Below are 72,089 nucleotides of genomic sequence, written 5' to 3'. Positions count from 1 at the left end.
GCAATTCTGTCATCATTTGCTCTCCCTCATGACAATCCAAACTCGTTTGAAAATAAAAACAAATAACATTTAAAAAACATTTTTCTTTCTTTTCTACCGTTTGGTGTACTTGGTACATGTACTTGGATCTTAACCCTATAAAACATACTGTGTCATGTTTTTTTTAAAGCAAATTGATATGGCCTTTAAAGGAGAACTCCGGTGTGATTTTGACCTAAAGTGTATTGAATCATGATACCGAGTGTAAACGTACCTTGCATATCTCATCTCGTCTTGTCCACTGCTGTCCGAAATCTGGGGTCAGTTATCCGATGCTCACAACAGGTTGTCAATGAAAGTCAATCGGGCATCGAAGGAGCCATGTAAATAAATCACTGTTTTACGCCATTTACGAGGCACAAAGTAGCTCCAGACTTCATTGGTAGACTTCCAAGGGCCCTGACATTTAAAACGAGACATTGAGAACTCAGAAAAAGCACCGGTAGTTTATTTACAAGTAGATTTATACAGACAGTAACTGCAAGAAGTTTAGCGGCCGCCGCCATCTTAAATGTAGTCACGATAAATCGAGTGTCGAGCACCATGGAATTCATCAGGTTATCAACGTATCAGGTTGTAGTTTCCTTCGTGCTCGACACTCGACTTATCGTGACTACATTTAAGATGGCGGCGTTTTAAAATGTCAGGGCCCTTGGAAGTCTACCAATGAAGTCTGGAGCTACTTTGTGCCTCGTAAATGGCGTAAAACAGTGATTTATTTACATGGCTCCTTCGATGCCCGATTGACTTTCATTGACAACCTGTTGTGAGCATCGGATAACTGACCCCAGATTTCGGACAGCAGTGGACAAGACGAGATGAGATATGCAAGGTACGTTTACACTCGGTATCATGATTCAATACACTTTAGGTCAAAATCACACCGGAGTTCTCCTTTAAATGATCAGCCTGATCAAAATTTTGCAGAAAAACACAATCTACTAAATGCTTTTTGTCATTAGATTGATAGTTTCAATATTTTATTTTTTTAGCAAGTAAAAAAATCAGGTTGGGGTTTATTTGTTTAATTAATCAATTATTTAATTGAATTATTTTTGGCAGTGAAATTTTAGCTTATTTGTCATAAAGTTTTTATATTTTTAGTAATACCATACTACATTTGAAACTAGTTTAGATTTTTTTTTTTTTTTTAGCAAATAAAAGACCTTTTAGTAAAATTGTAAAAACATCCACTGTCAGGTCAGAGTTCATGTTTTTTTTTTTTTTTTTTTTTTTTAATTTAATTTTAAAAAAAAATTTGTATTTATTTATTTATTTTTTTTTTTGGCTGTGAAATCTTTGCTTATTTTTATAAAGTAAACAATTTTTATATTGTTAGTAATATTTCAAGATGAACACTGACAAGACTGAATTTATGATTATTTCTTTTTAATCCATACATAATTTTGTTTTAGAAAATCGTGAATTTCTAAAAATAAATTGTGAACATTTATGAAAACCATACTACATGTGAAACTAGTTTAGATTTTTTTTTTATTAAACTTTTAGTAAATTATCAGATTATCATCATTATTTTTTAAATATTTATTTTATTTTATAATTTATTTATTTTTTGGCTGTGAAATCTTTGCTTATTTTCATAAAGTAAACAATTTTTATATTATTAGTAATATTTAAAGATAAACACTGACAGGACTAAAAATCATGAATTTTAGAAAATCGTAAATTCCTAAATGATTTTGACATTTTTTGAAAACCATACTACATGTCAAACTATAGAGTTTTTATCATAAAACTAAGCATTTAAATATTGTAACAGTGAGACATTTAAAAAACTGATTTTCTGTCATTTTTTTGTAAATTGTCTGCTATTCTATTATAAAGATCATTGATTATAGATTATAAATTATGATTTAATCTTAATCAGCAAAAAAAAAAATGTACAATCAATACTCAATCAGAAATTGCTAGTAAATTTCACAAACAGAAACAGCAAGAATTAAACATGAAATTTTAATTTCAAACTTCTTTCATATTCCTTAAAAAAAAGTAAGTGTAACGGGTTTATACTGACAAATTTCAAACATTTTTTAATGAAAAAAAAATCTAATTTTGCACTTATGCAAATAAGTACCCTAGTAAAAAAGTAAAGTTTTTAAAATAAATACATTTATTTCATTCCAAGTATCGTTAAAATCTATTAACATATTTACTGACATATCACTTGAGACTGACTAATATAAAAATTATAATTAAATTTTATTTGGAGTGCTACTTTTGAACAAAGCACATTTCTTAATACTAAGCCTAAAATGTATTTTAATGTCACTATTGATGAGGTTTGTATGAACTTTGAATAATATCTCTTTAAATGCAAGATCTTTAGCACATCAAATATACGTCAGTATATAAAGAATTTATTTGCAAAAACGGATAACTCAGTTTTTTTTACATTTTGAAAAATCATGTTTTTATGTTATCGTGTTTTTATTGTGTTTTATTGTTAGTTAGCTGTATTATATATTATACTGTATATATACTGTATATACCAGTTTAGTATACAAAAAGTACAATTGCAAGGTTTTTTTTAATAAGTACATAAATATGCAAAAGTATTTGTAGTGTACTTTACATGAAATAAATGTATTTCAAATACAGTTTAGTATATTTATTTTTCTCTAGGGTAATGGCTGATATTTGTGATATAAAGCATAATAGTCACACATCTCTGTTTTTTCAGAGCCTCATAGGAAATATGAGGACAACTGTGACTCTTTGCACGAGGGGTCGATATCAGAGACGGCAGACAACTCCGGAGAGGAAGGAGGAGAAGGACAGCTGGACGCGGAGGCGGGAGAAATGACGGATGGTGGCGAGGATGACTACGATGAGGAAGGCAGCACTGATCTGGTACGCTGGCCCCCCGTGGGCCTTTACTGCCAGCAATGGCTCTGAAAAGCCCTGTTGAAGCTAATTCTGCAGATTTATTCATGGTTGTGAACACGAGAGACGCAGGGCTGGTAGAGCAGAAGCTGACAGGGTTCCGCTGGGCTGCTTCCTGCTCTCTTAACCCTCACCTGTCACGCTCTGTAATTAAAACCGAGTCAGAACCTCTGGAGACACCGGGGTCCGGCAGCACCGCGACCAACAGCAAAGTCAAATTAAGATTTAGGATGTGCTTCCCCACTGAGGAGACAGGCTGACTGTATTTTAATGAGCTCCTGCGTTTGTTGAACTGGAGGGAAATGTTGAGGCGAAATCCCGCTGGAAAGATTCCCAACAGTGTTACAGACATTTCAGGTCAGAGCGTGACCTCCAACACAGCTGGGTTTAGTAGATACCCAAACAAAACTGATAAAAATTGGCTAGACTTTTTAAAAGAATCTTTGAGAGGACTGATTTTGGACTCTACAAAAGGGAACTTGAGGTCACAGGATTGATTATGTATTATGACGAATGTGAGTATTGAGCAAGTAAATCTCAAGGTCTTTTGAGATCCTGAGCTGCTCTTTTTTTAGTAGATGAATGGCTGGGCTATTAGAACACATCTGCTTTTCTGATACTATGCAGCTTTTGTTAATGTTCATCTGCCCGTCTGAGAAAGTATGGGCTTTTAGATGTGATGTGAATGAGTCAGATATAGTTTTCATGGACCACCTGAGGCACTATGCGCACAAAACGCTTAGATTAAATAGACACCTTATTTCTTTTTGATCCAATACCAAGCAAAGTACTGTGCCTCTATTAGATGGGGATTTTTTGTAATAAAATTATAAAATGATCATTCTCTACACTGAAAAGCCATAATTAAATAGGTCTTAAATAGGTCTAAAAATGAGTCTTTTTACAGAGATATCACTTGTGGAGGAATAGTTAGTGCTAACAGTTTATTTAATATATTTTTACACATTCACCTTCATGCTAAATTTATTTAAAAGTTTTTAAAGATACATCAATAACAATTACATTTTTAACTATTTCAAGTGATTTATGAAATTTCTTGTAATTTGAATCAAATTTTTCTTAGTAAAAGTTGATCGTACTGATTTCAAATTTAGGGATTTATTAGTTTGAATATGCATTAAACCGGTTGTAACTGTTTTAGTAGTGACAGTTTTATGGGATAACAGCTAAAAAACAAATATGTCACTACCGAAACTTCACCAAATGTTTCAGTCTTGACTGTTTTAGTAGTGAGCACTTTTTTTTTTTTTTTTAGCACTTTTTATGGAATAACACCCAAAAAAACTCACTACTGAAACTTCACCAAAGATGTTCGGTAGTGACAATTTTATGGAATAACACCAAAAAAAAAAAGAACAAAAAAAAAAAAAAAAAGAATTGTCACTATTAAAACTTCACTTAATGTTTCATGTTCGGTAGTGACCATTTTTTATGGAAAAACACCCCCCCCCCCCCCAAAAAAAAAGATGTCACTACGAAACTTCACCAAATGTTTTGGTCGTGACCGTTTCGGTAGTGACAATTTAACAGAATAACACCCAAAAACCACTGATGTCACTATCATAAACTTCACCAAAGATGTCACTACCGAAACTTCACCAAATGTTTCAGTCTTGACTGTTTTAGTAGTGACAATTTTATGGAATAACACCCAAAAAACTAAGATGTCACTTCCAAAACTTCACCAAATGTTTCAGTCTTGACTGTTTTCGTAGTGACAATTTTATGGAATAACACCCAAAAAACTAAGATGTCACTTCCAAAACTTCACCAAATGTTTCGGTCACAACTGTTTCAGTAGTGACCATTTTTTATGGAATAACACCCAAAAAACTCACTACTGAAACTTCACAAAATTTTTCAGTCGTAACTGTTTCGGTAGTGACGATTTTATGGAATAACACCACAAAAAAAAAAACAATGTCATCACTATTAAAACTTCACCAAATGTTTCGGTCACAACTGTTTCAGTAGTGACCATTTTTTTATGGAATAACACCCCAAAAAAAGATGTCACTACCGAAACTTCACCAAATGTTTCGGTCTTGACTGTTTTCGTAGTGACAATTTTATGGAATAACACCCAAAAAACTAAGATGTCACTTCCAAAACTTCACCAAATGTTTCTGTCGCAACTGTTTCAGTAGTGACCATTTATTATGGAATAACATCCAAAAAACTCACTACTGAAACTTCACCAAGGACGTCATTACCGAAACTTCACCAAATGTTTCAGTCGTAACTGTTTCAGTAGTGACCATTTTTTTTATGGAATAACACCCCAAAAAAAGATGTCACTAGCGAAACTTCACCAAATGTTCCGGTCGTGACTGTTTCGGTAGTGACAATTTAACAGAATAACACCCAAAAACCACTGATGTCACTATCAAAACTTCACCAAAGATGTCACTACCGAAACTTCACCAAATGTTTCAGTCTTGACTGTTTTCGTAGTGACAATTTTATGCAATACCACCCAAAAAACTAAGATGTCACTACCAAAACTTCACCAAAAGTTTCGGCCCCAACTGTTTCAGTAGTGACAATTTTATGGAATAACACCACAAAAAAAAAAAAAAAACAATGTCGTCACTATTAAAACTTCACCAAATGTTTCAGTCGCAACTGCTTCAGTAGTGACCTTTTTTTATGGAATAACACCCCCCCCCCAAAAAAAAAGATGTCACTACCGAAACTTCACCAAATGTTTCAGTCGCCACTCTTTCAATAGGGACCATTTTTTTACCAAAACTGAACCAAATGTTTCGATCATGACAATTTATTTGAATAACACATTTGGTAGATGTCACTACCAAAACTTCACAAAATGTTTTGGTCGCGACTGGGTGTTATTCCATTGAATTTTCACTACCTAAACAAAAACTAAAGATGCCACTACCAAAACTTCACCAAATGTTTCGGTGGATATTGTTTCGGTAGTGCCAATTTTATGGAATAACACCAAAAAAACCCCAAAGATGTCACTATTAAAACTTCACCAAATGTTACATCATGATTGTTTTTTGGGTGTTATTCCATAAAATTGTCACTACCGAAACAAAGATGTGACTACCGAAACGCCACCAGATGTTTTAGTCGCGACTGTTTCAGTAGTGACAATTTTAGATGCTAAAACTGGATGTCATATTATGTTATGGAATAACATCCAAAAAAGTGTTTAATTAAGAAAAAAGGTGTTCGGTAGTGGCGATCCTTAAAGTTACACAGATTTTTAGACTTTTGAACACACTTACCTTAAAATGATGGGGCATATATACTTGCGTCTATAAAAGTGCATTTCTGATTTGAGAAATCAGGTTTTGCTGAGCTCTTCTGTATTCCTAAACTAATTTTCTTTTATATTTGTATTTCAGATGGAGAATCACGTGTCTGATATTGACAACTGAAGGTAAGTTGTTTTGTCCTCTGTACGACTGAATGAATTATATTGATCACAAAATGCAATAAGTACAATAAAGTCCTGTTTTTAACAGTTCTACATCCAGAGAAGAAATCAACTCTGCATTGAACAGAAGACATGAAACTCTGTGAAGACGGACATCTCTCCTCAAAGAGGCCTTGAAGGCTGTCGATTGGCTGATTAGACGCAGAGCCAATATTTTGACAAGTTTCGCATCTGCTAGTCACTACTGCTGTTTTTCATTAATAGCGTCTGGCATATTCAATCATATATGATTTGCGTATCTCCTGTAAAAGGCAAATACGTTCACATTTAATTTTGTTCAAATAAGTTCACATCATGCAAACACTAAAGTTAGCTTTTTCCCTCAAAGATCATTTTCCTTGAGCAAAGATGAAAGGTTTTTACAGTCTGTGTTTGGATGAGCCTTAAATGTCAGAAAATGTAACATGGCATTTTTGAAAGCTTCAGTATTAATAGAGAATTTATTTAAAGAATTAAAGAATTTTAAAGATTTTAAAATATAAGGTCTGACAATGCATTTCATTAGAAGCTAAAACTTTATTCGTGCATGCTTGTTTTTGATTTCTTGCATCTACATCCCTGTTTTTCTGAAAGTTTGTGTATGCCATGGATTAATTTGAGATTTTTTGATTACCAGACCAAGTAAAATAACTAGTCAAGCATTTTAGCTCCGTACTGCCACATCAGTTTCATCAGACCCCTTATAGACACTTCAGGATGACTGGAATATTGTCAGACCACTGTAACTCTAAAAAATGAATTGTCTTAATGTGTCATAATTTGTAACGATACTGTAAAGATGATATTGTACGTACATTGTCACTGTATTTAGTTTTTCTCATGCATAGCTGTGTGTATTTCAGAGCCACATGTAGTAGCCACTGTTTCTGTTCTCTATGATGTCATTCAGTATGGAGTGTGTCATAATGAACTCTATTTTTGTATGGCAGATTTACAGAAAAAGCTTCAGAATATTCATACAGTATTTGTTCTGCTGACACTTTCATTCTGCTACTGTACATGATTTGTTTAAATGAGAATGTGGAAATGAGAATGTGGAAGATGTGTATAGCTTTAAAAAAAAGAGAAAAAGATTGATGGGAAATGGCTCCATTTGAAAAATTTGATCATTCTTTTCTATATTTTGAAATCACCATGTCATGTTTGAGAGGAAAACTATTCTATACGGTTTAGGTCTCTGGTCTCATAACAGCTCAGCTCAGAGACCTAGTAATATAACTGAATTACTTCATATTGTATAGAAATGTAACTATTTGTAAAGATATTTTTATGATTGGCATGTTGATTATTTTAATGTTTTTTCAGTTGTTTCATTTGTTGTCTGGCTATAGGCTTTGTGGTTTAGGAAAAGACTGCCATTACAATCACTATATAAAAATTGCAAAAAATAAAAATGTTTTTTTTCTATATTTATTGTGGAGCAGAACCAAATGCGATATTTCAATTTCAGCCTAAAATGCATTGGCTTTAAAGGAATAGTTGAACTAAAAATTTTAATTGACATCCAAGATGTAGAAAAGTTTATTTCTTGATCAGAAATGATCTGAAGAAATTCAGCATTACATCACTTGCTCATCCAAAAGTTCCTCTACAGTGAATAGGTGCCATCAGAATGAAAGTCTGTTTTACTCCTGATTCAGAAAAGAAAGAAAAGCAATATTATGGCTGGAGGACTAGATATTTTAGCTGGAAGCCATGGTTAAAAATGCAGATGAATTTGTTACAAATATGTTTTTCACTTTACAAGACATTAACTGATGGACTGTAGTGGTGAGCCCTCTTCGAAGTCCCAATCTAAATGAAATGATTTGTGAACCCGCTCCAAATTTCCGATCTAAGTCAAATGATTCACGAACCTGCTTCAAAGTCCCAACCTAAATCAAATGATCTGCGAACCGGCTTCAAATTCCCGATCTAATTAAATGACTTATGAATCAGCTCCGAATTCCAGATGTAGATCAAATGATTTGCGAACCCGCTTTGATGTTCCGATCTAATCAAATGATTTGTGCTATGCAAAGTTCCGCATCAAATGATAAATCAAATGATTTGTGATATGCGCTCTGAAGTCCCGATCTAAATCAAAGGATTTGCAAACCCTCTCCGAAGTTTTTATCTAAATCAAATGATTTGCAATCCACACTCCAAAGTTCCGATATGAATCAAAGGATTTGCAAACCTGCTTCGAAGTCCCGATCTAATCAAATGATTTGTGATCCCGCTCCGAATTCCCGATCTAAAACAAATTATTCACGATATGTGAAGTTCAGATCTAAGTCAAAAGATTCACAAACCTGCTTCAAAATCCCAATTTGAATCAGATGATTTGCGCTATGCAAAATTCCAATGTAAATCAAATGATTCGTGATCTGTGCTCCAAAGTTCCGATATGAATTAAAAGATTTGCAAACCTGCTCCGAAGTCCCGATCTAAATAAATGATTCGCAATACACAAAGTTCAGATCGAAGTCAAAATGATTCACAAACCTGCTTCGAAATCCCGATCTAAATCAAATGATTTGCGCTACGCAAAACTCCAATCTAAATCAAATGATTTGTGATCCGTGCTCCAAAGTTCCGATATGAATCAAAAGATTTGCAAACCCGCTCCGAAGTCCCGATCTAAATCAAATGATTCGCAATACACAAAGTTCAGATCTAAGTCAAAAGATTCACAAACCTGCTTCGAAATCCCGATTTGAATCAGATGATTTGAGCTACGCAAATTTCCAATCTAAATCAAATGATTCATGATCCGTGCTCCAAATTTCCGATATGAATCAAAAGATTTGCAACCCCGCTCCGAAGTTCCGATCTAAATCAAATGATTCGCAATACACAAAGTTCAGATCGAAGTCAAAATGATTCACAAACCTGCTTCGAAATCCCGATCTAAATCAAATGATTTGCGCTACGCAAAACTCCAATCTAAATCAAATGATTTGTGATCCGTGCTCCAAAGTTCCGATATGAATCAAAAGATTTGCAAACCCGCTCCGAAGTCCCGATCTAAATCAAATGATTCGCAATACACAAAGTTCAGATCGAAGTCAAAATGATTCACAAACCTGCTTCGAAATCCCGATTTGAATCAGATGATTTGAGCTACGCAAAATTCCAATCTAAATCAAATGATTCATGATCCGTGCTCCGAATTTCCGATATGGATCAAAAGATTTGCAAACCCGCTCCGAAGTTCCGATCTAAATCAAATTGTTCACGAACCACACTCCGAAGTTCAGATCTAAGTCAAAAGATTCACAAACCCGCTTCAAAGTCCCGATCTAAATCAAATGATTTGCGATACGCAATTTAAATTTCCCGATCTAAATCAGATGATTTGCGCTACGCAAAACTCCAATCTAAATCAAATGATTTGTGATCCGTGCTCCAAAGTTCCGATATGAATCAAAAGATTTGCAAACCTGCTCCGAAGTCCCGATCTAAATCAAATGATTCACGATACGCAAAGTTCAGATCTAAGTCAAAAGATTTACAAACCTGCTTCAAAGTCCCGATCTAAATCAAATGATTTGCAATACGCAAAATTCCAGTCTAAATCAAATGATTTGCGATACGCAATTTGAATTCCCGATCTAAATCAGATGATTTGCGCTACGCAAAACTCCAATCTAAATCAAATGATTTGTGATCCGTGCTCCAAAGTTCCGAAATTAATCAAAAGATTTGCAAACCCGCTCCGAAGTCCCGATCTAAATCAAAAGATCCGTGAACCTGCTTTGAAGTCCCGATCTAATCAAATGATTCACGATACGCAAAGTTCAGATCTAAGTCAAAAGATTTACAAACCTGCTTCAAAGTCCCGATCTAAATCAAATGATTTGCAATACGCAAAATTCCAATCTAAATCAAATGATTTGCGATACGCAAAATTCCAGTCTAAATCAAATGATTTGTGATCCGTGCTCCAAAGTTCCGATATGAATCAAAAGATTTGCAAACCCGCTCCGAAGTCTCGATCTAAATCAAAAGATCCGTGAACCTGCTTTGAAGTCCCGATCTAATCAAATGACTCGTAAACCCGCTCCAAATTCACAATCTAAATCAAATGATTCATGATACGCAAAGTTCAGATCTAAGTCAAAAGATTCACCAACCTGCTTCGAAGTCCCGATCTAAATCAAATGTTCCGCAAACCTGCTTCGCCGTCCCTATACCTAAATGAAATGATTTGCATCATTTCAGATCAGCACTGATTCAATTCACGAAATGATTCACAAACCCGCTTTGAAGTTCAGATTTAAGTCAAATGATTTGCAATACACGATTTGAATTTCTGATCTAAATTATTTGAAATACATGAAGTTCCAATCTAAGTCAAATTATTCACGAACCCAGACTGAAGTACCATTCTAATTCAAATGATTCGCAATCTGCCATTTCAGATTCACAAACTTGCTCTAATCAAATGATTCATGAACCCACTCTAAATGATTCGCAATACTTATTTTGCAATACACAATGTCCCGATCTAAAATCAAATGATTTGCAATGCGTGATTTAAATTCCCAATCTAAATCAAATGTGTTACTTCAGTGGATCCATTAGTGAGCAAGTCATATAATGCTACATTTCTCCAAATCTGTGTTGATGAAGAAACAAACACATCTACATATTGGAAGGCCTAAGGGTGAGTACATTTTCAGCAAATTTTCTTTTTTGTGTGAACAATTCCTGTAAGAACAAATTAATAATACTTATTGGTGGTAATAAGGCTATTCATGTGGTTGTGAGTCATTCCTACCAGAATTTTTATTAAAATATCATTTATCAGCCTTAAAATGCCACTTTTGACTAACATTAAGCCTATAGAATATTCTTAACAGCAGACAGAAAGCTGGCGCATGGTATTGTGTGTATGTGAGGTTGGCGGGGGGAGGAATCGCAGCACCTGTCATGGTTTTGGACGCACCTGAGTGCAGCTGTAGCAGATGGCGAATCAAACACACTCAATTTATCAACATCAAAACCAAATGTCTGGGTTAATTAGGGCCACTGGCCACTTCACATGGAATCAGTTCATTGTATTAACTTCTTCCCGATCTCATTTCAGCAATATTCATGAGACAATTACCACTAAAATGAAAGAAGCTGTTTAGAAAGAGCTAATTTGATTGATTAATTATATTAATATAAATGGAGAAAATGACCAAATAACCATTATGTCGTCATACTGACTTGTGCATATTTCAAATCTCAAATTTAAAAAACATTTTTATATGCAACGACTCCATCTCTCATATCACAAACAAAATCAAAACAACATCGCATGACATTTGTTGTTTACAAAATGCTTTTCAGAATCCAATTATCATGATTTTATACATGGATGCATTATGAATGAGGGAAAGCATTTGCATTTGGATGGATTCCAGTCGCATTACCATTCCCAAATAAGACTGAAAACAATTATACAGGTTTCAAATTTCATATCGGCTTAAACTGATATGGAATTCGCCAAATAGTCACATTTTTTCGTTACTCAGTCTTGGCCTAATTTATTTTACAGTCAGCTGTGTTACTATATCCTCCTGTAAAAAAAAAAAAAGGAAAGGGAAGAAGGAATCCAATATCCAATTTCATATCCAAAAGTTAAAGTGGTTTTGCAGCATTATAAATACTCATCTCCCAGCTCACTGCACAAATCTTCATTAACATTTATATTATATTAGCTCAGGGCTGGATATGCACTTTCTTCCACAGGCCTTATTTGAAAAATATTCAAATGAAGTTTGTTGTTATGACAATAATCTGTGCAGAGTTTTCTAATGACTCGCACTGCCGTAAAAAATAAATAAATAATGGAAAGAGTTTTGATAGGTCATCTAGAGTTGACTATGAAATAATACTATTGCAGTTTATCTTAGTTATGAGAAATTAATTTTGCACACTTAATAGCAGGTGAGGCATGACCAATGGGACAGATAAATAAATCAAGGTTGTAGGAGCTAAATCTAATATTTTAAGCTACTGAGTTGTTTGATCCCGGACCAGTAGGTTGACGCGCATTCTTACTTGATTGATGTTACGTTGTTACTTCCTCTTTGAATCTCTCCGACCGTCAATGAACGAGAAGACTATTCCGTTGTATCATCATCATTAATAGTTTATTGGCTCCACAAAGCACCTTAGTGCACAATATCCAATTCCATTTCCAAAGCTTACATTTAGGAAGTTTCACCATTACATCAGCTTCGCGCTATAGCGGTCAAAAACCTTTTTGCCCTTCCGGGTCAAACACCTACCTAACGCAGTAGGAAGACTACCTATATACTCTATTCACAATTAAATTAACAGCGCCACTTTGTGGCCATGATCAAAACAACATGTCATTATAGGTACACATATTTGGCTCCTACACACCGACCCCTAATTGTTAATGATGGACAAACATAACAATTCAAACACAATGAAAACAGAGGAGCCAAACAATATCATAAACCCAATTGTGTTTTTTACACTTCATGTAATAGACAAAGTTTTGTTATCGGTCTTTCAATGATACTAGTTTTGGTCTGCAACCTCACAGAACGCACTAGACCATGCTTATCTGGAAAAACCTCTAAGACCTTGCCCAGAGCCCAGGAGCCACGAGGAGCTGAAGAGTCCATAATTACTACAATGTCTCCAGCAATCAAACTCCTTTTCTTCTGATTCCACTTTTGCCTCTCTTGAAGTAAAGGCAGATATTCCCGTAGCCACCTCTTCCAGAAAAGATCTGACAGATACTGCGCCTGTCTCCATCGTTTTCTCACATACTGGTCATGAGGCTCAAACACTCCAGGTGGTATGGCTGGTTTTCCTTTCAAAAGAAGAAGATGATTTGGTGTGAGGGGCTCCAGATCATTAGGATCATCCGACAGCTTAGTAATTGGTCGATCATTCAAAATGGATTCCACTTCACAGAAGACTGTGTGAAGGCCATCATCATCCAACCTTTGTTGACGTAAAACAGAACTGAGAACTCTTTTCACAGAGCGTATCATTCTCTCCCAAACACCACCATGATGTGAACCTGCTGGAGGATTAAAACTCCAACGAATTCCAACCTGTGACAACACTCCTTGAATCTTTTCATGATTCAGTGAATCCAGAGCCTCCTTTAATTCTCTTTGTGCTCCAATAAAGTTAGTACCATTATCGGATCTTAGATGTTTCACTTGTCCTCTCCTGCTAATGAAGCGACGTAATGCATTGATACATGCATCCGTTTCTAGTGAACTTGCTACCTCAAGATGGATTGCCCTGCTTGCCATACAGGTGAATACTACTCCATATCTTTTACAGGTTACCCTTCTATTCTTTACTTCCACTGGCCCAAAGTAGTCTACTCCAGTGTTGGTAAATGGTGGTAGATCAGGAAGGATCCTCTCTGTTGGAAGATCTGCCATCTTTTGTTCAGCTGCTCTTCTATTATGGCGTCTACAAAAGCCACATCTAGAAATGATCTTCCTAACAGCAGAGTGAGAGCTAGTAATCCAAAATTTCCTTCTAACAGTGGATAACGTATGGCTTCGTCCACCATGACCCAGACTTTCATGTACATGCTTCAGAATAAGCATGGAAATATGCTGATCTTTGCCGAGTATGAGTGGATGCTTTACCTCTTCAGGCATGGCTGCTTTACTCAATCTTCCTCCAACTCGTAAGAGTCCATCATCCAAAAATGGATCCAACCGATAAATAGGACTTTGCCGATTTACCGTCACTTTCCCCGATGTTAAAGCAGAAATTTCTTCACTGAATTTTCTTTGCTGTGAATAACGAACGATGGCTTCTTCTGCTCCTAAAAGATCATCCAATGTCAAAGCAAAACTCTTAGGCATCACTGTGAATCTTGATCCCTCAGGCTGTACACCGCTGTCTTGATTGCTAGTAGCTTTCTGCATCTTTCCCAAGCGAATTCTTTTCAACAAAATCATCTTCAACTTGAGAAACCAGGCCACTGCTATTTTGAGCCTCTTCCATTCAGAAAAGTAAGCAATTAGTTGGTCAACAGGGCTGGACACTTCATTCACACTAATGACATTTACCGTGGTTTTTTGCTTGATCTCTGCATCATCAGAGTCTATTGAGAGATATGGTGTGTCTATAGGCCAACACTCCTCACGCAACTTCAAGAAGGCTGGACCTTCAAGCCACCTGCTGTTCTTCAGAAAGTCTCCAACCTTCATTCCTCTTGAAGCGAAATCAGCTGGATTATCCTTAGAACTGACATATCTCCATTGCGAGGGTTCAACTGTTTCTCTAATGGTTGCAATTCTGTTAGCTACGAACGTGTGGAAACGCTTGTCTTCGTTGTTAATGTACTTCAGTACAGCAGTACTGTCAGTCCAGAAGACAGAATCTTCTAACTGAATGGCCAACTCTTCCTTTAGCATTGTGTCCACCTTAGTAGCAAGCACAGCTGCTGTCAACTCCAAACGGGGAATGGTTACAGCCTTCAATGATGTTACTCTGGCTTTACCAAGTAGAAAGGCAATGTGAATGCGATTCTTGTGACTTAACATTCTGATGTAAGTTACTGTGCCGTACCCATTGTTACTGGCATCAGCAAAATGATGTAGTTGAGCATGCCTAAAATCTCCAAAATCCCCTGACTTTATGCACCTGTCCACAGTAAATGCAGTTAGTGACCTCAGATCCTCCAACCATCTTTTCCACTTACTTAAAAGGTCCTGTGGTATGGCATCGTCCCATCCACAACCTCTCCTGCACAATTCTTGCTGCAACATCTTGGCAGACAACATGACTGGAGCCAGGAACCCTAGAGGATCGTACACGGAGCTGATGACCGAAAGCATGCCACGTCTTGTAAGAGACTGCTGTTTTACCTCCAATTTAAATTTAAAAGAGTCCGTTTCCACACACCATTGTAGACCCAGTGCTCTTTCAAGTGGAAGTTTATCTCGGTCCAAATCCAACTGCTTCAGGTCTTTGGCTCTTTGTTCCACTGACATAGATTGCAACAGTGTACGACTATTACTGACCCATTTTTCCAAAATGAATCCTCCTTTCTGACACAGAGCAATGAGATCCTTCATCGTCTTTATAGCTTTTCTTTCAGTAGCCGAGCTCTTTAAACAATCATCCACATAGAAATTCTGCTTGACAGATTGAATCACATGAGGTGGAAACTGAAACTGATTGTCATCTGCAGTTTTCCTCAGGGCATAACTTGCACAGCTCGGAGAGGAAACTGCACCAAACAAATGTACAGTCATTCTATATTCCACAAGTCTCTCAGAGATGTTTCCATCAGGCCACCAAAGAAAGCGAAGAAAATTTCTATCTTCTTCAGCCACCTTCACTTGATGGAACATAGCCTGAATGTCACCCATAAAAGCTACAGGTTCCTGTCTGAAGCGAGTGAGAACTCCAAGCAAAGAGCTGGTAAGGTTAGGTCCCTGCAGAAGTTTATTATTCAACGATGTTCCTTGAAATGTGGCTCCACAATCGAACACTACACGAATGGATCTTTTTCTTGGATGATGTACACCATGATGAGGAATATACCATACCTTCCCAATTTCACAGAGTAGCTGTTCTTGAGGTACTTGTTCTGCATAGCCCTTACTGATGACATCATTCATGTATCCTGCATATTCCTTGTGAAAATCATGGTTGTTCAAAAACCTTTTCTTCAAACCAAGGACCCGTTGCTTTGCTACAGCAAAGTTGTTAGGCAGGTAGACTTCTTTGGTCTTAAAGGGTAACTTCAAACAATATTTCCCATCTTGAAGTACCGCTGACTGATCCATGATTTCCATGAACCTGATGTCCTCCCTTGACATTTCCTTCTTCACAGTGCTTTCATTGAAGTCATGATTGTACTGCTTGATTAACATTTCCTCCAATCTGCACACAGCAATCTGGTTCACTGTAACCGTAGGAAGCTCCATTCTTAATACACCACTGTTTCCATTCAGTGGACCATTAACAACCCAGCCCAATACTGTTCTAACAGCATATGGGCCAGTCCCACAGCTGTTGATAATCTCCCAAGGTTCCAATATCTTGGGAGCATTAGTACCAATCAGCAAGTCAACATTTGCCTTTATGCTTGGGATTTGCACCTTTGATAGGTATGGAAACTTAACCAACTCTTCAGACGTTATCACATTGTCAGTACTTACTGGCATTTTCTGCTGCGTGAGCACCTCAGGAAGCTGATAAAAGTTACTGCCATCCAGACTGGACACCTCCAAACCAGTCAAGGAATAAGCTGGAACAATGGCTTGTTGCCCCATTGTACTGAGAAGAAATGTGACCGGTTTACCTGAGATATTCAGCTTCTGCATAAGCTGTTCTGAGCAGAATGTAGCTGAACTACCTGGATCCAAGAATGCATATGTTTTTATGACCTTGTTTCCCTTGATGGATTTAACTTGCACTGGGAGAATGGACAATGCACATCGGTCCTTACCGACCCCTGTATGCCCACATGTTTTGGAAGAAACTAACCTATGATCCGATGTCGCATGTTTCACAACTGCTGATTGTCTTTTGATGTGAAGCACAGTAGGGTGAGATTGATGACAAACTTTGCAATTCAAACGCCTTTTGCAATCCTTGCTCATGTGCCCAATACACAAGCATGCAAAGCAAACTCCCTTTTCTCTAAGAAAGTAGATCTTTTCCTTATGCTTCTTTGAATTGAACTGATCACACTCCTCCAATGAGTGAGTATTAGAACAACATATACAATCAACCTTGTCAGCCTTTCCTGAATCCGATGTTGAACTCATGGCTCCTGAAAGTGAGTCAATGTTTGCCACTGTAGTAGCGAAAGAGTTTCCATTCATTCTTTCCTTGGGCTGTGACTTGAATCTGGTCAATGTCTTGGTTCCAGTGACACCAAGCGATGACTCCTGAATATCACCAAACAAGGGGTCTGAAAGAATTCTGACATAACGTTCTATGAATTTAACCAAGTCCATAAAACAAGCTCGGCGGTTGCATGTTTCCATTATGTCATAAGCTGTTATTCTCCACTGATCCCTTAACTTGAATGGCAATTTAGAAATAACACTTCGTATGTTTGCAGGCATATCCATTTCTTGCATGTACTGGAGCTCCTCCATTACATTGCAACAGCCACGCAAGAACAAAGCATAAGCTTGCAGTGATTTTACATCCTCAGACTTCACGGGTTTCCAAGCAAGAGCCTTTTCAATATAAGCAGTAGCAATTTTATACTCATTGCCAAAGTGTTCCTGTAAAAGATTCTTTGCTACAGTGTAACCACGCTCAGGAGCCATATGTTGACAACTACGCACCAGGTCTCGTGGCTGTCCACGAGTAAATTGCTCCAAATAGTACAAACAATCCACCTTACTGGCCTTTCCTTCCACACCTTGTTCAAAAGCTTTTATAAAGGCTCTGAATTGAAGTGAGTCTCCATCAAATATGGGAATATCTCTTGGTGGCAATGACATTGAACGTTGCTGTTGAAGCAATGCAGTTGTGATCTCATTTTGCCTCTGCATAATGGTAAGTATCCCATCAGGTGGATTTTGACCAGTTGAATAACACATAGATTGCTTGTCCTTAAATTGAGAAGTTGTATGCTGTGATATTACCTGTAGATCTGTTGCTGGCGGTTGTTTATCAAACACATACTGTTGACTGGTGGCAATGTTAATCTGACTCTCACTTGTTTTAGGCCGCACATCAACTGTTTGATCAGGTGGTAATGAACAGACACTTTGTCGAACCGTTGTTTCTACTCCAGGTTTAAAGTCCTTTGCCATAGGGTTTAACACATTTCCAGAATTCCTCTTTTCCTCCTTTTCAAAGTGGGAATTCATGACACTCACAGATCCATGAGAAGAACCTTTTCTTTCAAAAGCCTCCAACACTGCCAACTTAGCAGTATATGCAGCCAATTCAGCCTCCAAATCAAGCTGCTCCCTTTTCCTCCTTAACTGCTGCTCCTGCTCCTCAAGAGCATGCCTATCTTTTAAAGCTGCAACACGAGCAGCAAGTGCAGCTCTATCTGCCTCTGCTTTTACCCTTGCAGAGGATGTAGTGCTGATTCTGCTACTGCTCATGCTACCCTTATTTGAACGTTTACTTTCAACATTAGACACGCTGTCATTTGGATTAATACCATCATCAATAACATCACATTGGCTTACAAGCGCACTACCTTCATTACACCTAACCCATTGGTTTGCATCAGCAATGCACTCATCATTAAACATCATTTTTGCCTTAAACCAAGTTTCATGTTCTTCCTTTTCATCAGGTGGCAATAAACCCAATAAAGACTCATGCATGCATTTTGCATTATCACATACTTCAATGAGCTCGTCAAGTGCACTTTGTACCTGTGATTTGTCACCCTTTTGAATAAAACCTTGCAAGGATTTTCTTATATTGTTTGCCTTATTCAGTTTGGCTTTTCTGCCAGCTTGCAACTTATCCAATTTATCAGCTAATGCTTTAAATGAAAGTTTAACCACACGTTTTTCAGTTTGTACTTCCACATTGCTAACCACACTCTTTGATTTACTAATAGCTGACACAACAGACCCCGCAGTTTTATCAGATGTTATGTCGCGAGTCTCCATGAGGGCTTAGTCTTTTTTTTTTTTTTTTTTTTTTAATAATTCGTTGCAACAGTCAATACCAAAGGTCAATACCGAAAGTCAATACCAAAGTCTATTATCCGTCCGCGTCGGCGATCAGACCATTAAATTCCTTTTAGTAATGTGTGCACACAATGAAATGGCCATTAAACAGTGTAGCGCTACACATACCTCAGTGCGTTGGGCGCCATATGATGATCCGATGTTACGTTGTTCTTCAGCCGGCTTTAGAAGTTATGGATCCAACATCGCAACGTCCTATACACCGATGGCAAACCGTAGAAGCACTCCTTGACACAGACGAAATCCAGCGACTTCCGTTAACACAGCGTCCTCCGTCAACTTTGATGTATCCAAAAGTGCCGAAGTTCCAAAACAAAGTTCCAGATGAAGGTTTTTGACTTGAATTGTAGGAGCTAAATCTAATATTTTAAGCTACTGAGTTGTTTGATCCCGGACCAGTAGGTTGACGCGCATTCTTACTTGATTGATGTTACGTTGTTACTTCCTCTTTGAATCTCTCCGACCGTCAATGAACGAGAAGACTATTCCGTTGTATCATCATCATTAATAGTTTATTGGCTCCACAAAGCACCTTAGTGCACAATATCCAATTCCATTTCCAAAGCTTACATTTAGGAAGTTTCACCATTACATCAGCTTCGCGCTATAGCGGTCAAAAACCTTTTTGCCCTTCCGGGTCAAACACCTACCTAACGCAGTAGGAAGACTACCTATATACTCTATTCACAATTAAATTAACAGCGCCACTTTGTGGCCATGATCAAAACAACATGTCATTATAGGTACACATATTTGGCTCCTACAAAGGTCATCTCCTGATCGAACCGGATTTCGTTGTGAAAACTAAAATACGTAAATAAATCAGTAAACACACACAGACACTAGAAGTCAAAAGATTTTGAACAGTAAGATTTTTCATGTTTTTTAAAGAAGTCTCTTCTGTTCACCAAGCCTGCATTTATTTGATCCAAAGTACAGTTATTTATTTAGAAATATTTTTACTATTTAAAATAACTCTTTTCTATTTGAATATATTTTAAAATGTAATTTATTCCTGTGATCAAAGCTACATTTTCAGCATCATTACTCCAGTCTTCAGTGTCCCACGATCCTTAAGAAATCATTCTAATATGCTGATTTGCTGTTTAAGAAATATTTATTATTATTATTATTATTGTCAATATTTAAAACAGTACACAATTCATTCAAAAGCTTGGAGGTAATAGAAATTAATACTTTTATTTAGCAAGGATGCTTTAAATTGATCAAAAGTGATGATAAAGGCATATTCATATTCATAATGCTAAAAATAATTTCTATTTCAGATTAATGCTGTTCTTCTGAACTTTCTATTCATCAAAGAAACCTGGAAAAATTCTACTCAGCTGTTTTTAACATAATAATAATAAATGTTTTGTTTGAGCAGCAAATCAGAATATTAGAACGATTTCTGAAGGATCATCTCACTAGAGTAATGATGCTAAAAATTCAGATTTGAAATCAGAGGAATAAATTAGATTTTAAAATATATTCAAATAGAAAACAGTTATTTTAAATAGTAAAAATATAACTTTGGATCAAATAAATGCAGGCTTGGTGAGCAAATACTGTTTAAATACTTTTGACTGGTATTATATTTTAATAAAATAAATTGTAGAAATCACTCAGAAATTGCTAGTAAAATGTACATAAAGACACAGGAACATTTTTAATGTGAAATATCCAAATAAGGATATTTTCTTGTAAAAATGTATTGCAATAATCTGTTTTATTAATATTTAAAGTGCAACACTTCACAATAATGTTATACTTACAATAACTTTTGATTTTAATAAAGTACACTGTAGAAATTATTTTTCAAAGTTGAGAAAACAACAAATTATTAGAGTATGTTTTACAAAAAATACAACTTCAGCATTTCTACTTCATAACTTCATGTTTAATACAGTGTTACTTGCCGTTTTAAATAATTGTGAAAAATAGCAATTTCTGGGTGAAAATTTAGTGCATTAGTAAATGCTTTAGATACATTTTTCCATTTTAATTATATATATAATGTAATTAACCAATGTTAGCATTGCCTAACATTTGCCTGCTGCTGTCATGTTTACTTGTTGTAATATTGTAAATTACCTTTTTGAGTTCGGAGAATAGCACTATATAAAATAAATGTATTATTATTATTAACAAACTGAACCCTTAAAGGTCATTTAAAGGGAACTGAGGCTGCATTTACAGTTAGTGAAATCTATTTTAAGGCCTTTCATTCTTTCATTTTTAAGTCTTGCCACTCACCTGCTAAATATCTATTCATGTAGATTTATTAATGCAACTAAGTCATTGCGAGTCTTCAGTCTGAGTAGTTTAATAACTATCTTCTGAGAAAGAAAAGCTGTTGACCCAGCTGTTCAGAAGCTCAGGTGGAAGGAATAGAAAATGGATTTTTTTTTTCAGGATCCAGTGCAGATTCAGAGAGAAAATTGCATATTGATTTCCTTCAAAACTGTTGAAGTGGGAAAGGCTTCCATGTCCTCATCAGCTCCTGATGTTTGGGGTCTGTGTGTCTCTCTGTGGACTGATGTTCCCTGAGTTTTGATTGAACAGACTGAACGGTTTCTGATGGGCAATGACTTGAAGAGGTCACGAGCCAGCAGCGCTCGATAATTATTATCTGCTATGATTTGAGATTTATGAGTTACAGAGATTGCAGATGCTTGTGTGCTGTCTGTCCTCTGCTGATGAGACATTACTCCATTTTAAGGCACTTTTGAACTGGTTAATTTTTATAAATTCAACTATTATTTTGTCTTGTGGACTATATGTGAAATATCTTATTCAGGTCAGTACTAAATACTAAATGTGCTGTCTGTTCTCTGCTGATGAGACATTACTCCGTTTTAGAGCATCTGACCCACACTGAAAAAATAAAATAAAATAAAATAATCCTGGCAAACTTTTTTTAAATAAAAAATAAAACAAGTTTTGTATTAATATTTTAATATTTATTAATTTTAATATTTCATTAATTTAATATAATATTTAAGATTCATATTTTATTAATAATTAATTAAAATATAAATTAATATTTTATTAAAATAATATTTAATATTAATATTTAATTGATAATTAATTAAAATATTAATTACTATTTTATTACTATTTTATTCATATTATCGTTATATAATTACTTTTAATTGCACTAACATTAAAAATAATTATTAAATGCCAATGCTAAAGTAGTTACCAAATTTTTTTTTTAATCCTATGAATTTTTAGTGAAAGTTCATATTTTTATTTGATAAACTTAATTCATAAAAATTATGTACATCATTTTAAAACTACTCAATTTAGTTTGATGAAAATTTGTCTTACAATTAATGTCTGAATATTATATATAATTTATAATTTGGCTTGACCCCCTCAAAGAAGGCATAAAAGTACATATGGAGTCATAATAATTACATGAACAAAGCCTCTAAGTTTACATTTAATGAATATATAATAAAGAAGAAAATGTAATTTTCAAATGTTTAAGTAACCACAAATTTTACACAAACACTAAAATTTTAGATTGGACAAAACTCGAAAACATTAAAAAAAAACAATTTAATTTAATTTAAATAAAAATAAATAAGTGTTACTTTATGGTAATTAAAAAATAATATTACAAAAAAAAAAACTAAATAAAATTGCCAGAAATTAAAAATCTACTGTCTGGTTTCAATTGCAATTAATTGTTTAAAAATTGTCACTATTTATACATTTAAGTGGACTAAATACAATAAAATACATTAGAGATTTTTTAATTTTGTTGCATTAGTTCATTTTAAAAGGAATAGTTCACCCAAAAATGACAATTTGCTAAATATGTACTCACTCTGAGGCCATCCCAGATACAGATGAATTGGTTTCTTCATCAGAACAGATTTGGAGAAATGTAGCATTACATGACTTGCTCATCAATGGATCCTCTGCAGTGAATGGGTGCCGTCAGAATGAGGGTCCAAACACCTGATTAAAAACTTCACAATAATCCACAAGTATTCCACACAACTCCAGAATCAGTTAATATCTTGTGAGGCAAAAAAATGTGTGTTTGTAAGATTAGGTGAATTAAAAAAGTAGCAAAACTATCTAGAGCATGTTTCAATAAAAAGCTAGCCTACTGGAGCAAAAAAAGACTATTCGGGGTGTGTGGGATGAAACTCAATAGGCTGAAAATTAGCTGCAGTAATTCCTTCTCCAAAAGTTCACCACTCTGAAAGTCACTAGATAATAATGACTGAAGGCTACAGCAGTGAAAGGGCAGGAGGGGAATCTCACAGTCAATCCCGTTCCAGAGCTGATACCAGGATCAGACTTTCCTATGTCTGTCTTCAGGTCATGCACCAGGCAGAAAGACTTCTCAAGGGTCTTTATGCAATCAGAGAGACTTTATGTAATCAATACCGGTGAAGGGAAATGGACTGAGCGTGAAGTAGCTGGTTTAGAGGAAGAAAAGGCTGGAATAATGCAGCGACGGCAGCTGGTGGGCAGCATCAACTCTCCTTGATTATTCTCAACAAGACTTGTTCGAAAGCATACAAGAATGTACTTACAGCTTTTATGATTACTCCTCTGATTCCTGGTCAAATCAGCATTGATGTGCCTCCATCCTGCACAGATTCACATCAGCCTTTGTCAGAAATGTCAATTTTCTGTCAAGCTGTGCAAGTAGAGCAGAAAAATGCCATTTCACTTTGACTTGAAGCAGAAGTCATGCAAAAGTTGTATAAAAACTAAGGCTGTCAAATCATTCAGTAGTTTTTATATACATACAATGCCTTTTAAGACAAGAAAATTAAATCACTAAATAATATAATGCATAATGTTACATACAGTTGAGGTCAAAAGTTTACATACAACTTGCAGAATCTGTAAAATGTTAATTATTTTACCAAAATAAGAGGGATCATACAAAATGCATGTTAATTTTTATTTTGTACTGACCTGAGTAAGACATTTCACATAAAGACGTTTACATATATTTGTGTTGTTACCTAAATGATTCACAGCTGTTTTTTTGTTGTTGTTTTGTTTTGTTTAGTGATAGTTGTTCACTGTTTGTCCTGAACAGTTCTTCAGAAAAGTCCTTCAGGTCTCACAAATTCTTTGGTTTTTCAGCATTTTTGTGTATTTGAACTCATTCCAACAATGACTGTATGATTCTGAGATCCATCTTTTCACACTGAGGACAACTGAGGGACTCATATGCAACTATTACAGAAGGTTTAAATGCTCACTGACGTTCCAGAGGGATACACGATGCATTAAGAGTCGGGGGTGAAAACTTTTGAACAGAATGAAGATGTGTACTATTTTTCTTATTTTGCCTAAATATCTTTTTTTACTTTCCATTTTTCATTTAGTACTGCCTTTCAGAAGCTACAGAAGATACTTACATGTTTCCCAGAAGACAAAACAAGTTACATTAATTTAATTTAATTAATTAAATTTACCCTGATCATCAAATTCAAAACGTTTTCACCCACTGGCTCTTAATGCATCGTTTTTCCTTCTGAAGCATCAGGGAGCATTTGAACCTTATAGTTGAACCTTATAGTTGCATTTGAGTCTCTCAGTTGTCCTCAGTGTAAAAAGAGGGATCTCAAAATCATACAGTCATTATTGGAAAGGGTTAAAATGAACAAAAATGCTGAAAACCAAAGAATTTGTGGGACCTGTTCAGGACAAACAAGGGACTCATGAACAACTATCACTTAAAAAAAACAGCTGTGGATCATTCAGGTAACAACACAGTATTAAGAATCAAGTGTATGTAAACTTTTGAACGGGGTCATTTTTATAAATTCAACTATTATTTTCTCTCGTGGACTATATGTCAACGTCTTTTATGTGAAATATCTTAGTCAGGTCAGTACTAAATAAAAAATAACATGCATTTTGTATGCAAGGTGTATGTAAACTTTTGACCTCAACTGCAGTTTTCTTATATGAAAATTCTGTTATAATTTACTCACCCTCAAGTTGTTCCAAACCCGTATGAGTGTCTTTCTTTTTGTGAACACAAAACAAGATTAGAAAGTTGACGGTAACCATTGACTTCTATAGTATGAACAACAACAACAACAACAACAAAAATACTATGGACGTCATTGGCTACTTTCAACTGTCTGGCTATTATTCTTCAACATATCTTCTTTGTGTTTAGCAGAAGCAGAGTTTTGGAACAAGCGAAGGGTGAATAAATGATGACAGACTTTTCATTTTTCTCCGTTTAATGTATGCATGCTAAAGGTTTTCATATAATCAGTGCATGCTTCTTCAAAGACGTATCTTTCATCAAAATGCAATAACTTGCTTCACATGAGAAATGACTTTTGCTTTTGGTTTCCCATCCACCCTCAGCTGAAAACTCATTTACAAATCTTAAAAATCAAATAGAAAATCATTAATTGAGTTCAGAAGAGGCTATCCAGCTATTCAGGTGCTTATAAAAGCATAGTATATACAATCTAATTAGTGGTATGGTCTAAGATCATTTGCATTAAAGATTACAGATTTTTCTGCAGAAGTCCAAAAAGACGCTTGCGTACTAGACAGGCTATAATTCAACTTCAAAACCCATAGAAGAACACATAGTTCTCACTTACTGAAGGTCAGCCATGGTTTAGATTAATGGTGCTTTTCTTTACGAGCTCTGGGAGAGCTAAATCAATTTGAGTCTTAATGTGAACAAAAGCAGCACCTTTCTTCATCTAGCTGGCATTCAGGGCATAACGAGATGTGATGTGAGGAAGTAGGGTTAATCACTAGATTGTCTATAATTATGAATGTCTGCAGTGAGCAGTGAGTCACTGGTGTGTGAAACGAGCTCCGCTCAGACCTTTAAGAGCTTGAAATGCACACACAGTGAGCAGCGCTCAACCTTGGGCTTCTCAAACAATCTCTAATTGTCCGGTTAAGCATCTCTAGCTGCGTAGTTTTGTATGGTAAAGAACGGGGAAAGCCCATGTCCGTTTTTTTACAGTACAATGTCCACAGTGGACAACACACACTTAAATTAAGGAAATCTATGGTATTATAGTATCAATTTCATACCCAGATTTACCCGCCGCTAAATGGCACGTAAAACAAAACAAACGGAGGTTGATTGCTGAATACATACCAGTTACAGCGTCAATTCCAGTTAAAGGGGTTCTTGCCCAAATAAACTGCAAAATTGAGCACAATTATGTCGATATATGTGCGACACTTCAGTACGTGTCCACTGGCAGCAAAGCTGAGCAAATGCTTTAAAATAGTGTTTTCGCAAGGCATCATTGGCTAAATTGGCGGCAAAGAACGTAAACAATGCCACTGAACCGAACGAAACTCGCATATTTTGCTAATTATTGCTGCTGAACATAGTCCATTGTAATGTTTTGGGCTGTACTAATTGGTCGGACTGGGGGTGAAAACATTTGGAGTAACTATGCCAAAAGTTATATCAAATCAAAAAGAAGACTGCAAAAAAAAATTGTCTGAGGAACAAAAGGGGTTTGTGGTTAGTGAAACTGACCCAGGACAACAAATCTTGACAACATTTGAGTTTGCTCTTGTCATTTCCAGTCAGTTAGCCCTGCTGAAAAAACAGCATGGTTATGTTCTGGTGCTGGGATGCTGGTTTTAGCTGGTTTATGCTGGTCCTTTGCTGATTTATGCTGGTCCTTAGCTGGTTAATGCTGCATAAACCAGCAAAGGACCAGCAAAAACCAGCAACGGACCAGCATAAACCAGCAAAGGGCCAGCATAAACCAGCAAAGGAACAGCATAAACCAGCTAAGGACCAGCATAAACCAGCAAAGGACCAGCATAAAACAGCTAAGGACCAGCATAAACCAGCAAAGGGCCAGCATAAACCAGCAAAGGACCAGCATAAACCAGCAAAGGACCAGCATAAACCAGCAAAGGGCCAGCCTAAACCAGCTAAGGACCAGCATAAACCAGCAAAGGACCAGCATAAACCAGCAAAGGACCAGCATAAACCAGCTAAGGACCAGCATAAACCAGCAAAGGGCCAGCATAAACCAGCAAAGGACCAGCATAAACCAGCTAAGGACCAGCATAAACCAGCAAAGGGCCAGCCTAAACCAGCTAAGGACCAGCATAAACCAGCTAAGGACCAGCATAAACCAGCAAAGGACAGCATAAACCAGCTAAGGACCAGCATAAACCAGCAAAGGACCAGCATAGACCAGCTAAGGACCAGCATAAACCAGCATAAACCAGCTAAAGACCAGCAAAGGACCAGCATAAACCAGCAAAGGACCAGCATAAACCAGCTAAGGACCAGCATAAACCAGCAAAGGACCAGCATAAACCAGCAAAGGGCCAGCCTAAACCAGCAAAGGACTAGCATAAACCAGCAAAGGACCAGCATAAACCAGCAAAGGGCCAGCCTAAACCAGCTAAGGACCAGCATAAACCAGCTAAGGACCAGCATAAACTAGCAAAGGACCAGCATAAACCAGCTAAGGACCAGCAAAGGGCCAGCATAAACCAGCTAAGGACCAGCAAAGGACCAGCATAAACCAGCAAAGGGCCAGCATAAACCAGCAAAGGACTAGCATAAACCAGCTAAGGACCAGCAAAGGACCAGCATAAACCAGCAAAGGGCCAGCCTAAACCAGCTAAGGACCAGCATAAACCAGCAAAGGACAGCATAAACCAGCAAAGGACCAGCATAAACCAGCAAAGGACCAGCATAAACCAGCAAAGGACAGCATAAACCAGCAAAGGACCAGCATAAACCAGCAAAGGACCAGCATAAACCAGCTAAGGACCAGCATAAACCAGCAAAGGGCCAGCCTAAACCAGCAAAAGACTAGCATAAACCAGCTAAGGACCAGCATAAACTAGAAAAGGACCAGCATAAACCAGCAAAGGGCCAGCATAAACCAGCTAAAACCAGCATCCCAGCACCAAAACTTACCTAACCAGCATATGCTGGTTTTTTTTTCAGCAGGGAGGTGAAATTTTAGGCTGTGTTAATTAATACTGCTCAGATGTATCTTTACCATCTATTAACTTAAGTTTGTCAAAATAATGCCTTTCCTGTTTACAAAGTCCTTCTCTATATGATTTAGTAGCTTCCACATGTATTCATGGTTTAGACAGTATACATTAGCAGATAAACATATTCAGTAGTACATAACCGTGCAATCCATGCTGTTGTTTACATATGAGTATCTTCAACATGGGCGTGCATCCGGGTAACTGACCAAACCGTGATGCAAGTTGCCATATTGAATTTATGTGGATGAAAACAATGCTGAGGGATAAACTTACACTACTTTTCACATCTCACAACTATTTTATGGGGATTGTCTCTGCAAAGTTTTTCTGTTATTTCTGTCAAAAATTAAATATGGTGCTGACTATGGGAAGCCAGCAGCAGGCTCTTATGGGGTATTGTGGGATTGACAGCAGAATGGAGCAAACCCTGAGAGTGTCAAAAGGTTGAGAATGTTTGCTGAGGGGACGGCACTTAGTCTGTCAAACACATTTCGAAAGCAGCCAAAAATGCTCGAGTCTCTAGTGAATTCAATGCTTAAATCTTATTACTGACACGGTGGGTACTTCTTCACCTTTAGGTGTTGACTTTTATTTCTTAACTTCTTTCCTTAACATTAAGGGGCTGTTCACATAAAATGCATTTTTGTATTCAGCTGCGTTGCCTCCATTTCATTCATTGTAAACATGTGGATGGATGTTTTTGACCATTATGTTTGCATTTTGCATTTGTTGCAGTGTCAACTGCATGACATAGTGTTCCAAAAATGGTGCTCAAGTTAAAATAACTTTACCTTTGAAAAACCATGTCTCTCTATATTTTTTTCATTCCACTGCCTTCCCTTGTAGCATATGTACATTATGGAGATGTCTTTTTGACAACTGCATTTACATCTGCAAGACGTATTTTTTTAGTGTTTGCTCATCAACAATACGTCTATAAGACATTTCTCAATCAGATGTCAAATAGATTTAGAATATATGTAAAACTGACATCTTACAGACGTCTGTCTTTAACAGACATCTTGCAGACGTACATGTGCAATCAGGGGTTTTTGACTAAACCCAGATAGCACATGTACATCTGCAAGATGTCTGTTGAAGATCGCTTGATCTGGAAAGCATCTGCTGTACAAACATTTGATTAACATCTATAAGATGTCAGTCTTACATACCCAGATGCTTTCCAGATCAAGCAATCTTCAACAGATATCTTGCAGATGTACATGTGCTATCTAGGTTTAGTCAAAAAACCCCGATTGCACATGTACGTCTGCAAGATGTCTGTTCAAGATCGCTTTATCTAGAAAGCATCTGCAGTGTACAAAGATCTATAAGATGTCAGGCTTACATACCCTGATAGCACAGGTACATCACAGAGACGTCTATTTGACAACTGCATTTAAATCCACAACATATTTTATTTTGAGTGTTTGCTCATCAGCAATACGTCTATAGGACATTTCCCAATCAGATGTCAAATAGACGTTTATTAGATGTCTTTAAGATGTTTATGATTTATAATGTATGTAAAACTGACATCTTACAGACGTCTGTCAGATGTTTGTACACAGCAGATGTTTTCGAGATCAAGCGATCTTCAAAAGACATCTTGCAGATATACCTATGCTATCTGGGTTAGTCAAAAACCCCAGATTGAACAGGTACGTCTGCAAAATGTCTGTTAAAGATTGCTTCATCTGGAAAGCATCTGCTGTGTACAAACATCTTATAAACATCTATAAGATGTTAGTTTTACATAAATTCTAAATCATAAACGTTTCAAAGGCATCATAAACGTCTATTTGACATCTAACAAGAAGCATCACATATAGCCGATGAGCCACTCTAAAGAAAATGTCTTCCAGACATAAACACACACATCAAATAGACGTCTTTGAGATGTATGTGTTACCAGGACATTTTGTGACTGGTGCCTAACTTCACACGCCTCTTAAAGGGGTTATTGGATGCCCATTTTCTATAAGTACATATGATTCTTTAGGGTCTTAATAAAAAGCCTATAATATACTTTGGTTAAAAAATTTCAATAGTGTAAAAAAACACCCTTTTACCTTGTCAAAATCAGCTCTGCAAAAGATCAACTCATTTTATTGCATGGTCCTTTAAATGCAAATGAGCTCTGCTTGCCCCGCCCCTCTCTGCCAGGGATGATGAGCCGTAATGTTTAATTTAGCCGTGTTTAACGGTGAAACTTGCCAATAAGCACATTATTAATAAAGGCCAATTGCAAAGTTGCATAAAAAACCTTATACTCACTTTTGCTGTGGGTGAAGCTGCATCAGGAACGATTCTCAAGAACATAGATTGGGATCGGCCAAAGGCGATCGGAGCCAGACTGTTTTAGCTCGGTGAGGGCGGGTCTAAGGTAAGGCGCACATGTCAATCAACTATCGTGGGAGCAGCCTCTGTCGGTGTGCTGTCACACCAACAAGAAGCTGAGAATGACCTGATTTTAAAAAGGGGATATTACTTTTACAGATTAAAAAAATACCACCGCCAACACACAAAAGTTAGTTTTGCATCCGATCACCCCTTTAAAAATGCAACAACAAAAAACAAAACATGAAAATGTCTAGTGTATGTTTATATAGAAAATGATTTAAAGCAGTGCAGTGGAACACAAACACGCCTTCTGAATTGCAATTTTTCCCTCACAATATTTATATATTTTTAAGTAACTACTTGTTTACCAAAGAGATAAAATATTGAAAAACCACTCCCTTGAGTTGCTATCCTTAAAGTATCTTAACCAATAAGCATCTGTATCTGAGATAAATACAAGCATCTATATCAGGTACTTTCGATTTGCTACACCAGGACTAAATGTGTATCTCATTGCCAATGCAGAGCACTGCAAAGCGCTACTGAGGAATTAACATTGATTGACTCTTTATCCAGCTCCGGTTTCTAGGGGAAAAGCATCAATACCAGCTCGACCTCACTGTTTGTGGCTGATCTGACCTGTTTTGAAGAACTCTAGGAGGTTTCGCAGGCGGCAACAACAGCGGTGTGTGGAATTTTAAGTGCTTTCCATCAGACAGTATCAGTAATGCTGAAATTACCAGAGACCTAGATAATGCTGAGCTTCACCACACTAATGCAGAGCCAAATTGCTGACAGCTCCCTTCGGTTAGGAGAGTCTGCTTGTAAAGATCCATTTACTTCCCCATATAAAACCCTTTCCCCACATAAACAGGCGTCTGGAAATGATATCATCGGTGGGTATGTGACAAATGAACGCGAGACTGAGCCAAAGAACAGTCTAAGGTGGCACATTAGTTCTGTGAAGAGCGTGTGCGTGTTTGAGTGTGTTCGACTCGAGTTTTATGCTGTGCTGAGCTCAGAATCTCACTGCAAAGCATCAGGGAGATCAGACAAAGAATGCTTGACAGTTGTGAACAAAACATTTGTGTGGACCTCATACACACACACACACACACACAAACACCTAACTCCTCTCCTGACCCTTGGAGTAAATCCCCATTTCCTGTTTGGGGAAGATTTGGACACCTAGTGCTCGACAACTGTTTGTTATTGTGCTTCGAAAGCAATCATCTGTTTTTCTGCAGATCCGGCTTAGCAAAAGATGAACAGCATGTAGTGAAGAGATGCTGCTGATTTACCAGGCGAATTATATATTTATGCTTTTCACCGCCGTATGAAAGACCTCCAGCTGTTCTGAGAAACAACATAAAGAGTTGCCGAAAAAAGCCAAGCACAAAATATGGGTCCTAGAACATAAAAAAGCTATTTCACAACATTTTGAGTGATGCATGAGACATATATTGACAGCTAAATTTGCACAAATCTCCTACTTCCTGTAGATTTTTATTATTCATGGAAATATGTCAAAAATAGCTTTTTTGAGGGGAAAAAATAATTTAAAGGAGAAAACAATGTGCTTCGCATTATATGGACATTGAGCTCACTTTATGGCTTAATGGAGATGTATTTCACTACTGTGGATAATTATGCTACACAATGAGAGAGCAACTCATTATTTTCATCCTTCTTAAAGATTTGATACATTCATGCATCCAAGTTTTCGGTTAAAAGCTCAATGGCAGATTGAATGAATCTCAACACCCACAAATGTACTGCTTAGACTCTGACACTGTCAGGAAGGGTTTTACGAGCCAGTAAACTCTACTTTGACTAGGTTTAAATAGACAATATAAGTGTATAGCTAAAAATAAAGGTTCCAAAGGGGGGTTTTCACCTTCACACCAATGCCATAGAACAGTTTGTTCTTAAAGAACCTTTTAGTGTAAAGAACATTTAAATAATCAAAAGGATCTTTTAACTATTATAAAGAACCTTGTGTTCCATGGATGTTAAAGGTTATTCATGGAATCAATTATTATATAAACATGTTTGTTTTTCTTGAACGCTGCAGTCTTCATTATATGTCAGAGATGCACATTTTAGTTCGAACACATTCAAATACAAATGCCTGTTTGTTTAAAAATAAGTCGAAAAACTAGTTTTTGTCTGGTGGTCTGCAGGCTTGCTGTTAAGTGCTATTATTATAAATGTGTGACCTCTAGTGGTCTTGAGCTGTTATCACAACACATTGGAAATAAAGAAGGAATATTCACATTGAAAGCGTCTTAAACAAAATAAAGACTACCGTTCAAACATTTGGGGCTGATAAGATTCCTTTATGTTTCTGAAAAAAGTATTTTACGCTCAACAAGGCTGAATTTACACTATCAGTCAAAAGTTTTTGAACAGTAAGATTTTAATGATTTTTAAAGAATTCTCTGAGCTCACCTAGCCTGCATTTATTTGATCCAAAATACAGAAAAAGCAGTAATATTGTGAAATATTTTTACTATGTAAAATAACTGCTTTCTATTTGAATATTTTTTAAATAAAATGTATTCCTGTGATCAAAGCAAAAAATGTTTTGCATCATTTCTCCAGTCTTCAGTGTCACATGACCCTTCAGAAATCTTTCTAACATGCCGATTAGCTGTTCAAGAATTTTTTTTTTAATTATTATTAATATTATATTATTTTTATTATTTAAAACAGTTAAGTAATTTTTTTTTCAGGATTCAGAATGAATAGAAAGATTCAAAGATCAGCATTTATCTGAAATAAAACCTTTTGTAAAATTATACACTACACCGTTTAAAAGAAATGATAGAAATTAATACTTTTATTTAGCAAGGATGCTCAAAAGTGATGATAAAGACATTTATAATTTTATAAAATATTTTTATTTCAGATAGAAATTAATCTTTCTATTCATCAAAGAGATGAAAAAAATCTACTCAGCTGTTTTCAACATAATAATAATAAATGTTTTTTGAAGCAGCAAATCAGAATATTAGAATGATTTCTGAAGGATCATGTGACTAGAGTAATAATGCTAAAATTCAGCTTTGAAATCACAGCAATAAATTTATATAGTAAAATATTACTTTATTTTAAAAAAATACTGTTTCAAATAAATGAATTTAAATAAAGAGACTTCTTTAAAAAATATTGAAAATCTTACTGTTCAAAAACGTTCGATTGGTAGTGTATTTGATTAAAAAAATACAATAAAAACAGTAATATTGTAAAATATAAAAAAATTAATATTACATATTAAATTACATTTTTTATTTTCTATAAGCTGATTTTTCAGAAGCAATTACACCAGTCTTCAGTGTCACACAATCCTTAAGAAATCAATCTAATATGTTAATTCGGTGCTAAAGAAAAAAATCGAATATTATCAATGTTAACAATTGTGCCGCTTTATATTTTGTGGAAAACATGATACACCTTTTCAGCATTTTTTTGATAATTAGAAAGTTTAAAACAGCATTTATATGAAACATAAATCTAATAATCACAAAGGTCTTTACTGTTACTTTTAATCAATTTGATGCATCCTTTCTGAATAAAAGTACTAATTTCAGTTTTTTTTTATTTACTAATTCACGTAAACAAATGTCTCATTCAGCAATTTTATTTGTTATCAAACATGTTCTTTTTTCTATGATCATAAGCCAGCACAATACAGGAATTAAAGACCTTTGCTTAAAAATAAAAATGAATTTACTTTCATTTTAATCATATAGATTTGGAACATGATGAACATGAAACTGTTAGGAGATTCACAATGAAGCTCAAAAGAGATTCTTTCAAGTGCTGTTTTAGTGCTGAGAACTGCAATAAAAAGTCACTTCTTCTTCAGGTTTCTAACAGAAATAAAACACCAGCTAACGATCTCAATTCCAGCGAATCGAGTGTCCATCTCTCTTTCCACTGGGTCACAAGTTCAAGCATTGATCTGAAGAATATATAAAGCCTGTTAGAGCTGACTCGATATAAAAGGACGACTCATTACGAAACAGCTCTGATAGAATTCATTCTTTAATGACTTTGTTCTTTACGCTTCAGCAAGCAGAGACAATAATCATATACAAAAATTCAGGGCTCTAGGAAAACTTTCTAATGTATTTTTTTGGACATTAATCTTGGCTGTGCGATTAGCATACAATGATGCAGAATACAGTCCTGCGAGGGCAAGAGAAACCATGCAGTTCTGCACAGACTGCAAAAAATTTCACTACACAGAATAGGATTGCAGGGATGTTCATGTAATAAATATTATTGATGATCAGAAGTCATTACAAACTGTTTTTGTTATAGGGTTTAGGTCTGAAGTGTGTGAATAGTCCATTTTCTTTATGTTAAAATGGTCTTCTACAGTTGAGAGAAAAGCTCTGCAGCATTATCCACGTTGACAGCTTCCCGTGGAGCTTCTCTGACCACCTGAAATATACATTTACATGAGATATAGCAGTCCACACAAAATATGTGCAACGCAAAAAGTATTTGAACACACAAGGCATGAAATGTCATTGCATTTGATAAAAAAAATACACTACCAGTCAAAAGTTTTTTTTAAATAAAGCATTTATTTTTTTATCCAAAGTACAACCAAAGCAGTAATATTGTGAAATATTTTTACTATTTAAAATAACTGCTTTCTATTTGAATACATTTTAAAATGCAATTTATTCCTGTGATTTCAAAGCTGAATTTTTAGTATCATTACTCCAGTCACATGATCCTTCAGAAATCATTCTAATATTCTGATTTGCTGCTCATTATTATTATTATTATTATTATTATTATTATGTTGAAAACAGTTTTTTTCAGGTGACTTTGATGAATATAAAGTTCAGAAGAACAGCATTTATCTGAAATAGAAATCTTTTTTTAACATTATAAATATCTTTATTTATTTACAGCATCCTTGCTAAATAAAAGTATTAATTTCCATTATTTATTTCCTCCCCAAAAATATATGTATATACTGAATTCAAGCATTTGAATGCTATAGTGTATAATGTTACAAAAGCTAATAATAATTTTCTTTAATTATAAAATAAAATAATAATAATAATAATAATAATAATAAATTATACTGACTCCAAGCTTTCTATTCATCAAAGAATTCAAAACAATTTTTTTTTACGTTTTTAATATTGATAATAATAACAACAACAACAATAATAATAAATATAAATGTTTCTTGGTCAGAAAATCAGCATATTAGAATGATTTCTGAAGGATCATGTGACACTGAAGACTGGAGTAACTGAAAATGTAGCTTTGATCACAGAAATAAATTACATTTTAAAATATATTCAAATCAGAAAGCACTTATTTTAAATAGTAAAAATATTTCACAATTTTACTGGTTTTGTTGTATTTTGGATCAAATATATGAAGGCTTGGTGAGCAGAAGAGATTTATTTAAAATATATTTATAAATCTTACTATCCAAACACTTTTGACTGGTAGTGTCTGACTGTGGCATTTAAAGACAAAGCAGAAAATCACTTTATGCAAAAATTTAACAAAAAAGTAAATTACATTACATTGTAGTACATTATGGCTCTTTATTATTAATACAATCAAGTTAACGAGTTTAAAAGCTAAAAAACGGGAAAAACTCACCTTCTGTACTTTTTTGGGCTCGCTGGATGTTGATTTTGATATACTTCTGACATCCTGCTGTACTTCTGTGAACATCTGATTCAAGCTTTCCACTTTTTCATTTTTCAAAGTGTTTATCTGAGAAGAATATCAACTTATTTATATTCACAATCTCTAAAACTGTGTTCAGCCATAATGGCGCGTTATAAATGTAAACAAAACTTTAACTTACGTGCTTGAGGGAGGTTTTGACAGGTTTCGTTTTGGTCTTAGGTTTTGACTGTTTGTTCGCGACCTGAAATACATTATTATGCTTTTTGCCTCTTTGTTTATTTTTGGCCATGTTTATCTCCAGTGACAACTCAACTCAATGAAGACGCAATATGGACGTTTAAAATCCCAGTTAAACGACAGATCCAAACAGCGACAGCAGACGGAGACCGGTATGTGGCTCGATCACGCTTTATTGACGTGTCTTGCAAAACAACTAACGTTACATATAAAACGTCGTATATATTCTATGGACAGACAAACGTAGTTTCAACTATCAACAGCTCTTACCCACATCCACGTGTCTGCTGTGAATGCTGTGCTTTTTTTTTTTTTGTCACGGTACAAGTTTAGCAGCGCCATCTTGTGGTGTGGAGAGTACGCGAATGTAAATATTAGAAATGTTGAAACAATTTTAATTGTCAATTCGACTCTACAAACCTGATATTTAACTCTATTCTTAGCCGTAAGATTAAAATCAATGTTCATATACACTCTCAGTCAAAAGTTTTTGAACAGTAAGATTTTTTATGTTTTTAAAAAAAAGTCTTTTCTGCTCACCAAGCCTGCATTTATTTGATCCAAAGTACAGCAAAAACAGTACAATTTTAAATATTTTTACTGTTTAAAATATTCAATTTGAATACTGTGAAAATGTAATTTATTCCTGTGATCGAAGGTAAATTTTCAGCAACTTAACTCCAGTCTTCAGTGTCACATGATCCTTTAGAAATCATTCTATTATGCAGATTTGCTGTGCAAGAAACATTTATTATTATTAATATCATATTTAAAACAGTTGAGTAATTTTTTCAGGATTCTTTGATGAATAGAAAGATCCCAAAATTATTTATAAAAATAAAAATAAAAAGCTTTTGTAACATAACACTAATATAGTAAAAAGCTTGGAGTCCGTAAATGTATTATTATTTTTTTTAGTAAAGAAAATTATTATTTAAAAGGATATAATTAAATGTCATTTATTTTTGTACATTTAGTTTGAACATAAATGCATTATTAGTATTTTTATTAAAGGCAATGATGAGAGGATATTTATTATTCTTTACATAATTGTGGATTTTTTATTTGATCCCAAATGCAGAAAATACCTTGGACACTGCAATTAAAATGCATTTTATATACAGAAATATTATTATTATTATTAATATTATTATTATTATTATTATAAATAATAAACATTATTATTACTATTTATTAGTATTATATATTACAATTTAAAAAGATATAATTAAAATATATTAATTAAAAAATATAAAAGATTATAATTCAAAATATATGAAGTCTGCATTTATTTGATCCAAAGTACAGCAGAAACAGTAAAATGTAGAAATCCTTTTACTATTTAAAATAACAGTTTTCTATTTCAATATATTTTAAAATATAAAGCTATATTTCAGCATCGTTACTTCAGTCTTCAGTGTCACATGATCATTTAGAAATCATTGTAATATACTGATTCGCTGTTTAAAAACCTTTATTATTATTAATATCATATTTAAAACAGTTGAGTAATTTTTTTTTCAGGATTCTTTGATGAAAAGAAAGATCCCAAAATTACTGATAAAAATAAAAAGCTTTTGTACCATTACACTAATATATTAAAAAGCCTAAAGTCAGTGAAATTATGAGAGGATATTTATTATTCTTTACTTAATTGTGGATTTTTTTATTTGTTCCCAAATGCAGAAAATACCTTGGACACTGCAATTAAAATGCATATTTTATATGTTTTAATTTTAATAATAATAATAATTATTATTATTTTAAATAATAAACATTATTATTACTATTTATTAGTATTACTATATTACAATTTAAAAGGATATAATTAAAATATATTAATAAACAATATTAAAGATTATAATTAAAAATATATTGAATAATATTAATAATAGTAATATATTTTTATAAATATTATTATGATGATGATTATATATGATTATTACTATATTATTATTTTAAAAGATATAATTAAATTATTTTTGTACATTTTGTCCCATATGCAACATTTTCAACATTACTCCAGTCTTAAGTGTCACATGATCATTCATAAATCATTCTAACATGCTGATTTGCTGTTCAATAAACATTTATTAATATTTTACAAAAATATTCAAAACAGTTAAGTACATTTGTTCAGGATTCTTTAATGAATATAAAGATCCAAAGCATTTATCTGAAATAAAAACTTTTGTAAAATAATACAGTATACGACTCAAAAGCTTGGAGTCCATATTTATTTGTGGGAAATAAATTATAGAAATTAATACTTATATTTAGCAAGGATTCTTCGAATTAATAAAAATTATGATAAGAAATTTATAATTTTACAAAAAAACTGCTGTTCTTCTAAACATTCAAAGAAACCTTAAAAAATCTACTCATCTGTTTTCAACAACAATAATAATAAATGTTTTTGAGCAGAGAATCAGAATATTAGAATGATTTCTGAAGAATGATGTGACTTAAGTAATGATGCAAAAAAAATCAGCTTTGAAATCACAGGAATAAATTACATTTTGAAGTATATTTTAAATAGTAATTTTTTTTTCTAAATGTTACTGTTTTTGCTGATTAAATAAATTAAATATAGCCTTAATTAATAATTCAAATGTAATTTAAATTTATATTCTTAACTATGTAAAGCCTATATAAATCTATAACTTCATATCTGGTCTACACATATACTTACAAGAAAATTTGATGGCTACATTTGGCCATTTATATTTGCTTTTTTAAAACATGAATCTACTAATATGTAATTGCTTGTGGTTTAGAGTAGTTTCGACTCTCAACCACCAGATGGCAATTGCTCACTTCATATTGCAAGTACTTTTATAAAGAGCTTTGCAAATACACATTAGTTACTATATACGTGCATATATATTTACAAACAATATACATGCTATTAAAAAATATCTCTACTAATATACCATTAGTTTCAGTATTTGTAGAAATGACAAGCTATTTACATTACAACACAACGTTTTAATGTTTTATAGCATATTATCTGTTTTAGAGTCTATCGTAAATAGTATAAAATAATTATAATAGGCTAATAATAATAACAATAACATTTCACAAATGACTCTGGCTATTATTAGCGTGTCTGTGGGTGTTACATTAATGATATAGACTACGCATGGACATACATATAGTCTAAATGTACATTGCTGATATACCATTCATCATTTGAGTAAGTCATCCCGATTGGAAGGCATGTATGTTCCATATATCTGTCTTTAGACACGAGGGATTTTTCTATAAAGCGTCAAATACCAGCTAAGTAGCAAGTAGTGTTGCGCAAAGCAGCATTCATTCGCTCTGCAGGAGTGATGAATCATTACTGCACTCATTGTCATTATTACTATGCCACACTGTTACTTTACGTCACCAGAACCAGGCGCGCCACAAGTATCTGATTACGCAATTCTAGAATGGAAAGAATGTAGCAATGGATCAAAGCAGATGATTCCCGCCGACGAGTCCCGCATTCCGAAAGAGAAGCACGAAGAGCGCGCACGATGGGGAGCGCGCATTATCGATCTCTCGCGTAGCTCCTCCTACTGCTGATCACACTTAATATACGGTCATGTGGGCAAACAGCGTCCAGAAAGCCGCTATATAAACCTCCAGCTCATCTGTCCGAGGACACTGACACTGCTTCAGGACACTTGAAGACTCTTGCGGCGCAGCTGTCATAATGTCTAACGGATGGGGATACGCAGACCATAACGGTAAGACCCCCCCCCCCCCCCCCATGCAAATATGATTTTAATAATTCAGACGTGATTTCATAGCATAGGTAAATATAAGATGTATCACAGGTTTTGTCTTTTTTTTTTTTTTTGCCTTGTTATTTGCATTTACCCTCTTTGCAACTACATGTTCACCTTGGCTACTGCAGTCAGCACTATCAGTGACAAGTGCAGAATGCACAGATTTTATACATGTGCATGAATAAACGCATATCATTTTGTATTTGCCTGTCGAAAGTTTATACTTTTTTCTTCGACACACTGTGCACTTCAAATGCAAATTTTCTTGCCCTTAAAATGCACATACAATATTTATTATTATTAATATTAAAAAGCATATAATTAAATATAATTTATTTTCTTTCCTTTTTTTTTTTACATAAATGCATTTCTTCTTCACACATTTTTTTTTCATCCCAAATGTCGAACATACCTTGGACACTGTGCAATTAAAATGCAAATAAATATATTTAATAATAATTATTATTATTGTGCAATTATTATTATTATTATTAAAAATAATTTATACAAATAATAAATAAATATTTTAACTATTATTTAAAAATATAATTAAATCATTTTTGTACATTTTGTCTCATAAGCATACATTTTTAAATGCATGTTGAAGGATATAACTAAATAATTTTGTACATTTTGTCTCATATGTATATCTGTTTAAATGCATGTTTAAGGATATAATTAAATCATTTTTGTACATTTTGTCTCATGTGGATACATTTTGAATGCATTTGCCCTTAAATGCATTTTGCCCCAAATGCAGAAAATACATTCGACACACTGTGCACTTAAAATGCACATAAAATATTTAATAATAATGCTTATTATTATTATTATTATTATTATTATTAAAAATCATATAATTAAATATAATTAGTTTTCTTTCTTTTTTTGTTTTAAATGCATTTCTTCTTCACAAAATTGTGGATTTTTGTTTTTCATCCCAAATGCAGGAAATACCTTGGACACTGTGCAATTAAAATGCATTTTTACCCCATTAAAATGCATATAAATACATTTAATTATATAAATATAATTAATACATATTATTTTTAAATATATAATTAAATACTTTTGTACATTTTGTCTCATAAGCATACATTTTCAAATGCATGTTTAAGGATATTATTAAATATTTTTTGTACATTTCGTCTCATATTCATAGATTTTAAATGCATTTTTATATTCATATAACTATGTTTTATCTGATTTCAAATAGTTATTATTATTAAAGGCAATGATGTAAGGATATGTTTTATTTACATAATAAAAGTTATTTTGATTTTATCCTAAATGCAGAAAATACATTGGATGCTGTGAAATTAAAATGTGTTTTTCCCCTTAAAATGCATATAAATATATGTATTATTATTAATATTAATAATAATAAGTATTATTATATTAATAATAATAATAATAATAAATAATAATAAATTATTATTTTAAAGGATACACTTAAATATACTTAAATTTTTGTACATTTTGTTTAAACATAAATGCATTATTATTATTTATTTGTATTATTATTATTTAATAATAAAGAAAATACCTTGGAGACTGTGCAATTAAAATACATTTTCCCCTTAAAATGCATACATATATTAATAATAATATATTTTTATTTTTAATAAATAATATTATTCTATATTATTATTATTAATATTATTACAAACAATAATAATAATTATTAGAGGCAATGATGTAAGGATATTGTTTATTTTTTACATAATTCTGTTAATATAATTATTAAAAATAATACACATTATTATTACTGTTTATTATTAATATTTTATTATTTAAAAGGATATAATTAATTTTTTTTTTTTACATTTTTAAATGCATGTTTTGGCCTTAACGAAATATAAATCTGTTTATACGGTGGCCGAGAGAGGCCAACGCGCTGCAAACAAGAAAACACATGCAAACAGAAAAAACGACAACAAATTAAGAAAACATCTTCATCAGTTTGACAACACAGGCGCTGCAAATCCTCGCAACGCAAACACAAATACGGAAACGCGCTGCGAACACACGAACGCGCTGCATATAGCACGGTCCACAACGGAAATGTTTCAGGGGGACCTCAAAAAGTGACGAACCCATCTGGGACCTGATTATTTTTTCAGTGGCTGTTGGTCAGAGCAGAGGTGTTATCGGTGAACTATCGCTTTTTAGTGATAGTATAGTATCACTTAAAGGTGATATGCTGCGTCCCAATTCGCATACTATCCGTCCTAAATAGTATTCGAAAATAGAATTAGTATGTCCCAAATCGTAGTATGTTCAAAAAAGTATTCCAAAGATTCCCGGATGGTCTACTACTTGACTTCAGAATTCGAAGTGCGGATCAACGCACACTGGTGAACGAGGATTCGATTAGAACTACAAACACGCATAAAAAGTGTTAAAAAACTACAAACATGGAGGATATGCGCGACCAACGGACAGGTAGAGAAAGGGGTTTGAGTGATAAATAATCAGTGTGTAACCTGATAAAAAATATATTTTTTAAATGTTATCCTCGTTATATTTCATGTGCAGCAACATTATGAACTTTTATAAAGATAGGTTTGGTCATTAACGTTTAAATGCATAATTATGCAAACATGAGCAGAGTTCTCGGCATGAAAGACTCCTGAAAGAACGTGCCTCTTCATTTCTCTCTGTTACGATAGGAAATTAAATTAAACGAAATGTAGATAATGTTAACTGTGATGATTGACAGGGCAGTTTAAACAGTGACAGGATTCAGGTAACTAAGCAACAGAGCGTCCGTTAAAAAAGCAGTTATGACGAAGTAGTATGTCCCAAAGCTCGCCTACTATTCTGCTACATACTCAAAAGTATGTACTTTTTCTTCACAAAAAGAGTACATACTTTTAGGGCGTAGTATAAGTAGGCGAATTGGGACGCAGCAATAGTGATATAAATAATCAGGTCCCAGATGAGTTCGTCACTTTTTGAGGTCCCCCTGAAACATTTCCGTTGTGGACCGTGCTAGAGGTCTTCACGGGTCCAAAAATTCGTACCCGAACCCGAAGAGACCCGTAAATGTCCTGGACGGAACCGACCCGGACCCGTATTTTATTTTAAAGTGGGACCCGAACCCGTGAAGACCCGAAATATACCTTAAATGTACTAGTTGGACCCGAACTCGGCTGGGAAGACACAGACCCGACTGTACCCGATCGGCACATATTGCACAGCAAACTGTTATTAACTATAAATAAGTTGCGAAGGAAAAAACAAAACTATTTTGGCGTAAACTACTGTTAGTAGCGTTGCATACAGACCTCCTTCAGTACATTTACATGTTAGGCTGTTCTTCTCTCTTGCCGACAGAAAGACCCTTTTTAATCCACTATTCCAGCTTTAATTTAGGGCAGGCTACTCGCGGTCACGGTCGGTGACGAATGACCATTGAACTACAATAACGATAGCCTACTTTTGCAGATTGTAATAAAGACTCGGCGCAAGTGTTTTATTTATTAGTTAATTTATTATTTATTAATATTATTAATTTATAATTAAACATTTTTTTTCCCAAAAAGGCACAAAACAATGAATGCGGTAAACTTTACTGCGTGCATCTTCAATAACAGTATCTTCTTCAGTAAGATAAAGCAATACAAAACATATGTTTAGAGCTCCACCTAGTGGGTCATCTTATGAAACTTAAAGGAGGAATTCGCACGTATAGCACGAGACAGCTTGATAGCGTAAATAGCTTATTCTGAAAAGAGTGTATTTTTTCCACCATATTTTCTATTATCACTGTGCTCTCTGAGCCGAGCCTGACCAAAAAAATTAAAATATAACAAGATGGTTCTTCCGTATTATTATAAACGTAAGAAAGAATGCTATGTGTACTATGGCAGTAAAAGCAAAGTCCCTTTAAGGCCTTAAAGGTATTCTATAGTATTTGGCAGAGTTTCTCTATGGCTCTGGGTCTTTGGTAAAAGTCGCCAGCTCTGGTTGCCATAGAAACATTTCATGCGCGTTATTTTAATGCAGTGTAAACATCACAGACAACATTAATGTGACTGTTCATTTTCGATCTCATATTTTGTTGCTCATGTGAAATAAATAAATGTGCAAGGCTTTTTATTTCACATCACTCCTGAAGGAATCCATGATCACCGACCGTCCGTTTACGTTAACTCCTCCTGCGCTCTGCTTCTCGCTGCTGCGGTCACGCGACACGCGTTTTTATTTATTTATTTAATCTTCTTCTTTTTTTTATTTCCTTATCACACTTTTCTTATCATAATTTTACAAGATGCAAGTTACAAAACACGTGCAAAGTGGTGACTGACACTGGAAGGTGCGATGTTCTCCGATCGACTCGGGTATTACACACAAATTAAACATACCCGGGACCCGAAGTAATAGATTTGGACCCGACCCGGACCCGGCTAACCATTTAAAATATAGACCCGAACCCGTACGGGTCCCGGGTCGGGTCCCGGGTCCTCGGGTCTCGGGTCCTCTGTGAAGAGCTCTAGACCGTGCTATATGCAGCGCGTTTGTTAGTTTGCAGCGCCCTCGTGTGTTCGCAGCGCGTTTCTGAGTTTGGTTGTGTTGTGAGAATTTGCAGCGCGTTTCCGTATTTGTGTTTGCGTTGCGAGGATTTGCAGCGCCTGTGTTGTCAAACTGATGAAGATGTTTTCTTAATTTGTTGTCGTTTTTTTCTGTTTGCATGTGTTTTCTTGTTTGCAGCGCGTTGGCCTCTCTCGGCCACCGTAGGTTTTATATAATTTAGTATTTGAAAGGATTTCATTAGTTTTTTTGTTGTCGCTGTTTTGTTTTTTGTTATGGAGAAAAGTCTATGCTAGTTACAGCCCTACTCAAATGTGCACATTTTATGTGCTGTAAATGTATTCTATGCCTCAGATCCATATTGTTTTAATCTCTGTATCACCTTCCACTGTAGGACCTGAAAAATGGTGCGATAACTTCCCCATTGCTAACGGACCTCGCCAGTCCCCAATAGACATTCAAAGCAGTGGAGCATCTTATGACGGATCCCTGAAAGCGCTTAAACTGCACTATGACCCGTCCACTTCACTAGACATCCTGAATAATGGACACTCTTTCCAAGTGACCTTCGCCGATGATGACGACAGCTCAAGTCAGTGACTTCTTTGTTAATTTTTTATAATAAACTAAGCTACGTCTGTTCTTACATTAATCATTAGCTTTACTTAGGCAGAGGGTTCTTGAAACGACCGCAGTGTTAACCTAGATAATATTTAGAAGGAAAAGTTATATAATAATGAGGTTGCATCTGACGCTAATGCAATCCCACAGTGCTTTCTGGAGGCATTGGAAAGCGTTTCGAAAGTTGGCTTTTGCTCTTATTACATACTGCAGTTAAACATTAATTTTCAATAGTATGCTGTACTAGTGTGTATAAATAGATAGTTTGCACACTGTTTTTATAGGTTATGTTTATTTATAGGTTATAGTATATTTTATTGCATGTCTAAGCAGGTGTAAGCCCTAAAATTAATGTGTAAAAATATCAGCACGAGAAAAATACCTCGTCCTGCTTGTTTGCTTAGAATTATGGGAAATCACACACGTTCATGCAAAAAATGAACTCAAGCCATTGTCGTTCATGTGAACTTTGACAGAATCAGTAGGAACCTGTGCAACTAGTTTAACCATGCTTAGCCTGTTTTACAATTGTATTCTCCTGTATAACAGACTTTGACATCACATTTATTATTTTTACACGCATTAGCTCTGACGGAAGGCCCGATCTCAGGCAAATACAGACTTAAGCAGTTCCACTTCCACTGGGGAGCCTGTGACGACAAGGGCTCTGAGCACACAGTCGATGGGAAATGCTACCCAGCCGAGGTATGAATCTCTGAGCGTGCCGGGAAACGGAAAACGTTGGATGTTTTCTTTTATAATTAAGTATTAATGTTTCTAATAATCTCGTTTTTAGCTCCATCTGGTCCACTGGAACACAGAATATCCCAGTTTTGCGGAAGCAGCCAGTAAGCCTGATGGTCTTGCTGTGGTTGGAGTTTTTCTAGAGGTTTGTGTGCAGTTGTACATTTTTAGAGTCTATTTACTAAGCATACACTGAGGCGAATTCATTAAAAATGAATTTTTAGGACCTATTTACTAACCATGTTGTCAGCAAACACTGGGACAAATTTACTAAATCACTTTTGCTCAAGATATTTTTGCACACACACACACACACACACACACACACACACACACACACACACACACACACACACACAGAAATAATAATAAAATAAATGGCATTAGGTTAAAGTTAGATTGAAGAAAAAAATTATTTAGGTTTAAGTCTTACATTTAGGACATATTTATAAATACTATAAAATAAAATAGAAAAATAATAAATGTGCCTTTGTCACATTTATCCCAGAATTCCCTTTAGGTTAGGATAAAAATGAAAAATTGTTGCTCTGTTTTTTTTTTTCCTGGTTGATGCAGAAAAATAAATAAATTAAATAAATAAAATTAAAACATTGCATCTTAGTCGCATTCTTTTAAAATCAATATTAATTCTTACATGTTTAGGGTCTATTTACTAACCACTAAGTAAACACTGTGATGAATTAATTAAAAAAATAAAATCAGTATTAAGAATTGATTAAAAAATTCAATTAGTATTAAGACTTATTTTTTATGGCATATTTACCAACCACTCTGTCAGCAAAATAAATAAAATGAAATAAAATGTTATTATTTTTATTATTATTTATTTAAATAAAAAAAATATATATATATATAAAATAATGTGCCTTAGTCATATTCTTTTAAGATTAGTATTTAGTCTTGCTGGGGTCTGAGTTTTTCTAAATAAAAAAATAAATAATATGCCTTAGTCACAGTTTTTTATAAAATCAAATCAAATTATTTTTATTATTATTTTTCTAAATTAAAAAAAAATAATAATAAATAAATATATATATATATATATATATATATAAAATAATGTGCCTTAGTCATATTCTTTTAAGATTAGTATTTAGTCTTGCTGGGGTCTGAGTTTTTCTAAATAAAAAAATAAATAATATGCATTAGTCACAGTTTTTTATAAAATCAAATCAAATTATTTTTATTATTATTTTTCTAAATTAAAAAAAAAAAAAAAAAAAAAAAAAAAAAAAAAATATATATATATATATATATATATATATATATATATATATATATATATATATATATATATAAAATAATGTGCCTTAGTCATATTCTTTTAAGATTAGTATTAAGTCTTACTGTGGTCGGAGTTTTTCAAAACAAAATAAAATAAAATAAAATAAAAAAGTGCCTTAGTCAAGTTTTTTTTTAAATTAGTATTAAGTCTTAGTATTTTTTTCTAAATAAAAAAAAATATATAAAATAATGTGCCTTAGTCACATTTATTCCACCTATTTTTAGGTTTAGTACTAAGTCTTGCTGTGGTCAATTAATTAATTAATGGATTTAAAAAAAATAAATTTGGTTTAAGTCTTACATTTAGGAAATATTTTTAAATACTATAAAATAAAATACAAAAGATAAAATAAATAAAATATTGTGCCTTAGTCACATTTATTCCACAAATTTTTAGTTTTAGTTCAAATAAAAAAAATTCTCGTTTTTTTTTTTTTTTTTTAATCAGATCGGTGCAGAAAATCCTAATCTTCAGAAGCTTCTGGATGCTATGGATGCGATCAAGTGCAAAGTATGTCTACCAATTCAATTTCATTTTGTTGTCTTTTTTACTTCATGCTAAATATTGAAATCAATTCTGCTTCATTTAATGCTCCATTTGTGTGTTATCTTGCAGGGAACACAGACCTCATTCACAAACTTTGACCCAACCATCCTGCTCCCAGAGTCTCTGGATTACTGGACATACCTGGGCTCTCTGACCACCCCTCCTCTGCTGGAGAGCGTCACATGGATCGTCTGCAAGCAGACAATCAGTGTCAGCTCGGATCAGGTCCTGCTAATGACACAATTTACACCAGTAATACAAGCATAGATGTGGAATTTACAAGCCACATGCTTAATAGTAAAGCGTGGCATCTTGGATGAACATCTTATTAATTCTGAAACAGAGCAAAGAACACTGTGTTGACTCACAAAAAACACAGGCTTGTTAATTTAATCAGCAATGAAATGACAAATCACATCTAAACACAAATTTATATAACCCTGCTTATGTTATGCAAGTAATATGAATGAATTAAAACTGCTTAAAACATCACGTCATCTACTCAAATGCATGCCCTCTAGCAAAAAACATCCAATTATGATTGACATGATTATTTGTTTAGTTTAGTCTTTAGGCCTTCTGCTTAATAAACGGCTAGACATTTGCCCTCCTTTGAGAAAATTGAAAACAAATGTTCATAGTTAGTTATATTTCTTCTCCATTTAACCTCTGCGGCATCTAGCCCTGATGTGAAAATGAACACGACCCTGTTGAATGTTTACATCACAACTTTGTTTCAAGGCTGGTAGTGTGTACATAACCTCAGGTGCCATGGCTCATTTCCTAGCTGCCTGTTGAATTATTGACTTGAACTACAAAAATAGCATGATATTCTGTACAAAATGTGAGAATGAGTTAGTTAGTTTAGGACAGTTAATGTTTAACTAGTTTGCAGAAATATAAGCATTTCCCCAATACATTTAAAGTCTAGTCAAATAACCAATAATTATATAGCGCTTTATACAATTCAAATTGATTCAAAGCAGCTTATCAGGAAGTAACAGTAACTTGTAAATGATTCAAATTCTGCTGTAAAGAATCTAAAAATAAAGTGTCATTATTTAGCTCAAGTAAGTTCAGTGTTGATTCAGTTCAGCTTGAGTCACTTTTGATAGTTTTGATTGAGTTCAGTTTAGTGCAACTTAAATCATTTCAATGTTAATTCAATTCAGTAAAATTCAGCTTAAGTAAGTTCAATGTTGATTCAGTTCATTTCAATGCTAGTCAATCCAATTCAGCTCAAGTCAGTTCAGTGTTGATTAAATTCAGTGAAATTTAGCTGGAGACAGTTTAGTGTTGATTCAGTTTAGTTCAATACAGCCTGAGTCAATTTTCATGCTAGTTAGTTCAAATCAGTTAATTGTTCATTCAATTCAGTTCAATTCAGCCTGAGTGAGTTCCATGTTGGTTCAATTCAGTTCAATTCGGCCCGAGTCAGTTCAATGTTGATTCAGTTCAGTTCAATACAGTCAATTTGATGTTAGTCAATTCAATTCAGCTCAAGTCAGTTCTGTGTTGATTCAATTCAGTGAAATTTAGCTCAAGTCAGCCCAGTGTTGATTCAGTTCAGTTCAATTCACCCTGAGTCAATTCAATGTTAGTTTGTTTCAATTCAGCTCAAGTCAGTTCAATGTTGATTCAATTCAATTTACTTCAGCCCATATCAGTTAATTGTTTTTCAGTTCAATTCAGCTTTAGTGAGTTCCATGTTGATTCAATTCAGTTCAATTCGGCCCGAGTCAGTTCAATGTTTATTCAGTTCAGTTCAATACAGTCAATTCAATTAAGCTCAAGTTAGTTCTGTGTTGATTCAATTCAGTGAAATTCTGATTGATTCAGCTCAATATTGATTCAATTCAGTGAAATTTATCCTGAGTCAGTTCAATGTTAGTTTGTTTCAATTCAGCTCAAGTCAGTTCAATGTTGATTCAATTCAATTTACTTCAGCCCATATCAGTTAATTGTTTTTCAGTTCAATTCAGCTTTAGTGAGTTCCATGTTGATTCAATTCAGTTCAATTCGGCCCGAGTCAGTTCAATGTTTATTCAGTTCAGTTCAATACAGTCAATTCAATTAAGCTCAAGTTAGTTCTGTGTTGATTCAATTCAGTGAAATTCTGATTGATTCAGCTCAATATTGATTCAATTCAGTGAAATTTATCCTGAGTCAGTTCAATGTTGATTCAGTTCAGTTCAATTCAGCCCGTGTCAGTTCAATGTTAGTCAGATCAAATCAGCTCAAGTCAGTTCAATGTTGATTCAATTCAGTGAAATTCAGATTGATTCAATTCAGTGAAATTTAGCCTGAGTCAGTTCAATGTTGATTCAGTTCAGTTCGATTCAGCCCGCGTCAGTTCAATGTTAGTCAGATCAAATCAGCTCAAGTCAGTTCAATGTTGATTCAATTCAGTGAAATTCAGATTGATTCAGCTCAATATTGATTCAATTCAGCCCGAGACAGATCACTGTTGATTCGGTTCAGATCAATTCAGCTTAAGTCAGTTCAATGTTAGTCAGTTCAAAGTCAGTCAGTTCAATTCAGTTCAGTGTTCATTCAATTCAGTTCAATTCAGTCTGAGTCAGTTCAATGTTGATTCACATCAGTTCAATTCAGTTTGAGTCAGTTTGTATGTTTATGCAGTTTAGTTCAGTGCAGCTTAAGTTAGTTCACTGTTAGTAAATTCAATTCAGCTTGAGTCAGTTCAATGTTAGTCAGTTCAGTGTCAGTTCTATTAAATAAACAGTAACAAAAAAACTCATTATTTCTCTTTCTTTCTCTCGCTCCACAGATGAATAAATTCCGATCTTTGCTTTTTACTGCAAAGGATGAGGAGGCCTGCTGCATGGTGAACAACTATCGCCCCCCTCAGCCTCTGAAAGGTCGTGAAGTCCGTGCATCTTTCAAATGAAGGACCCCTCGGACCCCTGCTCCTCCCCTTCCCTCCCTTCTTTAGCAGGATATGCAAGCACGGGGCCCCCCGAGTCAAGGGCCTCAAAGCACCTTCACCCTCCATACAGTGATGCTGGGCAACCTGCCAGCTGTTCAGGAGACCAGATGTGCTGTCTGGAGAGTAAAGAGGCTATGCAGGGAATCATGTGTTCGTACCATCCCTCTCTCTTTCTTTCTCCTTCTTCGTTCATTAGTGCAAAAGCTTAAATTATTTGGAATTAGAATATGGTGCCAATTTTGTATGACGCTCTGATTTACAGGTGATGCATAGACAGACAATAGAAGTAATGTATACATGGGGTATTTAATATGAAAATGGGGTATTTAAGTATATTTGTATTACTCTAGAGCAGAGATGCCCAAATCTGAACCAAGTTTATGCTTTTGGTAGATGCTTTTATCCAAAATGACTTACATTGAATTCATGGTATTATTTTTTTTTATTATTAGTTCATGCATTCCTTGGAAATCAAAAATGTTAACATAAAAATAAAAATAAATAAATAAAATATATTAATTAAATAAAACAAGATTAAATAAAATCAAAAGTGATTATTGGAATACATTTAACCACAAAATACTTATATTTAAATAAAATAAAATAAAAATGCTATTCTTTCTACTACAAAATGTGATTTTTGTTTTTCAGAGTATGGATACAATGCAATGCTTTTGTCTAACAGCCCTCAGTCAAGTTTGATTTCTGGTCTTTTGTATTAAAGTTTGGGTACCTCTGCTCTAGACACTAGACCAGCATCTCAGATTAAAACGCAAAGGTACTGCAGATCGGCAGATTCCCCGAACAGATGCCATCTGTGCTGCTGTCCTTCCCTGCCAAGCTGTCTAATCTCTGGCTGTCTCAGCAGTGCTGAAGCTTAATGAAACCCACTGCACACTGCTATCAGCCTGCAGGATCTAGAAAATCCCCTATGGTAAATGAACACACGTGGCAAAATATCCATGTGGACATGCAGGGAAATCACGCACAAAATCTAGCACATACTGTACAATCAGAGCAGCTTTGATCTGGAGTATTCGTGCCTCAGATTGTAATAGCATTTCCCATGTGTGATTCTGAAAGATGCCATTTAATAGCAATCGATATGCACAAGATTTCAGTTTAAAAGCAGTAGCAATAATTGCATGAAACCTCTATGTAATTCCTCAATGTGTAGTTTCTCATTTAGTTTTGCTGAATGCTATGCTTTAAGTCTCATCAGCTGTATTGCAAAGCAATGCACAAGCAACACAGTGAGTCTTAACAGAAGCCAGTATGCCAATAGACAAATCTTGCAGGATAAGCAAGGAGGTCTCCATCAGCTCCTCAGAAGAACTGGGAACAGGGCTAATGTCTTACATTATGTGTTTGTAAAGGTTTGAAATGTGTTATACTTTACTTGAATTCGAGGGCTTTGTTAAGCAATATTGTTCAGCCATACTCTGTTCTGCTATTTTCAAAGAGGATATTTTAAGTAAAGATATTTTATGCCTATTCTGTGTCATGTTTTTGTGATGATTTACTAATGCGCTATTTGAATAGTAATTGTTTTATTATTATGGGAACATATTGTAATTTTAGCACTTAAAGGTGCTAGGCAGTAATTTTATTGCCTTCTTTTGAATATGTATGTTTTCTTCTGCTATCCTAGCTGAGTTACTTTTTCAGAAGTGTGTGGTAACTTAATTCCCATCAAGTCACATTAATTTATATGGCGCTTTATACAATACAGATTGTTTCAGAGTAATAAACAACTAAATAATACCGTTAGTGTTGCAAAGTTCAAAAATTGTGAAAGCAGTTCCACAAAAGACAGCATTGTTATAATTCAGTTGAATGCTGATTTATTTCAGTTCAATAACATTGTCAACGTTCATTATGAAAGTATTTCATAATACTCTCTACAACTCAATTCAGTTCAAGTTTTTGTGTTCTAATCCAATAGTGTCCGTACAGTACAGTTAGATCGATAATATTTTGTGATTATCCAGCTTTTCCCTAAATGCGGAAGTCTTACCAGACTGGAACGATGCTTTATTTCAGGTCAGGTCTCTGGTGTTTCTAGTGAAACATTTTTCAAGCCGATAATATAACGTTACATTGCGCCATATAGTTTTGACACTTTAAAGTGTCGCAATGACCGTCTTTTTGCAATAATGAAGATGACAGATAAAAGCACATACAATGTCTTGCAAAATTATTCATACCCCTCCATATATTTTTCATAATTTGTCATGTTGCAGCCTTATGTTTAACGGCTTTGAAAAAACTTTTCACCTTAACTTACACTCCATACACCATAGTGACAAACAAAAAAACTGATTTCTGACAACTTTATTAAAAATAAAAACTGAAATAAGTACATTGCATAAGTATTCATACCCTTAAATCAGTACAGTCTTTTTGGGTATGATACAAGTTTTGCACATCTGCATTTGGCAAATATTTGCTTTTCTTCTCTTTACTTCTCTTAAGCTCAGTTTGGATGGGGGCTGGCAGATATTTTTAGGTTTCTCCAGAAATGTGGCTGTGGCACTCAAGGACATTCACAAAGTTGTCTATAAACCACTCCTGGTGTGCATGTGCTTAGGGACATTGTCCAGTTCAAAGGTGAATCTTCTGCCTAGTCTGAGGTTATGAATGCTCTAAACTGGGTTTTCATTCAATATTTTGGTTCACTGAGCTTTTCTTCTACTCTGACAAGTCCCTCAGTCCCTGCCACTGAAAAACAGCCCCCACAGCATGAGGTTGCTACCAGCACACTTTACTTTTGGGATGGTACTCTGCAGTTGACGAGAGAGTTGGTTTCCTTCAAACATGATGCTTGGAATTGAGGTTCATCAAACCAGAGAATCTTGTTTCTCACAATGTAAGAGTTTTTAGGTGCTTTGTCGCCAATTCTAAGTGTGTTTTTATGTTTCTCCACTGAGGAGAGGATTGAGTTTGGCCACAACGCCATAAAGACTGAATCTGTGGAGTGTTGCAGTGATGTTTGTCCATCTGTGCATTTCTTTTATCTGCATATAATCATGGAGATCAACTATAGTGACCATCAGGTTCTTGGTAAACCAGCTTAACAATGGCTCTTCTCTATCAATTGCTCAATTTGGCCAGGAGGCCAGCTTTAGGAAGAGTCGTGCTTGTTTCAAATTTCTTCCATTAAGGGTAACAGAGATTACATGCTTCTGTGAACCTTCAGTGCAGCAGAAATTCTGAACTCTTCCTCAAATCTGTGCCTTGACACAAGCCTGTTTCTGAGCTCTACAGGCAGTTTTTTTTTTTTTTTTACCTCAGGGCTTGGTCTTTGCTCTGTTATGCATTTTCAGCTGTTAGAGCTTTTATTGAGAGCTGTGTGCCTTCCAAAATTATACTTATTCAAATGAATTTGCCACAGGTTAACTTCACTCAAAGTGTAGTAACATCTGCATTTTTATTTCTAATAAATTTGCAAAGTTGTTACAAACCTGATTTTTGATTTCTCATTGTGGTGTATGGAGTGTAGATTGAACATGAAGGGGTAAGAGTACTTTTGCTTCCAGCTTCTAATCCAGGCAGAGTTCGTGGGATTCTGTCTACAAAGTAATAAGAGTACATAATATTTCATTATTACACACCCAGTATTTTAACTTAAGCACTGCAAGCCATGCTTGTTTTCTTTTATCATTGTTTATGTAAGGCATAAAGCGCCGGACACAAACAGATTTGCTTGTATGCAAAAACAAGTACTTTACAGGAATTCCTTAAATTTATTGCCGATACTGTGATCTGTGGACATTTTTATATTAAGTTATACTGAAAAAAACTTTTTCAACCCATTTTAACATGAGACCAGAGTACGAAAGCACCCAAATGGAAGAATCCATCATGGCGTCATTGTTTATTCAGAAAAGGTGGATTAATTGGCCCAAAAATGTAAAATCTGTGAGCATATTGCTGCCATTTTACAGCTGATTTGGGTATTTGGCACAAAGGACAAAACTGGATAAAATTAGCTACACATGCACACTTCAAAGTACCAACACCACCCTGAGAACAAACACTGTAAAAATGCCACTATATATTATTTATAAAATGCTATTTTTGGTGACTGTAAAATATAAAGCACCAGCTAATAGATGGTTTAATACCCATTTGCTTTGATACCATCTGCACACCTAAATAAAACCATCACTTCAGTTAATATTTTCACTGTAAAACTGCTGCATCAAACTTTTATTGTGCTTCTAGAGTCTAAGACATTGACCTTCTTTTTTATCTGATTAGCTAATGATTAGCAGCTATCCTGAGTTATCACTAAATTTATAGGTGCTGTAAGTGATTTATTTGGGGAATATCACAATAAAATATCTTTACTGGCAGATATCTGTAATAAGTCGTATGACAGCCCTAGGCTATGTAAACAGTAGAAAGAAAGAGCAAGAAGAGCAGCCTACATATTTTTATTTAGAGACACTCTGCCTGTGAATCATTTTACATTATTGCCAAATCCGGTTACATGTGTTCAAAACCAGGTTTGCTGCACGGCACAACATACAGTTGAGGTCAAAAGTTTACATACACCTTGCAGAATCTGCAAAAAGTTAATTATTTTACCAAAATAAAAGGGATCATACAAAATGCATGTTTGCATTTTTTATTTAGTACTGACCTGAATAAGATATTTCACATACAAGATGTTTACAGTCCGCAAGAGAAAATAGTTGAATTTATAAAAATGACCCTGTTCAAAAGTTTACATCCCCTTGATTCTAAATACTGTGTTGTTAGCTCAGTTTTTTTTTTTTGTTCATGAGTTTCTTGCTTGTCCTTAACAGTTAAACTGCCTGCTGTTCTTCAGAAAAATCAGGTCCTACAAATTCTTTGGTTTCACAGCATTTTTGTATATTTGAACCCTTTCCAACAATGACTGTATGATTTTGAGATCCATCTTTTCACACTGAGGACAACTAAAGGACTCATATGCAACTATTACAGAAGGTTCAAATGCTCACTGATGCTCCTCTGATGCTCCAGAAGGAAACAAGATGCATTAAGATCCGGGGGTAAAAACTTTTGAACAGAAAGATGTGTACATTTTTCTTATTTTGCCTAATATTTTTTTTTTTTTCATTTAATACTTCCCTTCAGAAGCTACAGAAGGTACTTACATGTTCCCCAGAAGACAAAATAAGTTAAATTTACCCTGATCTTCAAATTTCAAAAGTTTTCACCCCCGGCTCTTAATGCATTGTTCCCCTTCTGCAGCATTAGTGAGCGTTTGTACATTCTATAATAGTTGCATATGAGTCCCTCAGTTGTCCTCAGTGTGAAAAGATGGATTTTCACACTGAAAATCATACAGCAAAGCGGACTGCTAACAGCACCTTTAATGATTTAATGACATTGTCCAAGTGGATCATAAAGCTATTAGCAAACCCTAATATGCCATGCCATTATCTATGCTTATCCACCATAACAGACATGTATATTCGCACAGACAGGGCTTTTTTGTCAGCTGTGTGTGCCTCAGTGGGCGCTAGAGGACTCTTCACCTCACAAGCTGTAAGGCATCATAATTCAATCTCATTTACATTATCATTGATTTACCTGCCAGTGCAGCATCGCACATTGACGCCAAAGTTCACACTGAAGGCCAAGGAACAGGATTATGCTAATGACGTCACCATGACACACACACCGCCTTCATGACAAAGCAACAGACCCTAGCTCCCAGGAATCGATGTGTTACATAAGGGACACTGCCTGGTGATATAAATCAGAGTGAATAACAGCATAAATCTCTCTCTCGCACACACGCCAACAAGCAGCTAATTCGCACTGCAGTAAATCCCAAAGAGCATCCTGGCATGTACACAGCAGTGTGGGCATGAAACATGACCTAGAGTCAAGGACGTACTCACACACATACAGAGTTTCAGACAGGAACAGCCATGTCCGCAGGCTTTCATGCTAATGCGATTCGGGGAGATTTGCACATTAAGAATGACATATAAAGATGCAGTTGCAAATATACACATGCCTTTTATGTCACTGCTGTTGCACTTCTCACTGTCTGTAGTTAATGCGTCCTTTGATGCTTAATGTAAATCTTCTATACTGAGCAAAAGATCTTCTGTGTGAACACACAGCTGCTTTTATGGCTTTCTATTATGTAAATTGCTCAATAAAGGTGTCATGGAGAGCTTGGGAATATTTGCTCTTTGAGGTTAACATGGCACTTGGCCACAAGGTTCGGGGACAAGGTGAAGGCCAAACTGGAAGGTCTACTGAAATTTTAATGTGTCACTGCAAAACCTCCTATCCGCAATCAGTAAATATCTATTTACAGTTGAGGTCAAAAGTTTACATACACCTTGCAGAATCGGCAAAATGTTAATTATTTTACCAAATTAAGAGGGATCATACAAAATGCATGATATTATTTTTTATTATGTACTGACCTGAATAAGATATTTCACGTAATAGACCTTTACATATAATCCACAAAAGAAAATAATAGTTGAATTTATAAATTAGAGCCTGTTTAAAAGTTTACATATGCTTAATTCTTAATACTGTGTGGTTACCCAATTGATCCACAATTTTTTTTTGTTTGTTTGTTTAGTGTCCTGAACAGTCAAACCTGCTGTCTGAACCCAAATCCTTTAGGTCCCACAAATTCTTTGTTTTTTTGGCATTTTTGTGTATTTGAACCGTTTCCAACAATGACTGTATGATTTTGAGATCCATCTTTTCACACTGGGGACAACTGAGGGACTCATATGCAGCTATTACAGAAGGTTCAAATGCTCAATGATGCTTCAGAAGAATAAAACAATACAATAAGAGCCAGGGGTGAAAACTTTTGAACAGAATGAAATTGTGTAAATCTTTCTTATTTTGCCTAAACATCTTTTTTTTTTTTCATTTAGCACTGCCCTTCAGAAGCTATAGAAGATAACTTACATGTTTTCTAGAAGACAAAATAAGCTAAATTTACCTAATTCAATAGTTAATGACTCATATTTCCTTCTGGAGCATCAGAGAGTGTTTAAATCTTCTGTAATAGTTGCATATCCCTCAGTTGTCCTCAGTGTAAAAAGACGATTCTCAAAATCATACAGTCATTGTTGGAAAGGGTTTGAATACACAAAAATGCAGAAAAACCAAAGAATTTGTGGGACCTAAAGGATTTTTCTGAAGAACAGTGAGCAGTTTAACTGTTGAGGACAAACAAGGGACTCATGAAAAACTATCACTAAACAAAACAAAAAACACAGCTGTGAATCATTCACCTAACAACACTGTATTAAGAACCATGTGTATGCAAACTTTTGAACAGGGTCATCTTTATAAATTTAACTATTATTTTCTCTTGTGGCCTAGATGTAAATGGCTATTTTGTGAAATAATGTATTCAGGTTAATACTAAATAAAAAATAACATGCATTTTTTATTACGATTCCTCTTATTTTGGCAAGTAATTTACATTTTGCAGATTCTGCTTTTGACCTCAACTGTATATTGTGTTTTTACATCCATAAAAAACAAGAATTTCAGACTGTATAACTTATAAACAAAGGTAGACAATATATATATATATATATACATACATACATAAATATATATAGTAATATATTACTTACTTTCAAGTCATTGTCATTCCAAACCTACAAGACCTTCATTCATCTTTGGAACACAAATTAGGTTTTGTTGCATTTTTGAATGAAATCCAAGAGCTTTTTGACCCTGCATTGACAGCAATACAGCAGAACGTCGTGGTACTCTTGTGAAGAGAAAAAACTGTAGTAGTTCACTTTCAGAACAAAAATTTACAGATAATGTACTCACACCCTTGTCATCCAAGATGTTCATGTGTTTCTTTCTTCAGTCGTAGGGCAATTTTGTTTTTTGAGGAAAACATTTCAGGATTTCTCTCCATATAATGGGCTTCTATGGTGCCCCCGAGTTTGAACTTCCAAAATGCAGTTTAAATGCAGCTTCAAAGGGCTCTAAATGATCCCAGCCGAGGAAGAAGGGTCTTATCTGGCGAAACTATCGGTTATTTTTTTTAAAACATTTACAATTTATATACTTTTTAATCTCTACACAGAGCTAGACAAGATGAGCATTTGAAGTTAAAGAGTATATAAATTGTATTAGAAAATAACTGATGGTTTTTGCCAGATAAGTCCCTTCTTTCCTCGGCTGTGATTGTTTAGAGCCCTCTGAAGCTGCATTTTGGAAGTTCAAACTCGGGGCACCACAGAAGTCCATTACATGGAGAGAAATTTTGAAATGTTTTCCTCAAAAAAAACAAAATTGCCCTACGACTGAAGAAAGAAACACATCTTGGATGACAAGGGGATGAGTAGATTATCTGTACATTTTTGTTTTCTTTGCGCACAAAAAGTATTCTCGTAACTTCTTAATATTATGGTTGAATCCCTGATGTCACATGGACTATTTTAACAATGTCCTTACTACCTTTCTGGGCCTTGAACGTGTCAATTGCGTTGCTGTCTATGGAGGGTCAGAAAGCTCTCGGATTTCATCAAAAATATCTCAACTTGTGTATGAACAAAGGTCTTAAAGGTTTGGAATTACATGCATTTCTGCATAACGTCTTTATGTTCTCATTTATTATGGATAGGAATTTACACACTGGCACAAAAATGTCTGTTCAATAAATCAATAATACTGCCTGTGAATGCATTGGACCTTAAAAATAGCAGCATGCACGCAGGGGATTTCACACTGAAGGTGTTATCTGAGGGAAACGGTTTTTTCTCAATAACTTGTTGCATATGATATTACAACACCAGATTACCAGATAACTATGATGCTGTGCATCTTCTAAAAATGCCTCAAAACTTTCCTTTACCTAACCTATAGAAAGATCTACTTTGATCAGCCCACTTGGCATTTTTAAGGTCAGCTGAACCTATATATAAATGATATAGAGGAAAATCACACCTACACCTTTTCTCACACCTTTCAGTTGTGTAGGCATTATAATGTTTGTCAAAAAAGCAAATAGTTTCCATGGAATTTGTATTTGCAAAATTCAGATGTTCATTTGAATATTCGGATAATCTGATATTACTTTCAGTGTATAAAGATAGACCAACTCGGACAACCTGTGTGACTAGACCAGTTAAGCTTCCTTCCTTTCTTAGTTTTTGTTGATTATGTGAGCTTGGGCCTTAGAAGATACTCTCTCCATCCATCCTGGCAAGAGCACAGAGGCGTTAGTGTGACAGGAGGAGAGTGTGTCACCTGAGACACTACAGTTCACTTTGGAAATGGGTCACCTAGTAACTGCTCACCTTCCCTAAATAGATGAACGCACAGCTCCCAACTGCAGGTTATCAAATGAATGAACCAAATGAATATAGGCCTACTAAATAAAGCACAAGAAAGAAGTTCAAAAATGAAAAGATTACCTTAAAAATGTAAATTCTGTCATTATTTACTCATCCTTGTGTCATTTCAAGGCTGTATGACTTTCTTTCATCTGTAGAAGACAAAAGCTGTTTTTGTAGAGAATTTCTAATATAATGGAAGTGAGCAAGGACTGGGACTGTCAAGCTCTAAAAACACTAAAAAAAAAAAAAAAATCAGGATAGAAGTTTGATAAAAGTGGCATATATGACTCATTCGGTATATTCAGAAACTTCTGAAATGGATGACAGCAATTGTGTGAGGAACATTGAAAGCAAGACGCTACAGGCAAAACATGTTTTTTTTTTTTCATGCATTTGGTGCTGTATCTATGGCAGTTTCCCCCACTGAATAAAAAAATAACATTTTATCTCACAGTTTAGACTTTTTTCTCGAAATTGGCAGTTTACATCTCACAGCTCAGATTTATTTTTCTCATAATTGTGAGATATAAACTTACATTTACGAGTTCTAAAGTCAGAATTGCAAGACATAATAGAATTGCAAGAAATAAAAGGTTTGTTGACTTTTTTTTTAAACAATTTTAAACAGTCTATTGTTATTGACAACAGTTTATAATAACAACATATGAAGTGTTTAGAAAAGTCGCCCTCACAAATGCAAAACAAATGCCTCTGGAAATCAATTCCAGGCGGCAAATACTACCCTTTAATGGCTGTTTATTGATAGTAAGTAAGGTAGTTCTTGTAGTAGTTATGTTTAGGTAGGTATTAGGTAGGGTTAAGGGATCTAGAATGTGGTTATACTTAATTGAGGCATTAATATGTGACCCTGGACCACAAAACCAGTCATGAGGGTCAATTTTTTTAAAACTGAGGTTTATATGTCAATATTTATATATGTGACCCTGGACCACAAAACCAGTCATAAGGTTAAATTTGACAAAACTGAGATGTATACATCATATGAAAGCTCAATAAATAAGCTTTCTATGGATGTATGGTTTGTCAGGATAGGACAGGGCCTAGATAGGATAACCCTGCTCCTAGAGAACCTGCCTGCCTGCAGATTTTTGTTCCAGCCCTGCTCCAATACAGCTGTCTTTAACAATCAAGTGCTACTTAAGAGATTAATTAGCTGGTTCAGGTGTGATTCTTCAGGGTTGGAGCTGAACTTTGTAGGATAGTAGATCTCCAGGAACAGGGTTGAGCCTCCCTGGGATAGGACAATATTTGGCTGAGATACAACTATTTGAAAATCTGGAATCTGAGGGTGCAAAAAAATCAAAATGCTGAGAAAATCACCTTTAAAGTTCTTCAAATTAAGTTCTAAACAATGCATATTATTAATCAAAAATTACATTTTGATATATTTATAGTAGGAATTTTACAAAAAATTTTCATGGAGCATGATCTTTACTTAATTTCCTAATGGTTTTTGGCATAAAAGAAAAATCAATAATTTTGACCCATACAATGAACAAATTTGAAAATCTGAAATCTGAGGGTGCAAAAAAAAGAAACTCTTAGCAATGCATATTACTTATTACGAAATTAAGTTTGGATATATTTACGATAGTAAATTTACAAAATATCTTCATGGAACATGGAACTTAATATCCTAATGATTTTTGACATAAAATAAAAATACACATTTGACCCATACAATGTATTTTTGGCTGCTACAAATATACCCATGCTACTTAAGACTGGTTTTGTGGTCCAGGGTCATATATGTGCCTTATAAGTACTAATAAACAGCCAATATGTTAGTAACCTGAATGCTTATAAACAACTACAGTTAGTGTTCCCAATCTAAAGTGTTACCAGAAAATCTACAGATCACACATGTTGGGAATATAAATGATGACACAATGTTTATTTTTGGGTGAACTATTCCTTTAATTAAGAGACATTATGCATTCAGTGCTCCCTTTCTTATTCATTCAGTCTTTCATCTGCTCTCTACCTTCTTATCTCCTCTTCTGCACGTCACATTGCAGAGCAAGCGTCTGCACTTAGATATGCCCAAGATATGCACTGCTAGAGTTTCTTTATGACTTATCGTGGGTTCATGTTTCTCACATTACCACCTGTTGGCAGCCATCTGACCTGGACCTCAAAGATCAAGGAGGAGAGTATCATTTCAGAAGTTTCTAGAATTCCTGCCACATTTTAGAGTCCCTCTGCACCCAATGTAACCGCATCTGAACATACCAAAAAAAAAAAAAGCATGCATGACACAGGCAAGACATATGCTGCGCATTCACCACACTTAAGTTAAGGGATTCTGAAATTACAAAAATCAATCTTTATATAAAGGATTATTTCCAAAATAGCCCAAATCCTCATTCCTGGAATGGATTAAAATAGAACAGATTAAGTCAGAACAGGACACAAGATAAGATAAAATGTGATCCTGGACCACAAAATCAGTCGTAAGAAACACAGGTATATTTGTAGCAACAGCCAACGTTACATTGTATGTGTTAAAATTATCGATTTTTCTTTTATGCCAAAAAATCATTTGGATATTAAGTAAAGATCATGTTCCATGAAGATATTTTGTACATTTCCTACTGTAATTGATTAGTAATATATGCATTGCTTAGACCTTCATTTGGACAACTTTAAAAGCAATTTTCTCAATATTTAGATTTTCTTGCACCCTCGGATAGCAGATTTTCAAATAGTTGCATCCAACTATTTAATATTGACAAATATTGTCTTGAAAATTTATTCAGCATAAGGATAATGTATAAATCTCAGTTTTAAAAAATGACCCTTATGATGTGTTTTGTGGTCCAAGGTCACAAATACAGACCTCTAGAGAGACACTCCAGAAAACAAATGGGGATAGATGTTGCCTGTTAGTGATTTTGTGGTTTGTGACAATAAAACAAGATATAATAATGCTTCTATGTTTCCAAACAGTCTTCACTTTCTTTCTTCTATAAAACACAAAAGGAGAATTGTGTCTTTTCAACACAAAACAGTATATAGCAAAGCTTTAAAATAGGCTAATAAGCAATGAAAGTATAAAATCTTTGATATACACTATATTACATGTCTTCTGAAGCCAAATGATAGCTTTGTGTCATAAAAAGACAGAAATGTAATTTATTTAGTTAAAAATCTATTATTCATTGACCATTCTGCAACAGCTCAAATCTCATTTGCATATGCACATATTCATATTTGACACACAAAGCTGTCAAAATAATGATGCCAAATGGAACTGGTAAATGGCCTTGACTAAAAAACAGAAAAAAAAAAAACGTAATACTGTGAAATATTATTGCAATTTAAAATAGTATTTTTCTATTTTCATACTTTTAAAAAAATAATTTATTCCTGTGATGCACAGCTGAATTTTCAGCATCATTACTCCAGTCTTTGGTGTCAAATGATTCTTCAGAAATCATTCTAATATGCTGAATTATTACCAATGTTGGAAACAGTTGTGCTGCTTAATATTTTTTGGAACCTGTGATGCTTTAAATGGAAAACTTTTGTTTCAAACTGCAATAATATTTTTTCTGCATTTTTTGATCAAATAAATGGAATTTTGATGAGCTTAAAGGATAGTTTACCCAAAAATTTAAATTTGATGTTTAGCAAGATGTTGGAGATTTTGTTTCTTCAGTAGAACACAAAGATTTTTAACTCAAACCGTCGCAGTCTGTCAGTCATATAATGGCAGTCAATGGGCTCCATGGCTTTGAGAGTTAAAAAAAAAAATCATACAGACAAAACCAAATTAAACCCTGCAGCTTGTGACGATACATTGAGGTCTTAAGACACCAAACAATCAGTCTGTGCAAGAAACTAAATAGTATTTATATAATTTTTTATTTACAACAACAAAAGTGCTTACACCTATTTAGCCTTTTAGTTCACTTGAATAAACGAATAAACTACTCACTAAATATGAGCATTCAGTGGGAGTTTTTCATTTGTCAGCCTGAGTCATAAGGCTGACCTCAGAGTTGCTAAAGTTCCTGGAAACTGAGATAAAATTCAAAAGAAAGAGCAACAATGCAGCGTATAAGTTATGAGAGCTTTCATGCGGGTGAGTTAAATAAAATAAAAATGTGCACTAGCTGTACAGGTTAATCCTGTTGTGTTCAAACTGAAATTAAAGAGGCCCTAACACACGCACCTGCAGAACCCCGGGTGGTATGTGGAATCTGGAGAACGCGTTTACATTGAATCACCATAAATGGGTCGTCCGGGATAGAGACAAGCACAATGAATCCTTAAATAGCTAAAACATAACAAACTGAGGAAACAACGGCTCACTGTTGTCATTTTCCCAGGAGAGTCTGGCAGTCTGAGAGCCGTCTGATGCGGAACTATATGAAAGGAAGTATTACGTTGGAGTTTCATATTCTTGTAAGTGGCAACAAAGAAGGGTAACAAAATGTCACATGTAGCTGATACATCGCTAAATTGTTGCAACACAGTATAGAACAGTATTTCTGTGTAAAAACATGCTTCTTACTCAATAAGAACTTAAACTTCACTATCATTAATTTCTGCAGAAAAAAGGTTTCTTTCTGTGTAAATTGGGCTCTTTGTACCATTTATTGTGCCCCATTTGTACAACTCAATTCCTTTTAGCAGGGGCATTTAATGTTGTGCTATTACTGCAAACTGAAAACAGGAAAACAGGTTTGTGCACATTTTAGTGCACATTTGATGATTGGATGATTAAAAAGAGCTGATTCTTCTCAACGATTCCAGCTCCTTGATGGTTCTGTCAATAATTATTTTGGCGTTGTTAAGAAACAAATATTTGAAAAAATCTATTTAATTTCTTTTATATTTTTGAGTCACTAAAAGAAGTCATTTGCTCAGGAGTCAGAGTACATTGGTCACACTGTGTGTTTTTGATGCACTAAAAGGAACTGGATTATAAGAGTCATTTGTTCAGGAATTATGGAAACTAACACAGTATTCAAAACTCTGACGAAGCTTAATCAGTCATGAGGGCTAGATATGTGGACAAGTTAAATAAAGTGTGTGCACACAGAGTAGACTTAGTTTAGTTTTAAAGCGGGTCGAACTTTGTTTTTGATTCAATAAGAAAAAAAAAAGAATCATTAGAATAATTAGATTGGGAATCAAACAATGTCTGCATAAATATGACCCAAAACATCATCAGATTTTCATACAAGTCCTGAAAAATATTTTCTTTGTCATTTATTTATTGAGAAAAATGACGCAGTGTTACATATCCATGTCTTGCAAAAGTATGTGAATCTCTTGGATTAGCAGTTAATTTGAAGGTGAAATTAGAATCCATCTGTGCATATGTTTTTTTCAGTCAGTGCAATGACCATCAAATGTCAGTATGTGACCCGTTTTATTCAAAGAACAGGGATCTTTCAAAGTCTGATCATGTTTGTGGAAGTGAGTCATGTCACGAACAAAGGAGATTACTGAGGACCTCAGAAAAAAAGTTGATGTTGCTCATCAGGCTAGAAAAGGGTGCAAAACCATCTCTAAAGAGTCTGGACTTCACAAATCCACAGTCAGACAGATTGTGTACAAATGGAGAAAATTCAAGACCACTGTTACCTTCCTGAGAAGTGGTCGAGCAACAAAGATCACTCCAACACAGAACGTGTAACAGTCTGCAAGGTTGCAATAGTTCCCAGGGTAACTTGTAAGCAATTTAAGGCCTTTTTTGCCTTTTTTGCTAATGTTCACGAGCCCACCATCAGGAGAACACTGAGCAACCAATGGTGCGCATGGCAGAGTTGCAAGAAAGCCTGTTCTCCAAAAAAATAAAAATCATGTGGACAAGCCAGAGGACTATTAGGGAAAGGTTTAATGGATGGATGAAACCAAAATAGAACTTGCTGGTTTAAATGAGAAGCTATTATTTTTGGAGAAAAGAACACTGCATTCCAGCTTAAGAATCTTATCCCATCTGTGAAACATGGTGGTGGTATTATTATGGCTTGGGCCTGTTTTGCTGCATCTTGGTCAGGACAGCCTGCCATCATTGATGGAACAATGAATTCTGAATTATACCAGCAAACTCTAAAGGAAAACGTCACGAGTCTCAAGAGAACGTGGGTCATGAAGCAAGACAACAACCCCAAGCACACAAGAAATTCTACCAAACAATGTTTAAAGAAGAAACAAAGTTAATGTTTTGGAATGCCTAAGTCAAAGTCCAGGCCTTAATTAAAATTAAATTAAAATGTTGTGGAAGGACCTAAGCAAGCAGTTCATAGGAGGAAACCCACCAATATCACAGAGTTTAAGTGGTTCTATGTAATGGGCTAAAACTCCCACAAGTTATTGTGCAGGACTAATCAGCATTTACAAGAAACTTTACCTTCAGTTATTGCAGCAAAAGGGGGTCACACCAGATACTGAAAGCAAAGATTCACATACAGATATGGATGTTTTTCTCTATAAATAAATGACAGAGAACATATTTTTTCTCTCACTTGTTTGATTGGGTTCTCTTTGTCTACTTTCATGACTTACAGTGGTGTGCAAGAGTGTTGCCCCCCTTCCTGATTTTTTATTTTTTTGCATGTTTGTCACACTTCAATGTTTCAGATCATCAAACAAATTTAAATATTAATCAAAGATAACACAAGTAAACACAACATGCAGTTTTTTAATTGAAGGGTTGTTTTTATGAAGGAAAACAAAATCCAAACCCACATGGCCCTGTTAAAACATAACTGTGGTTTATCACACCCAAGTTCAGTTTCTCTAGCCACAGCCAGGCCTGATTACTGCCACACCTGTTCGCAATCAAGAAATCAATTAAATAGGACCTGCCTGACAAAGTGAAGTAGACCAAAAGATCTTCAAAAGCTGCACATCATGTTGAGATCCAAAGAAATTCAGGAACAAATGAGAAAGAAAGTAATTCAGATCTATCAGTCTGGAAAAGGTTATAAAGCCATTTAAAGTTTTGGGACTCCAGCGAACCACAGTGAGAGCCATTATCCACAAATGGAGAAAACATGGAACAGTGATGAACCTTCCTAGGAGTGGCCGGCTGACCAAAATTACCCCAAGGGCACAGCAATGACTCCTCCAAGAGGCCACAAAAGACCCCACAACAACATCTAAAGAACTGCAGGGATCTCTTGCCTCAGTTATGGTCAGTGCTCATGACTCCACCATAAGAAAGAGACTGGGCAAAAATGGCCTTCATGGCAGAGTTCAAAGACGAAAACCGCTGCTGAGCAAAAAGAACATAAAGGCTCGTCTCAGTTTTTCCAGGAAACATCTTGATGATCCCCAAGACTTTTGGGAAAATACTCTGTGAACTGACAAGACAAAAGTGGAACTTTTTGGAAGGTGAGTGTCCCATTACATCTGGTGTAAAAGTAACACAGCATTTCAGAAAAAGAACATCGTACCAACAGTAAAATATGGAGGTGGTAGTGTGATGGTCTGGAGCTGTTCTGCTTCTTCTGGACCTGGAAGATAAATGGAACCATGAATTCTGCTGTCCACCAAAAAATCCTGAAGGACAATGTCCGGCCATCTGTTCGTGACCTCAAGCTGAAGCGAACTTGGGTTCTGCAGCAGGACAATGATCCAAAACACACCAGAAAATCCACCTCTGAATGGCTGAAGAAAAACAAAATGAAGACTTTGGAGTGGCCTAGTCAAAGTCCTGACCTGAATCCTATTGAGATGCTGTGGCATATGACCTAAAAAAGGCGGTTCATGCTCAAAAACCCTCCAATGTGGCTGAATTATAACAATTATGCCAAGATGAGTGGGCCAAAATTCCTACACAGCGCTGTAACAGACTCATTGCAAGTTATCACAAACACTTGATTGCAGTTGTTGCTGCTAAGGATGGCCCAACCAGTTATTAAGTTTAGGGGGCAAACAATTTCCCTTCATAATAAAAAACTTAATTCAAAAACTGCATGTTGTGTTCACTTGTGTTCAAATCAGGAAGGGGGGTAACACTTTTTCACACCACTCTATATGAAAATCTGATAATGTTTTGGGTCATATTTATGCAGAAATATAGAAGATTCTAAAGAGTTCACAAACTTTCAAGCAGCACTGTACAATGGTTGCACTTTATGTACTTGATTTACTAAAATGTAATGAATCATTAGAATCATTCCGTTTAGAATCAAACTGCAATGACCGCCCTGTTTTTGATTCACTACAGAGAAATGGCTCATAAGAGTCATTCTTTTGTACATTGGACTACACTGGTCACACAATATGTTTTGCACTGTATTTTGATTCAGTATCAATGTTGTGGTACTGTTGAAAAAGTAGGAAACTTTTCAGTGGTAATGCATTACAAGTAACACAAGTTACATAATAGGATTACTTTTCAAGTAACTAGAAAAGTAATGCATTACTTTTACATTTACAAAAAAAAAATATCTCAGTTACTTTTGCAAATAAGTAACACAGGTTACTTTGTTTTCCCATTTATTCAATGAAAGCTCTCCTTTACCATGTTGAGAGAAATCGGGAGTGAGGTCCAGAGACAGAGGCACTTCACTTTTGTAAATTTTGTAAATAAATTTTGGATTTTTTTGTTACTAAAAAACAAATAAGCAACCCCAGCCCAGGTGACAAAAAATAACGCAAAAGTAACATAATGCATTACTTTCCATTATAAGTAACTAGACTAAGTAATTAATTTAGTTTTTGTTACTTTTTCATGGAGTAACACAATATTGTAATGCATTGCTTTTAAAAGTAACTTTCCCCAACACTGGTCAAGAGTATATTACAGTTTTTTCAGTCGCTAACAAGCGTTTGTCCAACCAGTCATCACATTTTAAAAACTCTAAACACAATTAGCACACCATCGGTCTATTGTGGCCATACCATTCACACATTTCATGACATTTTCACCCAATATGCAGTCAGTGAACACATTTCCGCAATGCTTGCTTTTTCTTAACAGACAAGCTATACCTCCCAACAAAATTATGGATTGTTTTAGTAGTATTTACGAATGTTAACACACAACATCCCACAATAGCAAAAACAATATTCCAAACCTTAGATACAGTATAAAAACCTCTGCTTCTGCAATGATATCAGTTCAAAAACAATATCAATTTCAAAAATATATCTCAGCTGATAATAAACAAACAATTGAATAATTGTGTATTTATGTTGGGTAAATTGGGCCAACCACAACTGATTCCAGTCTGGCTTAGACTCAGTGGCAGGGGTTATTTTTTTCTATTACATTTACATTTATACAGTAAAAGGAGAACTTTGAGGAGTGATGTTGATGAAAACATGTGGCATAACCTTGAAGATCGCAGACATTAGATACAGTAATTTTGTGCTTTTTTTTAGACCCCCCCCCCCCCTTTTTATCTAGGCTTTTTGCTGTTGTTTTTTGTTCAGAATGCCCTTCACTGTAAGCAATACTGTAAAACTTTTTCTGTTCTATCATACCGTGTTTCTACTGTACCTCCTGTAGAAAACAGTAAAGGAAAAAACTTAATTGCTTTTTACTGGAATGCTTTTAAATGTGAACATTACTATACATGTGGACATACAGTTCCCAAGCAAGAAATTTTGTGTCAAAACGATGGATTGCATGTTTTGCATGCAAATACCTGTAAAACTGAAACATAAAAGTCTATGCAGTTTTTGTAATGTCAACAATAGCCAGTATTTTGAAACCTGGTGTACTTTGATTGACTGCATGTACCTTGTGAAGTGAAAACAAGTGTTATTCTTTGACAGAATAATTTCATTTTGAGTCAGGTTTCCAGTGTTTTGGTAAAGCTAGTGTGTGCAGAGAAAGATGTGTTCTATTTTGAAATGAAGAGTTAGTATATATTTAACAAAATGTATTTTTGAGAAGAAAATTATCCATTTGGCCAATTGTGTTTTGTAGGTGTGAGTCTGTGTTAAGAGTTTAGAAAAAGTATCTGAAGTATGGGTAAGCGCTTGTTAGCGAGTGAAAAAAAAATGTAATACAACAGTTTTTCTGCATTAATTGTTCACCAAAGGTCTCAAATTGAATGTGCTCAGCAGCACAGTGCAACAATTACCACAATAACTCCTACTTATTTCTCATATCCTCATTCTTGACATTATAAGTCATTCAGTTTAGTACAGTTTAGCACTCCCTTGTCATGTGATTTCTACTGTTGTCCCTCATGGAAACATTTAGTGACCGAAAAGTGACCTGTAAAAGCTTCATGTGGAAGAATGATGAGGGCTAATCTGTCTAAAACACACTATCATGAGATGAGACGGCGATCATTTTTTTAAGCAATTGTTATGCAAACTGAAACTGATAACTGAGTTATCTAAACATCATTTAATTTTTTTAATGCTGAAAAATAGCACACTAAAGGCCCCGTTCACACAAAGAATGATAATTATAATGACAATGATAAAGATATAGTTTTAAAAATCTTTCTAAATGTAAAAGAATAGCAACAATAGGAACACTGTTAGAATCACTTTCAGAATTTTTTTTTTTTCAGTTGATGAACAATAAAACATTGGCAGCCTTTCAGATTTTATCGTCATTGGTGTGAATAAGCCTTAAGATTTTGCTCAGGCAGCAAACATCTGATTTTTTGGCAAATCTGACACCAATCCACCGATCAAGAACCTCCAAAACATATAAAATCCAACCCAAATCCTGCTGGAATCCTGGATCCTTAGTTTAGCAATCCAAAGTGACTTATATTGCATTCAAGCTATATCTCTCACCAATTCATACATTCCTTGGCTTTGCCAATACAGCAGCACTCTCTACACATTCAGGTGCAAGATGTTCTGTGGCTTACACCACTCAAAAAACATAATGAATTAGTTGAGTGCTCATGCATTCAAATTTATATTCTCACACTTGCCCTTTATTGTGGTCACTGCAGCTGTTATATACCAGAACACATACACATAGAAGACCTTTCACTCACTTTAAAAAGGGTTCTCACGGTGGTTTCATGAGAACATCTTGACTGCTTGCACCATGTCCTCATCAGATGGATACAAAACACCCAAACCACACTGCTGCTGTTTTTTAGTATTGGTGTGGTGAATTATACTCACCTTTTGCTTTCATTTTTAAAGCAAAGAGTACTAGTAAGAATCAAACTAATCAGAATACGTTCTGTCCTTGCATATAAGTCAGATCAAGTTATGCAAGTATACAATAGAAAAAGGTCACGGACCAGCACTATGGGAACCTGGATGTTGCCAATGCAAACACAAAAACAGGTCCTATTAGACACGGAGATTGTCATCATGCTTCCTCCTTGGTAATCAGGCAGGTCTAAGAAGATGAAAGTTCTCAAACAATCGTTCTGCAATCAGCCTGCATGTACCAGGCTGCTTGGAGCCTGTTCATAAACAACGATGAGACAGTAAACACGTGGCCTGTGATTGGAGATATGAATACACGTTCTCTAAACACAAGTGGTGTGATGCGTCTGGCGACAAAGTCACACAAGCAAGCAGCCCTGAAGGGATTTCTAAAGATTGCTATCTTTTCTTTGACCTGTCACCTTCAACAAAAATATTTACACCAGATATAAACGATTACATAAAGTCTATCTGAAGACAAGAATCATAAGCAAATATTTCAAGTTACTGCACATTTTTATGTATCATGCATACCTAAAATACAACTGAGGTCAAAACTTGTGTGTGTAAACTTTTGACCTCAACTGTATTTTAGGACTTGAATAAGATATTTCACATAAAATGTTTACATATAGTCCACAAAAGAAAATAATTGTTTAATTTATAAAAAATTACTCTGTTCAAAAGCTTACATACGCTTGATTCTTAATACTGTGTTGTTACCTAAATGATCCACAGGTGTTGTTTTTTTT

The 72,089-nt window shown here is 34.8% G+C and overlaps 3 protein-coding genes across 4 annotated transcripts in view; 2 read left to right on the top strand and 1 right to left on the bottom strand.

Moving 5' to 3' along the window:
* Positions 1-7,716, top strand: part of LOC141300476 (RNA-binding Raly-like protein) — a 43,188-nt gene extending 35,472 nt beyond the window's left edge. For both annotated transcript variants that reach the window (XM_073830758.1, XM_073830757.1), the window contains 3 exons: positions 2,741-2,910; positions 6,339-6,373; positions 6,459-7,716. In XM_073830758.1, coding sequence (XP_073686859.1) covers positions 2,741-2,910; positions 6,339-6,371 — 203 coding nt within the window. In that variant the 3' untranslated portion in view covers positions 6,372-6,373; positions 6,459-7,716. The remainder of the gene's footprint in view (positions 1-2,740; positions 2,911-6,338; positions 6,374-6,458) is intronic.
* A 26,784-nt stretch (positions 7,717-34,500) lies between these two features.
* Positions 34,501-36,672, bottom strand: LOC141300927 (ribosomal biogenesis factor-like). Its single transcript, XM_073831211.1, has 3 exons — positions 36,326-36,672; positions 36,115-36,231; positions 34,501-34,920 (listed from the first exon to the last, which is right to left on the bottom strand). The coding sequence occupies exons 1-3, from the start codon at positions 36,434-36,436 to the stop codon at positions 34,852-34,854; spliced, it is 297 nt and encodes a 98-aa protein (XP_073687312.1). The 5' UTR covers positions 36,437-36,672; the 3' UTR covers positions 34,501-34,851.
* A 3,227-nt stretch (positions 36,673-39,899) lies between these two features.
* ca2 (carbonic anhydrase II) lies at positions 39,900-52,357 on the top strand. The gene is made up of 7 exons (XM_073830422.1): positions 39,900-40,121; positions 45,094-45,291; positions 45,907-46,025; positions 46,117-46,209; positions 47,818-47,880; positions 47,986-48,141; positions 50,705-52,357. The coding sequence occupies exons 1-7, from the start codon at positions 40,088-40,090 to the stop codon at positions 50,822-50,824; spliced, it is 783 nt and encodes a 260-aa protein (XP_073686523.1). The 5' UTR covers positions 39,900-40,087; the 3' UTR covers positions 50,825-52,357.
* The last annotated feature ends 19,732 nt before the right edge of the window (positions 52,358-72,089 follow it).

Source organism: Garra rufa, chromosome 24, assembly GCF_049309525.1.
Source record: "Garra rufa chromosome 24, GarRuf1.0, whole genome shotgun sequence".
Classification (NCBI taxonomy): Eukaryota; Metazoa; Chordata; class Actinopteri; order Cypriniformes; family Cyprinidae; genus Garra; species Garra rufa.
This window is presented reverse-complemented; position numbering and strand designations above follow the sequence as displayed.

Excerpts from the sequence above, each read along its gene's own strand:
- LOC141300927 (XM_073831211.1), bottom strand. The coding sequence starts at position 36,436 with ATGGCCAAAAATAAACAAAGAGGCAAAAAGCATAATAATGTATTTCAG. Across the intron at positions 36,232-36,325 it reads TCAAAACCTCCCTCAAGCAC|ATAAACACTTTGAAAAATGA; the intron begins GTAAGTTAAAGT and ends TATTCTTCTCAG. Across the intron at positions 34,921-36,114 it reads AGCCCAAAAAAGTACAGAAG|GTGGTCAGAGAAGCTCCACG; the intron begins GTGAGTTTTTCC and ends TGTATATTTCAG.
- ca2 (XM_073830422.1), top strand. The coding sequence starts at position 40,088 with ATGTCTAACGGATGGGGATACGCAGACCATAACG. Across the intron at positions 40,122-45,093 it reads GGGATACGCAGACCATAACG|GACCTGAAAAATGGTGCGAT; the intron begins GTAAGACCCCCC and ends CTTCCACTGTAG. Across the intron at positions 46,026-46,116 it reads GGAAATGCTACCCAGCCGAG|CTCCATCTGGTCCACTGGAA; the intron begins GTATGAATCTCT and ends TCTCGTTTTTAG.